This window comes from Acomys minous (assembly GCF_964271855.1).
Source record: "Acomys minous genome assembly, chromosome: 4".
In the NCBI taxonomy this organism is placed as follows: domain Eukaryota; kingdom Metazoa; phylum Chordata; class Mammalia; order Rodentia; family Muridae; genus Acomys; species Acomys minous.
Window position 1 is genome coordinate 54,549,562 of NC_140486.1, and position 72,089 is coordinate 54,621,650.

The window sequence follows — 72,089 nt, forward strand, 5'->3', positions numbered from 1 at the left end:
TTCACGGGAGTGTGTTGTGAACACATGGTTAAAAGTGGCTGGAGAAGTGTCACACAGGCAATCACACAAGAGCGTTAGGGCCTCCAGTCACCATTAGCCTACCTAAGAGTGCCCAAAGAACGGTGCTGGGGGAAGGAGCCAAACTGAGGGTTTGTGTAGTACTTCACCATCAAGAATGGGGTAATGATAGTAATTAAAGGAGCAACCATAAAACTTACGTGTTCGAATTCTTATTGTTTTTTCTGCTGTTCCACATCCTCTGACCTCCACAAGATAACAAGGTCATCACTAAATGTTGCCACGACTAAGCCTTGGGCATTTCCATTTCTGAAACTGTAAGAAATGAATGCAGCTGTCCCTCACTTTGTGGTTGCCTGAGACAGAACAGAGAACTTGGTGGGCTCCTATTCCTAGAACTGCTGCAAAATGTCTCAGAGTTTTGGAACTGTATCTGGATTGTTGCCATGATGATTAATATGAGTATTTTAGGAAGGGATTCTAACAATGTGGTCCACCGGATGAAAGGAATATTTTTATTATTATTTCTTTTATTTTTGAGATTATAATATAATTACATCATTTATCACTTCCCCTTTTTCCTTCCAAACCCTCATTGCTCTCTTTCAGATCATGGCCACTTTTTCATCAAGTGTTGTTATAAGTCTTTATGTATTTATATATGCATATATATTAAGAACCTGGTCAGTCTTGTATAATGTTATTTGGTATTGGGTTCATTGGTCTGCTCTTCCCTGAGGAAGACTATTTCACTCACTTTCAGTATTCCTTCGTTACCTGTAGTTCTTTATGTAAGGTTGAGGCCTGGTGGTTTTTTCTCCCTTCTATTTTGACCTCTTTTATTGTCTGTGCTCACCTGATACTTAGGCAGTCATATTGGTGAAAGTTTATGGGTTCTAGCATTATTAGGAGACAATCTCACAGAAAACTCCCTGATCCTCTCACTCTTATAATCTTTCCACCTTCTCTTCCACACTGTTCCACGGGCCTTAGGTACCATGGTACTCTGATGATGTATCCATTTAGACTGGAATCAGTAATCACATTTTGGTTGGAGACCATTTTCTGTAATGATCTTGGTCTGTTAAAAGACATGTTTCCTTGATGAGGGGTGAAGACTATACTAATCTGTGGGTATAAAATAAATGGCTAGAGCATAACTGGAGATTGTACTAGCTTATTAAAGTGGTGATGATAGGTTCTCATAACTTCACTAGCCCTGGATAGTGGGTAAGGTTTTCAGTACCAAGCACGGTTTCTTTCTTGTTGGGTGTCATAAGTCCAATTAGAGAACTATTAATCCCAGTCAAGGAGTGCATGTCATGACTGCATCTTAGGGTTATCATGCCATATTGATCCTTGTTTTAATTCTTATGTGTCATAGCTGGATAGGACTATTGGTTGCCTCCCTCCTTCAGAGGCTTGCTTGACACCTTCTGATGCTGTGAAAGCTGGGCCTGATGGAAAAAGAATTCATGCCAGGGCCACCCCAGGGTCCTCTAGGCTTTGTGTCTGAAGTACACTGTGTCTTCAGCAATAGGGAGTTACCTTCCACCTCTAGGGGCAACCAATCATAGTAGTAATAATCTCTAAAAAGTAAAATAGAATAAACCCATGAATTATGCAGGTAAATAGATAGAACTAGAAAAGATCACATTATGTGAGGTAACCCAGACCCAAAAGAGACAAAGATCACACTTTCTTTCATTGGAGGCTCCTAGCTTCAAATGGTCAGAAATAAGTACATATCCTAGATGAACGGCAGAAACCAGGGAAGTAAATAGGGACTGTTTCTGCAATGGGGCGGGGGGGGGGGGGGGTCAGGGGGAGGGATCAGGTATCAATAGAGCGGGGACTATTAGTCTACAGCTATCTGATCTGGAAATGGAAGAAAGGAGGCTCTTTATGGAGGGTGATAACAACAGAAGAAAGAATGTAAAAAAAAAAAAAAGCAGTAAAAATGTCTCTAAAAGTTATAAGGTATCATACTATTAGATAATCTACCTAAAATACCTATATTACACATAAGCCTGGGTATAAATATACATATAGTATTTAAATAAAATGATCTCATCTGGGTTGACAATGTATCTTCTAAGATCCAAATACTATCTAAAAAAAGAGCCAAAAACAAAAGAAAAACAAAAACCCCAAAACCAGGCATAACAAGTCCTCTTTTAAGTTGTTGGTCAGTGTTGTCCAAGAGGTTCCCAAAATATTGCATAAAGGAATTGTTTGGCATAGTTTCCATCCTTCAGGTAGAACATATTAAAAAACAGTAGTACTTTGTAAAAGGTGCCTGAGTTAACATAATTGTTGTTTGAAAAACTAGGCAAGACCAACAGCTAGTTGGATAAAGATGCATGGATTAATTGCAGAATCTGCATCACACCTGCATCTTTTATGTGACAGATATGAATGCTTTATAGGTAATGAGGTCCTCAGCAGGAGAGTTATGGCCTAACAGCCTGACATTTGTAAAGCTATAAAATGTAAGGAGGGTATTTTACAAGCGAGGTGAGCTGTCCTCCTGCATATTAACACAATTAGGCCTCTATGCTGAACGTGGAGTAAACAGTGTATTTATAGCATTAGGATTCTGGAAATGATATTAAGCAGACATTGCAATTTGCATTTTAATTTTCTTGCAAGAAAATCTTTCTATTTATCATGAAGTATCTAGGGTTTGCAACCCTTTCAGCCGCTCCATCGGTCTCTGTTCTGTGCTGTGCTTTATAACAAGGCTAGCAGTTCTGACAGGATGCACAGGGCTGAACTTCTGCTGTCAGGACCAGAGACTGAGGGACTGGGCTGGCTGATCTCTCCAGGCTGCTTTTCTTGAGAGCTGGGAAACACCCAATGTCTGTCCTTGAGCAGCTTTTATCAGTTTGCTTAAAATACTTGGCTTCTTTCCTTCTTTCTTGCTTTCTTCCCTGGATTTTCTAGAGAATCTAAGAGTCTTTTAGTAAAAGTAACTCTTCAAGTGTTTCTACTGGCTGCAATGAAACAGGCTAGAGATTCAATTACAAGAAGGAAAGGATATTTTTTATTTTATTTCATTTGTTTAGATTACAACTCAATTGTTATCCCATCACTTGTATCCTCCCGTTCCTCCCTCTCTCCTGTTTTCACCCTATTCCCCTCCCCTAGGTCTATGACCCAGGTGGGACCTCCTCACCCTTTTTATGGTCACAGGCTATCAGGTATCATCTTGATAGCCTGCTTATTTTTTCTTTGAGTGCCACCAGGCTTCCCCACCAAGGGGAGGTTGTTAAATATGGGGCACCAGAGTTCATGTCAGAGTTAGTCCCCTCTCTCCACATAAGTGTGGTGAATGTCCTGTCCATTGGGTAGATCAGGGTAGGGGTTAGGAAAGGATGTTTAAGTATCACTTTCTCCTTGAATAATGATGTTTTGTTAAGAGCTTGAACATTCTATACCCCCCCCCCCGATAAGCATCCTGAATTGCAGAAACTTAAACATCTCTTCCTGCGTTCTGAAATCCAACCTTGAGGCATCATCATGATTGTGACCCCTTAAGTCCTGGACGGCTCTTGAGGGTGCTCTTTCTTGCTGCTTCTAGCTATTGGGGAGTTTTAGAGACTCTTGGCCTTATTCCAGTCTCTGCCACACTATGTCATTCTTTTGGTGGCTGTGTTCCTGTTTTTCAAATAAGGATCTGTTTAAGGACATCTCTTTATAAGATCTCCGAATAATTATTTTATTTTCACATCACTGTAATATGATTTTAGTTTAGCTTATTTTTTCTCTGCACAAATCCTACTATAAGAAGCCCATTCACAGATAACATTGGGTAAAGACTATATCATACCCTTTTCAGGGAAAGGCACACATTGCATAATGAACATCAATTCTCCATCTCGTTCTTGTGTGAGATGGATTAATTTTTTTTCTCCTTTATTAATTTATTCTTGTTACATCTCAATGGTTATCCCATCCCTTGTATCCTCCCATTCTTCCCTCCCTCCCATTTTCCCCTTATTCCCCTCCCCTATGACTGTTCCTGAGGGGGATTTCCTCCCCCTGTATATGCTCATAGGGTATCAAGTCTCTTCTTGGTAACCTGCTGTCCTTCCTCTGAGTGCCACCAGGTCTCCCCCTCCAGGGGACATGGTCAAAGGTGAGACACCAGAGTATGTGAGAAAGTAATATCCCATTCTCCACTCTACTGTGGAGAGTGTTCTGTCCATTGGCTAGATCTGGGTAGGGGTTTAAGGTTTACCGCCTGTATTGTCCTTGGCTGGTGCCTTAGTTTGAGCGGGACCCCTGAGCCCAAATCTGCCTACCATAATATTCTACTTGTAGGCTTCTAGGACCCTCTGGATCCTTCTACTTTGCCATTCTCCCATGCTTCTCTCATCTAGAGTCCCACTAGAATGTCCTCCCCTCTGTCTCAGTTTCCTGGTAAGTGAAGGCTTTCGTGGGACATGCCCCTTGGGCTAATATGCAGATATAAGTGAGTATATACCATTTGAGTCTTTCTGCTTCTGGGTTAACTCACTCATTATGATCATTTCTAGCTCAATCCATTTATCCACAAATTTCGGGAATTCCTGATTAAATTATGAGCACAGCTTAGATAACTGCTTAGTACTCACAGAACCTCAACAGCCAATTTTACAGTTAGGTATGAAGCACAGCCCTATGCTGTTTCGGCAGGCCTTTTATTTGTTAGAAGCATTTGCAGTAGGTCTGAGAACACCAAAATAAAACAATTCTATCATCTCTGATAAATCTGGACTACATTTCTAATTTTTCCTGTGTCCTTTTTCTCTTTCAGTGAAGATTCTTCCACTTAGCCAACCATTGATCTGCCCAATTCCCATGGCTGATTGATTGATTGATTATTTTAATGGTAGCGGTGGTAATAGTAGTAGTAAGGTGTGTGTGTGTGTGTGTGTGTGTGTGTGTGTGTGTGTGTGTGTAGGGCAAAGGTCTAATGCTTAACTCAGTGGCTTATATATTGAGTCAGTGTTTCTTACCAAACCTGTATGTTTTGGTTTCCACAGACCTAGTTAGCCAGCTCGCTCTGGGGTTCTCCTGTGTCTGTCTCACATGCTTTTGGAATACAGGTGTGTTGCTATATCCACCTGTTATTTTGTACACGGGTCCTGAGGATTCAGATACTCTAGTGCTCATATTTGTGTGTCAAACATGTGTCCAGCTAAGTCTCATTTCATGCACATGCCAGTCTCATATTTTATTATGAATGTCAATGTAAAGGTTTGTTTTTCTCCACCTTAGTGTAGTTTGCCACTAGAAGTCTCATGTCTGATTAGATAAACCTTATATTTTCTAAAACTGAAGTATAGGCATCAGGGGATAGCATTAAGAAGGAAGCTAACTAAGGATAATACTATCAAAGAGGGTAAGATCTTGTCTAGTGAAACTTTGTGTGAAGACACCAAGGTTAGAGATACGAAGGTTGTACTAGCTGGTTCTGTGTAACAACTTAACACAACTAACGTCATCAGACAGAAAGAGCCCTCAGTTGAGCTATGGTTCCAGGAGATTCAATTGTAAGACATTTTATCAATTAGAGATCAACAGGGGGTGCCCAGCCCATAGTTAGTGGTGCCATCCTTGGGCTAGTGGTCCACAGTTCTATGAGAAAGCAGGCTGAGCAAGCCAGGGCAAGCTGGACTGAAAGCAGCACCCCTCTATGGCCTCTACATCAGCTCCTGCATCCAGGTTTCAGCCATGTTTGAGTTCTTGTCCTGATTTCCTCCAGTGATGAATTATGAACTGAAAGTCTAAGCCAAATAAACCTTTTCTCCTCAACCTTTTCTGTTTTGCTTAGCATATGTGTCACATGATCTCTCATCTTGCAGCTAATGGGTTGACTACTCAATCTGCCCAGTGGAGGCAAGGGAAAGCTGTGGTACACAGAAGGACATGCCTACCACCCTCTTGCTTCTCAAGTAGCTTTTCTGCTTATGGGACAGCAATCACTTGGCATCCAGGGCATAGTTAGTCTCTTTGATGGCCAAGTATCCATTAATCAGGTAAGAATATTCAAAGGAAATGGCCTGTTTTTCTCATAAACACCATGAAAAAATTCTGGTGAAGGGTCCTTTTTTCTTTAAAATTCCATGGAAGAAAAGACTAGTGGAATAAAGTTCTGTATAATAAAGCATTGTCTTATTGAGAGCAACATCTCAGGGGTGAAATTTGATGATACAGCTTCAGCACATTCACTATAATGGAAATCCATAAAGCAGGTGACCACAGGCTTCTTTCTTGGTTCACTACCTATAGCACAATTTTCGTGTGATCTGGGCACCAGCTCATTAAAAGAGTAAAAGATTCTGTGGGGAAATAGGAAGGGTGAAGTTTCTCTAGGGAAGGAAATGTAACAAAATACAGAAGAATGAGAGAGGACTGATAAAAATAAAGATGTCTGAAAAGTCCTACAGAATCATACGATGCAATATGTATCTAAAAACCTACATATATCTATGTATAAAAAGACATATAGTTACATTTCAATGACATTTCCTTATCTGTACAGATATGCTTCTTCCAACCTACTTAACAAAAACTCTCCATGGGCAAAAAACAAACAAACAAACAAACAAAAAACCCTGAAATTATAAATATTATTTTGAGTTTTTGGTCAGGGTTGGCCAAGAAATTTCCTAAATATGCAGTTTATTGCTCTTGCTCTTGTTTACTTATAGAGGTGGAAGATAAGTCCCTATAGCTGAAGGCACTGTGTAAATCAAACATATGGTCCGGAGGCTCCTGGACTGTAATTCACTTGAATTCCTTCTCCATGAGGACTAGCTTTTGTGGTATTAGAAGACATTATGCAAGCTTTAAAAGGAGGGAAACAAGAAGCAACATACCCATCTAGTTGTGATGCCTATGAACCACAACAATGGCTGGCATAACAATAATCCTAAGGGTGCAGTAGTGGCACACATACCTTGTGAGCCACCAACCATTCTCTAATTGGACTTAAGATCCACCCAAGAAGAAGGAAACCATATGTGGTCCTGGAAACCTACTAGCTAGCTACTAAGGTCTAGTAGAGTCATGGGTCTTGGAGAAGAACCTATAAAAACCACTTTATTAAGCCATCTCTAACTACATTTCAATCACCCATCCTTATGCCTACAAATAAGTACAGTCTTCACCCTGCATCAAAGAAACTTCTCTTTGCACCAAGCAGAAGCCATTGCAGAATATCACAACTAGTCATCATGTAGAATCCAGTCTCATTGGGTACATGGATGCAAGATATTCTACACTCAACACTCAAGAGACATTGCAGTAGAGGGAGTGGAAAGATTTTAAGTGCCAGAGGATCCAGAAGTTTGCTGTGAGACCGTGTCTCCCCTAGTAATGTCAGAAGCTACATCCATAAAGTCTCACCAACATGGCTGCTTAAGCATGAGCTGAACAAAGACCGTGACAATAGATATGCCAATGTGGAAATGGAGGCCTCACCCACACACAAAGAACTAATAACAGGCAACTAAGAAATTCTGAGAACTGAAGGTATAGTCTTCCCCAGGGCAGAGTACACCAATTGGTCATCTCACACCAAATGGTCAGTCCTGAAAACATAAATATGAGCAACTTGTACAGACTGAGCAGGTTGTATTTAGAAGCATATATGTAAATACATATATATACATGCATGTAGTAACAACTAATGAAAGAAAAGGACATTAATTTGAATGAGAGCAAAAATAGGGGGGCATATGGAAAGGCTTGGAGAGAAGATATGGAAGAGATAAATGATACCTCAAAAGAAAATGGGCAATATTGTTCTATGGATTTTCACCTTTCTCCTCTTTTTTTTAAATTTTATTTTATTAATTTATTCTTATGACATCTCAGTGGTTATCCCATCCCTTGTATTCTCCCATTCCTCCCTCCCTCCCATTTTCTCCTTACTCCCCTCCCCTATGACTGTGACTGAGGGGAACCTCCTCCCCCTTTCTTTCTCATCTTTTTTACAGCTACTGTGTATGTTATTTTTAACTCTTTATAAGTCAATAAAAGTTTTTCACAATGTCATTCTTTCCCTTCCAAATAGAAAGTCGATTTTACTGGCTTTTCTTTTCTTTTTTTTTTAAATTGTTTTTCTTAACTCATTCAGAGAACACATACTCCTAGAGCTTCCTCTGCTATCCAAAGCTTTCAGGTAGCAATGACTTCCCTTTGCTCTATGTAGCAAGGTGCAAGGCAAAAAAGCAATGTTTGTTTTCAGAGCTGGATGTATATTGGTATGTTCTTTTGGTGGAAGGCTACTTTTCCTGGTCTCAGATTTCCTCAGTTCTTCATGTAGGGTTTAGGCCTCATGGGCTTTCTCTCATCCAGTTTGGTATACACACACACACACACACACACACACACACACACACACACACACACAGCAATATATATTGCATATTGTATGCAATAGTTAGTGAAAAAAAAAGAGGCCATGGATCTAAAGAACAGGCAAGGGCATGTGGGACAGTTTGGAAGGAAGAAAGAGAAAGGAGAAATGTTGTAGTGATAATCTCAAAAGGAAAAAAAAAAAGAACAATGTGACATATTTTCTAAAAGAGAATACAGGTGAAAAATGAGCCATTCAGCCCCATGTCTTTGTGTTCAGGGTTGTGAAGCAGGTTTCAGATATATCTGTTTCTCTTTCATTTCACATTTATTGTTCCATAAATTTGAGAACAGTTCATTGTTGGCACAGCACCATGCTGCATGCTGAGGGTAAAACTGACTGTGGAACCCATGGCCCTAGATAGCAGTATTTTGTCTACATGTGTGGATGAGTGGGGTGGCTGTGGTTTTACATGATCACAGTGAGGAAAGATTGAGAGAAACCAAGTGGCTAACGTTCAGCAAAAGATAGAATGAGCAAACACAGTAGGGAAGATATAGTGTGCATAAAATGATATGTAAGGGTTTCCAGGGAACATGGAAGCCTGAAGTGAATTACAAACCATGCTTCTGTATGAGTGCTGCAGGCGACTAGATGAGGTTTCAGAAAGCATCGCCTGTAAAAGGAAGGACGTGTGCTCAGGAGCTGGCAGGCATCCAGCGTGGTCATCAGTAGCTACAAAATTTAGTGATTGATATTTCAAGAGGCCCACATTTAGTCCACTTTTAGCCTCACAAAAGAGCATGAATGCCCAGAGGGCTTCATTAAATGGGTGTGAAATATGTTGCAATCAGAAACATGAAGGTGCATTCAGGCAAGTTGTAGTACATATACATATATCCTGAAGTGGAAAGAAAGTCTCGGCTGTCTGTGAGGATCTCTGTCACCTCCTCCCATTTAATGTGATTAAAGGCAACATTTATTAGTTCCACAGAGCATTCTCTGCTGATCAGGGGCTTCTGGGGAGCAACTATTTCCCATTGCTCTACATAATAAGGGACAAGACAAAATAACAACACAACAGTAGTTCTAAGAGACTCTGGTGAAAAATGAGACCACACAGCTGTTTCTTTGGGTTCAGGACAGCTGGCCAAGTTCAGACAGGTGTGTTTTTCTTTCAGTTTTTTCCCGTTGGCTACACTGTGTTCTGCTTTCTAAATTCATGATTAGATGGTTGCAACAAAGCCAGGAAGTATACACTTGCCCACCCCCTCTCTTCCTGTTCCAATAGCTCCTATTTCAATAGTGTGGACAAACTTCACACATGTGTAGCAGGTGAAAATAAAATATTTTTCCACATACAAGAGAAATTAACACTTAATGTGGACTTTAAAATATTTTGTATTGATTTTTGTCTTACATAGTTGGGAAGTTTCAAAACAAAGTAGTGTTCTGAAGTATTTATATATTTGATAGGCATGCCCAAAATTTCAATGGAATTTTATTAAGAATTGTACATGCTTATTTTTTTAATGAAAACAGCCTATTTTTATTAATTTATTCACATTACATCTCAATGATTATCCCATCCCTTGTATCCTCTCATTCATCTCTCCTGATTATCCCATACTTCTCCCCCACCATGACTGTGACTGGGGGGGACCTCCTCCCCCTGTATATGCTCATAGGGTATCAGGTCTCTTCTTGGTAGCCTGCTATCCTTCCTCTGAGTGCCACCAGGCCTCCCCATCCAGGTGACGTGGTCAAATATGGGGCACCAGAGTTCGTGTGAAAGTCAGTCCCCACTCTTCACTCTTCACTCAGCTGTGGAGACCATCCTGTCTGTTGGTTAGATCTGGTTCGGGTTTTGAAGTTTACTGTACGTGCTCATTAAGCTTCTGCATGTGCATACCATTATTCTGACAGAGACGCAAAGGCCAGCAGAGCACGCACAGTGAGGGTGCATGTAGTGCTTACATTTGGCGGCATGGTCAGTAAAACTCACTTCAGTGATCCCCAAGAAAGTCGCAGCAATCGAGCACTTGCCAACCATGAGTGTTAGGATGAAGACGTAAGGAAGAGCATGGCCTATGCAGGTCCCCTCCTGAGTTCTTTGAGACCTTTTAAGACCCTGTTCCATAATTTGCAGATTGAGTGCATGGGAAGCATTTTACTTTACCCTAGTATGATGATGGCATCCCCCTCTGACAAGCATACGGCAAGGTCAGAGTTGAAAATATAAGAAACTAAGTTCCTGCAAGGAACTCTAGAGCTCCAGAGACTAAACACCTTGATTTGCGCTCCTGACATCTGGCTGCAAAGACTCCATTTTCTTTTTAGTGATGTTCTTTACCATGCTTCTGGTAGCAAAAACATGCTAAATCTTAAGTCAGTCCACAGCAACTGCTGAACAAAAGAGATTCCATGCTTGCCCCACAAGGGTCACAGCTATTCATTCATACCTTTTAGCTAAATGTCCACACTCAGGTCTTTCTTACTCGTTATGCTCTCATCTTCCAGCCTGGCTTCTGTCTTCTATCCATAGACCTCAAACATCAAGCTATTGACTCTCCTGCAGAACTTGATAGTAAGACCCTGTTGCCAAAGACACTACATACTTGAGTCTTAGAACATGGTGAAGTTAAGCTGACACTAACCTGGAAGCTTCATCACGATTAGATCGCGTTGGTAGTACTGGGTGGGGTTATGCATACTTACAGAGGAGAAAAGTAATCACTGAACCTATCCAATTCTGAACTATGAGCTATAAGGATGATACACTTGGAAAAGCAGGTGCATTGGTGCAACAATGGCAAAATGTTATGAGACTAACCAACCACCTTCTGATGGAATGTAAGGCCTGCTCCACAAGATGAAACCCAGAACTGGTACCCTTATTTAGTGGTAAGACAATAACCTGTGACTAGACAGGTCATGGGTCCTAGAAAAGAATCTACTACTATTATTCTGTTAAATGGTCACAGTGTTAAACTGACTCCCAATAACTTATTTTTATACCCATAGATCAGTGCATCTCAAAACTATCATTAAAGAAACTTCTTTCTTCAGTTGATGATGCTTAACACAGATAACTAGAAAGCCGTCAAGGTGCGGAGAATAACAGACTGTGGAATGTTCACCCCCAAATTTGAAACCTATATCACAAACCCTCGTCTCAAGGTTTATGAATCATTGCACAAGAGAAGGCAGAGAGAGATTGTAAGAGCCAGAGGTGGGGAAGAGAATACAGTAGTCCCAGGACAAGGACGCTTTCCTCGTTGGTAAATGGGTGGTTTTGATTAGGTTGAAAACAGATCCCAAATATATACAGAAGACAAGTGGACTTGAGAGTGGAATAGGAAACTACTACAGAAGGAAGCACACAGTCTAGTACGAAGTTTTAGTGTCATGAGCAGCATATGTCCTAGAGGCACAGCTTTACTCAACGGTCAGGAAACTTGGGGAGTGGACATCAGTGCATACACCCTTACAGTTCAAGTGTCTTTAAGAAAAGAGGAGAGCAAGAAAAGGAGGAAGGGAGGGAGGGATGAAGAAAAAAACAAGTAGGAGAAGAGGGCCAGAGATAAGGAAAAAGACTAAGGTCTTCCTTCCTTGAGTTTTGCAGGCTACCCAGGCCTCTCACTGCATGAGAACAGCTGACAAAGGCCAGTTGACAAGGCCACCACCCCGGAGGAAGCTGATGATCCCACTAAGTGTCTTGATGGATACCTCTCTCAGCTACATAGTCCTGTCTCAGTTCTTGGGGGCTTTTCTCCCCAGCTGGTTCCACCACTCAGTTCCCAAGCTGCATTCAGCCTCTCATTGTACAACAAGTGAAGGCCATGAATACAGGCTCATCCACAAAATTTAGGTACAAAGGAAACGTCCTGGAAGGTACACTGCTTCTTAGCCTTCCTATAGGGACTGTGGCCAGGTAAAGGAAGCCTTGAAAAGGAGAAGCAACAATTGAGAGAATTAATAGCCCACCTTCCTTTTCTCTGTGCTCCTCTCACAAGCAGCACCTCCACCTCTTCAGAGGACACAGAGTCCTGTTCACCACTCAGCTCTTCTTCTCAAAGAAACCTGCCGCTCAACTTTGCGGAAGTCAGGATTTCAAAGGAGGACCCAACAGGCTCACCTCCAGAGCAGATGGCCGCTAATTGCAGCATGCAAACAAACAGACAAGAACCAGGTACACCTTGCATCTCTGAGTAAGATTAATTTTCAGGAACATCAGGGGCACCAGTTACCAATTAGTGGAGAATGTGAGCGTGAGAGCTGAACTGAGGGAGCCCTGCCAATGAAGTCGTCTATGAGGTCAGACTTCCAGCCTGAGGACCCCACATCCCGTAGGAGGAACTCAGGAGCCACTTAACCTTGTTGCCTTGGTTTTCCTGTCCGTGAAACAGTGGGTAATAAAATCTCTCTGCTTCATCACTAGGTTTTACATAGGGAAGTAATTAACGAGTGTACAAGTCTAACACAATCACAGTAATAGTCCAATAGTAGTAGCTGCAGAATGAGACACATAGTTGTTTTAAAATAACGATATTGCCAGGGACCAAAAGGCCTGAGGCCGACCCCCACCCATTCAGCATTTGCAGCAAACATCCTGCTGGGCCACTCATTAGGTATGCAAGGCATCCGGCTTAGTCCTGAGAAGACAGCGATCTGATCCTAAGATAACCACAGAGATATCCTGCTTTGTCTTACCTGGAAGAACCCCTCCCCTTGCAAATGTTCCCGGGGCTCAACCCAGAAGATTTTGTACTTTTCCACTACTCTCCTTGCGTACCCCCGCCCTCACTAAAGCAGGTTTTAAAAAGCCTGCCATTACCTTCAATAAATGGCTCTTGACAAGCAACTGTTCGCTTGAGCTCTACATCTCTCTCGCCCATTTCTTTAAATACAGGTTGCGACCCCCCTCGGCCCCCCAATAACTGACCAGCTGGACTGGTCGGTGGACTAGTTATCGTTACATGGACTAGTTAATCTGGCGCCCGACGTGGAGCTCGAGGTGCGGGTTTCTTCCCGAACGGATTAAGGGACCGGTCCACAGGAGTTTTCATGACCAGCCGAGTTCGCCCGGCCGGCTTCGTCATTAGGTGAGTCATCCATTCGCATATCTCAAGAATGGGCCATTCGCTGTCCAAGGAAGCAAAGTTCATAAGAGGCTTAAAGGACGTACTCAGAGAGAGGGGTATTAGGGTAAAAAAGAAACATTTGATTGAGTTTTTTGTTTTTATTGACCAGACCTGTCCCTGGTTCATGATTGATGGACCTACTATTCATTCTGAAAAGTGGCAAAAGGTGGGGCGTGAGCTTAATGCACTTATTAAAAAAGATGGTAATACAGCGGTGTCGAACAGTATTTTTTCTTATTGGGGCCTTATACGGGACATAATTGAGTCCAGCGAAAACGAAAGCGGACAGAGGCAGCTCCTCTCCGTGGCTGAACTCTGCCTGCGTGAATCTCTCCCTCCTTCTCGTGTTCCTTCCTGTTCCTCTCTGCAGGGTTCCTCTCTTACGCTCATTGACATGCCCCCCGATTCTGTTCCTCCTACATCCTCGGAGCCCTTAAAAAATCTTTCCCCTGCGCCTGCGTCCAATCCTTCCCCTTCCCCCCGCCGTCTTTATCCGTCGCTTCCTCCCACCTATGAGGACCCCATTTCCGCTATGGAACGTGGGTGTTCACCACTTTGTGCCCCTGTTTTTCCCCCAAAAAGGACACCCTCTGTCCGGTCTGGTCCGCCAGCCTCTCCTGTTCCCCCTCCGTCGGTCGGCCCTTCACGCGCCTCCCGCCATTCCGCCATTTTCCTTTCTCACGCCCCAGATGAGCCCTTGGATCCGGATGCTGCTGCCACCCTTGAGGAGGAGGCTGCTCGATATCATTCCGATGATGGCCTCCTCCGTGCGGCGCCAACCTTTCCCTCCTCTACCTTGCTCACTCTTCCCCCTCCCCTTACTAAGCCCTACCCTGCCTCCCGGCTCCCGCCACCTTGTTCCCTCCCAAACTGCTTTTGCCAGACGGAGGCCCATCTCCAACACCAGATCTCCCATGCGACGAAGATTCTTCAACTTCAACAACGGCTTTCACTTTTAACAATGCGCCTTTCCTCCACAGCCCCGTTTATTTTACCCGTTCCCAGAGCCAACCTGCCCTGAGCGGGGCGAAAACTAAGACAAAAACTGAGGCCACTGATTCAGGCGCTGCTTCGGGAGAGCCACCTGCCCCTACACCCTCCCAGTCGTCCACGGCCCTTGTAGATTCTGATAGTGAGCATGATTCCTCAGGTTCGGAGGGAGAACAGAAAGGTGGTGGAACGGCTCCTGACCCTACCCAGCCTTTCGCGCTCATAATTTTTCCTTCCCTCTTTGCCCCCACAGGACTGCTCTGGCAACGGGCCCCTCTTTTTTGGCTTCATCTCCCCTCCTCCTCCACTAAGGTCCTTCCTACTTATCCTACTCTGGTTGCGTCTCTCATTCGGCAGGGGCGGGAAGCGGCCACCAGGCTCTTCGGAAGGGACCCTCACTCTATTATCACGCCTTACTCGGCCACACAAATAAGGTGGCTTTTTCAAAATTCAGATGATTGGGCGGTCTCCTGTATTTCTTTTTGCGGCCTATTAGATAATCATTATCCCCCAGATAAACTAATTCAATTCCTGCAGCGACAACCTGTCATCTTCCCGAGAGTCACCCGCTCCAGACCCCTCCCCCAAGCTTCCCTGGTTTTTACTGATGGCTCCTCTACCGGGGTTGCTGCCCTCTCTGTGGACGGAGCTATCCTGCAAAAACAAACCCCCCATACCTCTGCTCAGCTTGTTGAGCTGGAAGCTGTCGCACACGCCTTTACATTGCTTCCCCATACTCCCTTTAATCTATATACTGATAGTGCCTATGTCTCGTCCTCTGTTCCACTCCTCGAGATGGTTCCTCGTATTAAGCCTGCTACTAATGCCTCCCCTCTCTTCTCCCGTATCCAACAGCTTATTCTTTTGCGCTCTCAGCCTTTTTTCGTTGGTCATATTCGCGCTCACTCTACCCTGCCAGGGCCTCTGACTACACTTAATGCCCAGGTGGACTCAGCCACGCGCCCCCTGCTTTCAGGGCTGGCCGTTCCATCCACCAGCGACCCCGTTGCTATGGCCAGGGAGGCTCACGCCCTCCACCACCTTAATTCCCAAAGCCTCCGCCACATGTTCTCCATCACTCGGGAACAAGCCCGGGCTATTGTTAAAGAATGCCAGGCATGTGTCACCTTTCTTCCCGAGCCACATACGGGAGTCAACCCTCGTGGCCTCATGCCTGGACAGGTTTGGCAAATGGATGTTATTCATTTTTCCTCTTTTAAGAAACTTAAGTATATTCATGTGTCTATAGATACTTTTAGTGGATTTATTTGCGCCTCTCCGCATGCTGGAGAGTCTACTAGAGATGTTATTGATCATGTTTTGTATTGCCTTATTGTATGCTGGAGAGTCTACTAGAGATGTTATTGATCATGTTTTGTATTGCCTTATTGTACGATGGAGAGTCTACTAGAGATGTTATTGATCATGTTTTGTATTGCCTTACTGTTGCCCCCAAACCCTTTACCTTAAAGACTGATAACGGCCCTGGGTATACAAGCTCTGCCTTCAAGTCCTTTTGTGCCCAACTGCAGATTAAACATGTTACGGGGATACCTTACAATCCCCAAGGACAAGGAATTGTCGAGAGGGCCCACCAGACACTTAAAACAATGCTTAATAAATTACAGTTTTCCAAAGGAATCCTATATCCCTCTACAGCAGGGCCTCGCCTGCTTCTCAATCATGCATTGTTCGTCCTAAATTTTCTACAAAAGGATGATCTTGGCCATTCGGTGGCCGATCGCCTTTGGCACTCTTCCACCTCCTCCACCTATGCCAAGGCTCTGTGGAAGGATCCACTGACCCACCAATGGCATGGACCCGACCCAGTCCTTATTTGGGGCAAAGGTCATGCCTGCATTTATGATCAGAAAGAACAAAATGCGCGCTGGTTACCTGAGCGCCTAATCAAACCTTTTAACCCCCCTCTCCCAGGGAACTCCCCTGAGGAAAAGATGTAATTGTGCTCTTTTTTAGGATAAAAAAGATACCGCCGATTCATCATGTTGCTACTCACCGCGTCGCTCCTTTGCCTCTGCCTTCCTGAAGTGATTCTCGCCGCATTCCTGCGCCAACCTCAGCCTTATACAATCTATAATTTTACCTGGGTCATTATTAACCAAGCGGGAGATATTGTTAATTCCTCCTCCTCTCAGGGCATTAACCCCCAGTGGCCCGATTTACAGGTTGACCTCTGTGCCCTGGCCCTGGGAGGCCCCTCTTCTTGGGGCGTGGAAGACGTTTTTTGGCCTACTAAACAATCTAGGCTCCCGAGGAGACGTCCCCTTTCTCTCGCTCGGTTGGTGGTCCCAGTCCCGGCTGCCGTAATGACCTGGAGCGCATCATGCTCCACAAAACCTTACACCAGGATGGGATTGCTTGGGCCGGAAGACTCTATGTTTGCCCGGGACCCTCTCATCGGCCCCGTCCTGATAACCACCGCTGTGGTGGGGCCCAAGATTTTTACTGTGCCTCTTGGGGGTGTGAGACCACTGGCGACACGTACTGGAAGCCATCCTCTTCTTGGGACTACATCATTGTTGATTCCTGGGTTCATCCTCAGCCCTATGGTGAGGCCGTTAAAGACCTTTGCAATGCAGCTCGTTCAGTCACCAATGGCTGGTGCAACCCCCTGACCATTCGCTTCACTGAGCCCGGTAAACGAGCCATTTGGACGGGTCATGGATTTGAATGGGGCCTCCATGTTTATAAATCAGAGTACGATTTTGGACTTACGTTCAGGTTACACCTCCTGAAAAAGGTACCCAATAAGGGCACTGCAGTGGTTGGGCCTAATCATATTTTCCATCATCCTGTTCCCGTTCCTGCTCCTGGCCCCCCGCCTAAACCCGCCACCCCCATGCCTCCCTCCCCGCCTACCCCCTCGGACGTCCTCCTTCGGTCCATTTCACCCCCTCCCTTCCGACCTACCCTCCCCGTGGGCCCCCCCCCCCAGTTCGGCTGATGTCATTCTCCAGTTGGCAAATGCCTCCATATGGGCCTTTAAAAATGACTCCTCCTTGTCATTTCCTGAATGTTGGATGTGTTTCTCCCCCTCCCCGCCCTTTTACGAGGGTATTGCTCTTCTTTCCACCTTGCTCTTTACTAATGTTACCCCACCCTCACTGGCTTAGCTCCCGACAATCGCATTACCCTCCAGTCCGTTTCCGGCATAGGTACTTGCCTCCTGGGTCCCCATATGCTCCCTCCTCTTCCCCTCAGCGGCGTTCGTGCCCAGACTGTCATTCCCGACCTCTCCCTCCCCTACATTCCCGTGCCAAATAACACCCATTTTGCTTGTTCCTCTGGTTTAACCTCGATCGTCTATGCCCCTACCTTCCTTTCCTCCAAAGACTGGTGTGTCCTTCTTCCCCGTTTTACTATTCATGACCCCGACTCATTTTTAAATTTTCTGAAAGGGGGAATTTCCCCAACCCTAACATTGCCTCCCCCTGGCTTACTACCCTTCTCCTCACCCTGCTCGGGCCCCTCGTTGGTGTTCTCCTTCTATTATCCTTTGGCCCATGGACTTTAAACCGTCTTACAGGGTTTGTTAAAAGTCAGGTTGAAGCTGCCACCAAGAATATCCAGGTTCACTACTGCAGCCTGGAGACTGAGGACTCAAATGAGACTTCTATTTCCATCCAGGAGATTTCACCTACGCCTCAGTCGGTTAACTATGGGCGGCCTTTGCAGTTCCTATGGGCAGCCTTTGCAGTTCCCGAGGATGCAGAATGCTGGATGGTGAGCCTGGTTGTGCCCTCGGTGCCTTTGGTAAACCTGTGCAAGCCCTCCCCTATATCTTTTGGCCTGAGCCCACCTTGACCTGACCCGCGATAGTGCCTGGTAAGTCAGAGACGGAGCGATCGAATAAGTCTCGGTTATCAGACGTCGGTCGGTCCTTGGTGGGAGGACAGACCATAGGCGTGGTAAGATTGAGCATCGATCCTCTAGCAGGCTCAGGCCATCGCGAGGCCCCCTTTCCTTGGGAATTTGGCCGGTCCAGAATAACTGTTGTCCTGAAACACTTGGACAATAGTGATTCTCAAATATACCGCCATCCTGTAACAATGACTGGTGACCTCCTAAAAGTCATTCGCTGGGCTGTAAGGTCTCCCTCAGGCCAAAATAAACAAAAGGGGTGAAGATGCCAGGGACCAAAAGGCCTGAGGCCGACCCCCACCCATTCAGCATTTGCAGCAAACATCCTGCTGGGCCACTCATTAGGTATGCAAGGCATCCGGCTTAGTCCTGAGAAGACAGCGATCTGATCCTAAGATAACCACAGAGATATCCTGCTTTGTCTCACCTGGAAGAACCCCTCCCCTTGCAAATGTTCCCGGGGCTCAACCCAGAAGATTTTGTACTTTTCCACTACTCTCCTTGCGTACCCCCGCCCTCACTAAAGCAGGTTTTAAAAAGCCTGCCATTACCTTCAATAAATGGCTCTTGACAAGCAACTGTTCGCTTGAGCTCTACATCTCTCTCGCCCATTTCTTTAAATACAGGTTGCGACCCCCCTCGGCCCCCCAATAACTGACCAGCTGGACTGGTCGGTGGACTAGTTATCGTTACATGGACTAGTTAACGATATTACCATTTTGATATGTTCTCTCTGATCTGCATTTTCAAATGAGAAGCATATGTCATTTCAGTGTTGCTGCCGTTGTTATGATGTTTAATTCTCCGACACAGCTTGCTACTTTGTTTTCATTGCAGCGGTTTGATGATGCAGGGATTCCAGGAGATTACAGTAATAACTGAGCAAGCCGATGAAAAGCTTTTCTGCCCAGGAGTTCTAATTCCAAAGCAGGTGGTCCAAGTCTGACTACCACTTGCCCAGTTGAAGAGCTCACTTTCATTTGAATTTGCTGAACTATATAAATATGTTCTCAGCCAGTATCTTATCAGTCCACTTCCTAGCTGTCCCACTAAGTTTACACTTCACCTTTCCCCATTCTAAGGCTTTCAACAAGCTGTTCCCACCACTGAAGAGTGGCCTCTCATCCTCTTCATAGGCCCCCTTCTTTCTGGAAAGTTCCTACTTCTTTTAGTTAAAAACAAAACAAAACAACAACAACAATAAAACGAATAGACATCACTTCACGACCCTTTCCTTGAAGCCAAGCATTCTCTCGTGGTTCTGACTTTGTATTTTGCATCCTTGGGTACTTTATTTATTGGACTCATCACACGTTGTTTTCCTCTGCTGAGTACTAGTCCCATTTATTACCTGAGAGGCACCTTAGGAACTCAAGGACAGGAATTGTCCCTCCTAATGTGTGACTCTCCCTTATTAGAGTCTCTGCATGAAACAATGTGGCCATTCAGTGAGCATTCTGGTGGTAATCAAAAGCACACAAATCTTATACGGACATTGTAGAATCATCACGACTTTGCATGATTATGTAGTAGCTATTATATTAGGTGGGAACTGTAAAAAAACAATGGTTTTAAGTGGTATTCTCAACCTTGATTCAGTGGCAAGCTGAACCATGTTTAAATCCACTCTCAGCCTGTAATGGATTTGCATAAATCAGTGCCTATTGTCTTTCTCGTATCAAAATTTTATTTCTATTGGAGTTTAACAAACTCTTCCAGCTCCCAGAAGCAGCATCCTGTGTTACACTCCTATGGATTTATACAAGCTGCTCCCACCACTCAAAAAAAAAAAAGTGGCCTTTCCATCCTGCCTGAGAAACACCTACCCACCCTCAGGTCAGCTATGTCCTTTGAACAGATGCCCATGACACTTTATGTCCCACCTTCAGGATGCACATTGATTCTTGGTGCCTCTCCAGGATCTTTAGGCAGTGAGCCTAAGTACATGTCTGTACACCACCTCCTTCAAGCTGATGATTCCTAACAGATAAGGATGGTGTATAGTTCTTTCCTGAAAGAGTGGGTCATATTTCAGGGCCCAATACATTATTAAGACTCAAGTAATAGTTGTCAGAGGAATGAATTGGCTATAGCTCTATATAACAGACTGACTGGAAAGAGGAGAAAATTAGATTCTTAATCTCTTACTCATTAACTGGGAAGCATGCAATTTCTCTATTTGTCCTACGTCGTAATATATACCTTAGTAAACATAGTATTTGTTTTTATTAAATGCAATTACTATTACTTTACACTATTTTTCCTAGACAAATAAGTCATGGGTCTACCCTTGCTTTGCTCACTAGACCCTAAGACAACCCAGTTAGGTTCTGTTTCTCTGCCAAAAGCTGAGAATAATTTCCTAGATGACTTTGAAAAAGTTTTTCCTTGCCCACACTGTTACAACTGATAAATGGAAATTTCGTAGCCACTCATGTCTATTTTAACTGTGGCTTGGAGAGTGTGACGGGGAAATCACAGTGAATTTGAGTGTCCAAGTTTATGTGTAGCACACGATAGAGCTTGAAGACTCCTAGGCATTGAGGAAAGATAAATGGCTTGAATAAAAGTTTAAAATCTACCACCTCAGCATACTTTTCCAAGCCAGATAGTTTGGAGGAAAAAAAAAAAGTCATTTTTTTTTCCGTGTACCAAGACTGAGAGATTTATGAGCTTTTTCATTTCTCCTACAAAAGCTTATCACAGACCAGCTTAGAAATGATTGCTAATTAAACTAAGTGTGAGCATTGGTGATACAATCTTCTAGAATTGTGTATAAAAATGTTAACAGTGTGAAGTGTGACATTTCACTTTCAAGGAAGATTTTTGAGAAAAGCTGAATATAGATTGGAATGCATTTTTACTCCCACATGCATGGAACTCTTTGCAATTAAGGCAAGTCCATCACTGTCACTGTTGCCTATGACACCTTCACTATAACGCCATCAGTAATTCGCTGGGTACCATGATATTTTCCTCCATAGAGGCTGAAGGAATGGCACCGCTGAACCCTGTGGGTCATCTACACAAAGGCATTCTGTGAACATGTCTCTAAGGTGTCCTTATCGGCAGCATCCAGACTTGGAGCTGCTTAAGGACAAGCCGAGTTCCTCTGCCACTATGTGAAGGGAAAATGTAGCTTTGTCACAGAAGAAAAGCTCTCTGTTTTTAAAATAAAATCCTAGAAGATCAGAGTAGGGCCGGCCATGCGCGTCTTCTTTGCTTAGTAGTTTTCTTCATCTTTCTTAGGGTTGGATCAGAAAGGTCCCAGAAGGCCCATGGCTGAAAGCACTATTGGTCAGTGGCAGAGACTTTTAGAAATGGGTACTAATGACAGGGTAGGTAACGGGGAAGCTTGGCACTTCCGCTTCTTTCCTTCCTGTTGTTTGGTTAGCTGCTAACATAAGGCACTTTGCTGAAGGCCCAAAGCAAATGGGACCAGGAAGACTATGGGCTGGAGACTCTGAACTTGGAAGTGCAGATAATATTTGTCTCAGAGATTTGTTACAGTAATGGAGAGTAACACAAGGTCTGCCTTAAATAGCTGCTGAAATGTCATGTCATCCAGAACAATTCATCCCCAGGCAGTTAGAGTACTCTGTAGAAATAGATCAGATAACTTCCAAAGGAGGAGGATTGATTGGGATAAAAACACATGACCATTAACTGGTCCTAGGCACCCTACACATACTAAGCTGGTGGGCTGCTTTGTCCCCTAACAACTGGAGCAGGGGCTTTCTCTGACTTCGACTCTGTTGCCTCCCTTTGGATCCCATTTCCCTAGCAGGGCTGCCTTGGTTTGCCTCACTGAAACAGGAGGCACTTGGTCCTGATGCAACTTGATGTGCCAGGATGGGATGATACCTGGGGCTAGGAGAATGGAGTGGTGGTGGTGGTGATGGAGAGATAGGAGGTAAGGAGGTAGAGAGGAAGAGGATGGGAGGGCAGGACTGGGAGGAGAGCAGAAGTGTGGTCGCACTTGGGATGTGAAATGAACAAATAAATGCATTAAAGAAGAAAAATGGTCACTTCAAAATGATTCTGCCCTGTGGTATGTTTATCTAACTAGTGTCCATATCAAGGGAGTTTTTGACAGGTCACCCAGCAAAACCATCATTATAGTTATTTTTCTTTTGTCTCCAGGTTCTTCTTGGAAGAAAGTAATCTTTGAGAAGCAAATTGGGTTTATGGGAATTTCTACCACTGCTATCCTTTTAAAGCATCTTTTGAACTTTTTTTTCACCATCATAATAGCTTACTTAAACTCTTTCTTTTCCAATAATTAATTTATTTATTCACTTTACATCCTGATCAAAGCTCCTCCCTCTTCTCCTTGCAGTCCCACCCTCACACCTCTCTCCCTCCACTCCCTCAAGGAGAAGGGGAAGTCTCCGCATGGGTACCTGCTCACCCTGGCACATCAAGTCTCAGTAGGACTAAGCACATCCTCTCCAACTGAGGACAGACAAGGCAGCCCGCTAGGGGAAAGGAATCTAAACATAATCAGCAGAGTCAGAGACAGGCCCCTCTCCCCTTGTTAGCGGACCCACATGGCATCCAAGCTGCATATGTGCGATATATATGTAGGGGGCATAGGACCAGTCCATGCATGCTCTTTGGTTTGTGGTTCAGTCTCTGTGAGACCCCATGGGCCCATGTTTGTTTACTCTGTAGGTCTTCTTGTGGTATTCTTGACCCTCGCTCCCCCAATCCTTTCCCCACTCTTCTACAAGACTCCCTGAGTTCTGCTTATTGTTTGGCTGTGGGTCTGTGCCTCTGTTTCCATCAGCTACTGGATGAAACCTCTCAGAAGACAGTTATGCTAGGTTCTTGTCTGCAGGCATAGCAGAGTATCATGAATAGGGGTCAGGGGTTGGCTCTCTCCTATGGGGTGGGTGTCAAGTTGGGCCAGTCATTAGTTGGCCACTCATTCAATCTCTGCTCCATCTTTATCTCTGAACATCTTGTAGGCAGGACAAATTTTGAATGGAAGGTTTTGTGGGTGGGTTGGTGGCCTCCTCCCTCTAGTGGGAGTGTTGTCTGGCTATAGGAGGTGGCCACTTCAGGCTCCATATCTCTCACTGCTAGGAGTCTCAGGGTCACCCACCTAGTCTCTTGGTAAAAGTACTTTAGATGTGAGTGATGAAATTGAATTTTTTTTCTGTAACAAGAAGCCACAGCCATTTGCAATCAGGTTTCTCACATTGCTCCCTAAGCATAAATAAATATAGCTTATGTTAAATGGCAACCTTCATTGCTGGCACACAGCCTTGAGTCATTACTCTGGGTATTTCTGCCCTTCACCCTCATGTGAGGAATTCATTCAACCTGCTGCAGAGCCAGGGGAACCCATGGCCTTCCTCTCCCCCAGAGATGAGCATATGGATGTTCTTTAACTTTAATCCTCAAAAGAGGCTTTGCTGGACATATTCATAGCTTGAAATACAAGCAAGGCAGATCTCCAAAATGCTCTTCAATTAAAATATTATTTTTCACATGGCATATGAGATATAAGTAAAGCTCAGAGTTTCCCCTTGAGTCAGTCACTTCCTTTGTTATGAACAGTTAGCATGGACCTCTGTTTAGCTTTCTGACCTGTTATTGAGCAAGGTCTGATGATGTGAAGGACACTTGATTCAATCTTAGCAAACATTTCATGTTTATTTTCATAAATTAGAGGTTTCTATCATAATACTAAATAAAAACTAAGATGTATAAAAGAATGAGACATGTTACTTGAAACAAGACATGGATTTGGTTCTTAAGGTAATGTCTACAAATGTTTTAAATATTAGTTGTTTTAGTAGAATAAGTGTGTGGTCACTCTAATGAGCACTTGTGTGAGAAGAACATTGATTTGGATTATGAATTTAGTAACTTAATATCATGAGTTTTGGCATTGAAAAGGTGGGGTCTTGGAGATATTGTTGGTACATTAGAATCTTTAGAAAATATCCTTTAAATAGATTTGAAAGAATTTCCTATTAGAATTATGAGTGCTAAAGTTATGGAAACAAAGTTTTTTTTAAAAAATTTCATTTATTTGGTGCAACATTTAATTTCCTGGGGATTGCATTTTCTGCTCATTTTTGGCACCAAAACTTTAATTTTTCAGGACAAATTAATTGCTATGTTGTTAAAGTAGATGATAAACTATAGAACTTTCTCATGACTTCTTGTCTTCTCCTCTGTCATCTGTCATCAACAGGCATCTATTGAGCACATGTTGTATGCCTTTCTATCTCGTACTATTGAGCACATGCTGTATGCCTTTCTATCTATCTTGTAGGCACTTGTGATTTTAGTAGGGAATATCTGCGGCCAAGGACTCTGGCTTTAGAGATTATGTGCTCTGGGTCAGAGATTTTCTTCTTCCCAGGACCTCTCTAACTTTCTCTCACAGCAAACCTCCTGAATGGAGTCTGCTGCATCCTCACTGTGGCGGTTTGTGTAAGAAACGGAAGGAAGTCTCATTACAAATAGTACAATCGGTGGATGGAGGGTAAGCAGGAGACTAGAAGATGGGAAAGTTTTACCAAGAGAATAAGATGGAGAGGTATCATGTGAAGAGAACCTCTGAAGTATCTCTGAAGACCAAGTGTCTGGAGAACATTTGAACATAAAAAGGGATGATGCAAAGGGGAAGAGTGACCACTGAGCGATTTTTTTTTTTTTTGCCTCAGAGACCATAAACAAAGTGTTCCTGGGTATCAGGGAGGAGGCAGCTTCTGTGTCAGAGATCTTCTTCTTCCGAGGACTTCTCTAACTTTCTCTCATGGCAACCCTCCTGAACAGAGTCTGCTGCATCCTAATTGTGGTGATTTGTGTAAGAAGTGCCATTCACAGGCTTACGTTATCCTTTCCAAGTTGCTTGTGTTTTATCCCAGCAACAGAATCCTAGGCAAGACATGTATGTACCAAGGCTAGACATGGCTGAAGTATTCTGTTTCCTATTTTTCATCTTGAATATCTAACATCATTATAAGACTTGAACAAGTAATAGTTACTCATACATCCCAGGTTCAAAAACACACACATATAGAAAAGGCCCGAGACCATAATTTAATACAGAAGCATCCAAAATTATTCAGTTTTATTCTGACCCAGAGACTCAGGAGCAGTGATAAACATATTATCTGCTCATCTGTGTTGGCATGACTTAGAAGTGGCTAATATGTCAGCCCAGCCCAGTGCCTGACAAAGTATGTGACTCACAGAAATATTTCAGGACTTTTAAAAATAATAAATAGGAAACCCAAAAGATTTTTCAAAGCTCTCACTTGTTCTAAGTAGCCATTTCTCCTTTCAACTTGTTAACCTTGGCTACTGAAATAATAGAGATTTCAAACATTGACAAGCTTTATAGATCCTTCAGGAATATTAGACTTGAAGTAACTCCTGGAAGAAGGGAAAAGGGGAGCTGGGGCACAGGAGAAGAACAACAGTGCCAGACCAGACTGCCATGCTCAGCGTCTCTCTCTCTAGACTGGAAACACTTTCCATGTTTCCTATAGTGCATCTCGGCAAAATGCCCTGTCTCTTTTCTCTATATTTTCTTATTTCTCATCACAACTTGGCTCTAACTATCTTAGAAGATGTGAAATCTGTTCTCTTTAATTACTAAATTTGCAAAAGGAAAATCTGGGTGTTCATCATAAAATCCAAGAGCTACACTCATAACAAAGAATCAGATATTTTGAGCTATGATTTTCTTGGTTTTCAATGGGCAAATGTCTATATTCCAGTGTTTCTGAAAATCATATCTTTTCTTTATTTTTGATACTTATTAACAGATGGTGATCAATATTACAGTATGAAGGTTAAGCATGTGTGTCCATCACACAATGAATCTGGCCACTATGCCAGAGGCCAGAGGCATCCAAGGAAACCACCCTGAAGAAAGTTAGCAGAATGATCTTCTGGTGAGGTTGTGATGGGCTATAAAGGGATCTGCTTCAACTCTACTGGTCAAAGTCTCTATATTTAATAATTTTAAAATATAGACACAGTAAAAAATATTATCAGTATCATTTTCTAAGTAAAAATGAATATGGCCTGAAAGTTGGACCAAAGACGTTTCCTTTAAGGCCCTCCCTGTAGCTTTGTTGGCAGTGCTGCAGCAGTCCTCTTGATTTGGAGACCAATGATCTTAATTTTGTCTTGACTGTTGCTAATTTTCTCATAGATTTGGAACCGTAGTTTCTAACACTTATTTATTTTATCTGGTAAACGGTAGATTTACGTGACCTAGTTGTAGTTCATCTCATTTAATTTAATGTTTATAGTCAAATACCCGCACTAGTTTCCTTTCCTTGCTTTCTATATATGTAGAAAGGTTTTTGTCTTAATTTATTGTATTTTTAACTGAAACTTCATTCAGTTCAAACAAAAATTAATTATTCAAGGGCTTTCAAATCATCTTAGTTTACTACAATTAAAGTCATGCTGCTAATGCAAATGTTTATGGGGACTATATTTCAAAATATTGTAAGCTAAGCCTGGCAGGAAAGATACTAACCTCGGTAGAGTTTTGCTCACACTGTAGATGCAAAGTGTGCAAGCTTATACTGAGAAGAATATGAACCACTCTGCAACTTCACATCCACTTTAGTCAGATCCATGTCGTCATTAATGTCCATGGGGCAGTTCTGTGTTGGCGGAAGCTTAGCAGAATGCCACTGTCCTTTCTTGTTATTGTTCCTCACTCATTGGCCTATCTGCCTACAAAGTGTTAATAAAAATATAACAGTTATGAGAATAAGATTCACAATCAGGATATGGTCCAGACTGACTTCTTTAAATAGAAGCTTATAAACAAATGTTTACTGAGCATATACTACAGATCACACCTTTTGAATGTCATGTTACCCTAACAAAAGACATCACAGAGAAAGGAGAGTTTCGACTTACGCAAATACAAGACGCAAAATTCCAGTTCCGACCTATCTAAATCAGATCATGCAAGCTTTAAAGGCAAAACTGACAGTAAAATAAAGCCACTGGTAGTAAAATAAAGAAGCAGTGTCTGTATTCTATTGAATAAGGGCTTAATGTCAGCTTCTGTCAGACAGCTAAGCAATTGTATTTTATGACAGCATATGTCATTTTTAATGTCTGTTAAAATGCCAAAACAGATACATTGGTTTAGCATGTATTGATCTTAGGAATACAAACCTTGTGGAAAGTTGTTGAACAAGGCAAAAATACAGGAGCATAATGTTGCATATCAAAGAGAAAATATCGAGTTAAACAACTGGATAGCTCAAAAGCATTGCATATTAATAAGGAAGCAATATGCTTACACATAGGCATGTTCCATTCATTCTTGGGTGATCCAGATTTAAGGTATGAACTCATCCTTATTTTACAAATAAACAAACAAACCAAACAAACCCCCCAAACCCCAGAGCATTCTCATCTTAGTTATAAAATGGGAAGCCTCAGCAGTTAAGAGCACTTGCTGCTCTCCCAAAGGGCTGAGTCCAGTTCCCAACATATATATGGATGCTTACAACCACATGTAACGCTAGTTCTGAGAACCAATTCCTTCCCTGGCCTTCCTAATCATTAGCACACACACGGTTTACATATAAGTACTTAAGAAAACACAGATAAAATGAACATTTTCTGTTTTAAAAAAAAGCCAAGGAAACAATCCAATTAAAAATGGGCTAAGGAACTAAAAAAGAGAGCTCTAAATAGAAGAAACTAAAATGGTTAAGAAATATCACCCAAAGTTTTAAATATCTATAGGAATCTCACCCCAGTGATAATGGCTACAATCAACAAAACAACTGAAAACAATGCTGATGAAGTTTGTGGAGAAAGAGAAACTCCTATTTATTGTTGGTCAAAATATAAATTGGTGAAATAACTCTAGAAATCTCTATGAAGAAAGAGTACTCAAAAACCTGAAAGTAAATCTTGCCTCTGGTTGGCTATGCCATGACTTACCTTACACTCAAAGGACTGTTCATCAATGTCCACCGGTGCTGTTCTATATTCATAATGACCTGAAAGTAGAAGCAACCTAATTTATTTTACCTGTTATCTATTTCGTGTGGGCCACGTGGCTGTTTAACTCTCCTCCAGCTTCATGTGTCCATCTTCCTCAGATCTGGGGTGAATCTCCTGCCTTTGCCTATGCTCTAGTTCATCTCCCTCCTTGCAGGAAACCCCACCTCCTATGTCCCGCTTTAGCTAATAGGCTAATCAGCTTTCTATTGACAGGTGATGTTTCCATTCAGTACATAAGAGATTCTCTCTAAACTGGAGGCTACAACTGAGTAGGAGGAAGGATGGCCAATATAGAAGGTAAAGGGAGTACAGGGACATAAAATACCAAGGTTGTTTGATGATACCTCAAGAAATCATATTGTTTTAATATGTACCTAAAATTATACTGCATATCTATAAACACATACATATAGACACATCACTCACAGAGATAGATGAAAGATGGATGGATGGATAGATAGATAGATAGATAGATAGATAGATAGATAGATGATAGATAGATAGATAGATAGATAGATAGATAGATAGATGATAGATAGCAATGCACTTCACAAGAATCATAGATGACCAAATATAATCAGTACAAGCACAAGAAGCCTCCTTTCTAATGGGTGGTCAAGGCAGTCAAAGCAATTCCCCCCAAAATATAGATCATTAATGTAACCTTTGGTTGCCTATCAGGGGCTGAGAGTAAGACCCTGTTGCTGAAAAAAAAAAAAACCAAACATTTAGGACATAGGACTCAGAGGATTTGAAGGTCTCTTTCCAGCACTCTAGCCTCTGTGGTCCCAGATAATGCTATGAAAGCTGTCAAGAGATGTAAGCAATTAAACAGTACTACCTAGATGCAACACTTATTAACCATAACAATTATGAACATGGCAGGGTATGCATAAAGGGGAAAGAGGTTATATTCAAACAGCAGTGGGAACCAACTGTCTAAGTGAATTCTCCATTAAACAGGAGGGAAATAACACCTGGAAATGGAAAAAACAGCCAGCTTCCCAGGACTAGTGAGGTAAAGCATCTTAGAAAAGGATCAACACAATCTCTTACTTCATGCCACATTTTATCCTTCTACTCCCAGATAAGTATAACTAGCACCTCTCATTAAGGAAACCTCTTTTCACAGTGAGCAGAGATCCTCACAGAAACCCACATCTGGATGCATAAGTAGGGAGCCCAGCTCCACTGGATAGATCTGCATCACTGCTCTTGAAGCTATGGAAGAGGGAACATCAAGGAAGAGGGGAAGAAAAATTGCCAGGGGCAGCATACCAAGAAACCTGCCCTGAACTAGTTTCTACTAGAAATGGCTGCATAAGCAACACCAAAACAATGATGATGAGAATGGCCATGTTAATGCCCCAGGGGGGAAATCTCACAGTGTCTCACCCCCAGGATAAGGACAGCAGGCACTGAAGACTGTTTGGAGGAGGGGAATTAGCCTATCCCAGGGATGATCCCCCTTATTGGTTGTCCAGTGGAGAGTGGTCAGGCTTGAAACAACACACACACACACACACACACACACACACACACACACACACACACATGAAAAGCAGACTCAGCAGCTTGTATTTCTATAGATTTGCTCATACCTATATATGTATCTAACAATAATAATCAAAGAAAAACTTGGCTATCAGCTTGAGAAAGGATAGATGTAGACAGACAGACAGACAGATTGGAAAGCACTTCACAAGAAAAGCAGGAAGAATGCAGTTACACACCCTGGATCTACTATGGTCCAACTGGTAATTATCTTTATTCTGTTCCACAAGTTGGCTTTGTTTTTTTTTTGTTTTTTGTTTTTTGTTTTTTGTGGTTTTGTTTTGTTTTTTGTATCACCGAATGCATGTTGGCATACTGTTAGCCAACTATTTTTATTTTGGGTTCCTTAAATCTCTTTCTCTCTCCTCCACCGCAACCCCTTCCAACACCCCAGTACCTGGTAGGGGAGACAGAAGGTTAGTGGGGAGGGAGGTCTGGTTTTCCTTAGTTGCGTCTTGTGGTTTAGGGTCATCGGGTTCCTTGGGGCAAGCCCAGTCTTCGTTTCAGGGAGGATACAAGGGATGGGATAACCATTGGGATGTAACAAGAAAAAATTAATAAAGGAGAAAAAAATGAAAAAAAAAAAGGGTTGTATCCAACGTACACATCTGTTGTGGAAGTTTTTGTTTTTATGTAAACATGTTTTTGTTTTAATTCCAGGTGTGGGATATGGGGGCTGCTCTAGTTTGTCCACAGCTGATAACTGCCTGCTAAGAGGGCACATGATGTTTGTCTGCTGTGAACTACCTTGTGTGGGGGCTTGGTCTTTGTCAGACACAAAGAGAGACTGGGGGCTCTGAGCAAGAAGAAGGCTCCTGGTTGCTGTTGCTGCAGTGTCACAAGTTGGCTTTGAAGAAGCTGTTGCCACTTAAGGGGCAGACGGCTTACAGTCTTTAGATGATTGCTTCAGTTTGGGGTTATCATGAAGTAATTGCTTCCCCATTAGGGAGGGGATCTTATTTTGGCGTGATCTGCCTGCAAGGATTGCTGTTCCTGGATGGTTTAGGACAATGGTAAAAGAGCTTGAGGCACTGTGCCAAAGTCTGGATTAGAATGTTATAAAAGCTGGCCAGGGACAATCTGTTGATTGCAATACCCCGCAAAACCTTGAAGATAACTTGTTTACCTTATCTTGATTTCTTCATCTTCAAGGGGAGAAATTACCAGGTGTTACCCCTTATGCAGTAAGACTTGTCTTCATGGAGAGTTGAGTAAGAATCTCTGACCCAAAGTTTAAGGAAATAGAGATCACAGGTACACTGAAGTCAGGAATGCTAAACTTTGTGCTGGTTTTGATCACCTGCTTGTCACTGCATAAATGACTGCTTGTAGCAAAGAAACTTTAAAGCCCTCATTTTCTTGCATTGCAAGGCTCAAGGTTTAGTCTTGACATTTTAGTATATTTTGTAATAATGATTAATAGTAGTGGTAATTTCTGCTTACTAAAATGGTTATTTCAATTTTGATTGACAGACTTGTAAAAGGAAAAGTTAATTAAAGGTGATAAAAATCAGCAATATCTCAAAGTCACCTCCTACCCCTTCCAATTGGCAAAATTTAGGAATTGTCAAGCTAATGGTGTCAGCTTTCCTGGAAGTATTTGTACCAAGAATATTGTCAAACACAATAGTCAAAGCATGCTCCTTCCTTTATCTTATTTCTGAGGGGGAGTTGTTAAATATTTACCAACGTGCAGCTAGACAAAATTATAACTCTGACCTTCATCAAACAAAATTAATACATTGAGCAAAAATCATAGCCTATGTCTGTTTTGTCATATGCCTGGATGGAAGGACCAGGCTTCTTATATAGGGTGCTAGGCTATATATCATGTAATAAAAGCCAGTGTCCATTAAAACACTGCACATAAAGATCTGGAGCAACACAAGAGTTAACGTACAGCGTGAAATGGTTCTAAAGACCAGGTGCCATTTATTTTAGATGAAAGTATATAATTTATAAAGAATAGACAAAAATGGAAAGTCATCACTTTCCCTCTGGTTAATAATGCCCTGCACATCCCTGTGTCTGAATGGTTTTTGTTCAGTGAAGTTCAGAAGATATATATTTGAAAAATCCTGATACAGCTTTTCTACCCAGTGGGATTGTTAAAAACGTACCAATCTTTCCTCAGATTAAACCTCACTTTAAAACACATGAGTTCTGGTCTCTGTTTGTCATGGTGAGAAAGAATTAAGCACAGCAGTGCTAAGGTCTCAGAGTGGTGCTGCTTTTTTCTTCTGCAGACCTGTGGACAAGCAGGACATAGAAACAGCCTTTGGAAAATGGCTTCTGCAGGTTTTGCTTAAGTTGGAAACTTTCACATTCCAGAAGTGTTCCATCTATCCCCTTTCCCCCGACCTGGATGATTTGTGACAAGATTTAAAAATGTGTTTCACTTATTTCTCGCTTTCCTTTTGGTTCATTTATAGATCAGATGGAAGCTACTTGCTGTGCAGATTTACCTTCCTTAGCATTAACCAAGGTCAGAGTACAAAGCCTGTGTATGCATTCTAAGCCCTTTCAAATGCCTGCTCGCCTCAGTGTGAGGCATTAAAAAAAGATACCCTGTTCAGAACCAACCCTCAGCCTCCTGCATCTTGTTTGTCTTCTATTAAAGCTGGAGCAGCTACGTTTTCATTTCAAATACCACACAAATGCTTTCAGAATAGCTTAAGTCTGCGACTGCCTGAAGACACAGCCTCCAGAATCCCTTCTCACTCTCCATCACCCTGTGCTTGTGCGACGTTGTGGCTCTGCACAGGAGTTCTTGCCTGCATTATTTCATTCCTCTAAGATTCCCCAGCGAGCTTCCCCTCCCCCCCATATACCTCCAGCCTCTTCTCCAAAAAGGTTCTAATAATTTACATCTATTACTGATATATATTTTTATATAATACAGTATATATAAAAACATAAGTGTAATGCGTGTAACAAAACAATAGCAGTAACCCCACCACCGTAACATCCCTGGCTACAGGATATTGACACGATTTAGAGAATTTATAAAAAAGTTTTTTTGCTTATGCAGAAAGGCCCTCAAATCCAATCATAAATGACTGGTTACTCCTACAGTTGTCATGTCACTAGTGTACATGTGGGAGCATCCTGATGGCCAAGAGGGTAGCACAGCACCTGCAGGGCTCATGATTCTGCCACAGATCGCTTTACTTCACAACTCTTTAAAATTTGGATGGAAACTTCTAGGATTCATAAGCTTTAACGAGCTACCCTGAACCAAGGTCACATTGACTGCTGGGTGGCTGGGGACTGAGCACAGGGAAGCGAAACTTAAGGAATCAATGTCCTAAGCAATTTTACCAAGAACCAAGGAAGTGCTCTATTTTAAGAAAAATGTCTTCAAATACGGGCACTAGTCTTTCTTACCCTTAAGCCAGCAGTAGGTAGAGTCTACTGAACTCTTGAGACACTCTTGATGTCTTTCCAGTTGTCTTTATGTTCCCCCTTCATGGACCTACTACCTCTAGTAGCTCTGTCTTTCTTGATCCCAATATCCTAGCAGCATTTCCATTTTACAATCCTTTCTGCTCTACGTTTGCTCCTGACACTCACTTTTAAAGTAGGTAGACTATCATTATGGGTGAGATGTGTTTCTTCCTAGAAGCCTACAAGTAGAACATTATGATAGGCAGATTTGGGCACAGGGGTCCCGCTCAAACTAAGGCACCAGCCAAGGACAATACAGGCGGTAAACCTTAAACCCCTACCTAGATCTAGACAATGGACAGAACACTCTCCACAGTAGAGTGGAGAGTGGGATATTACTTTCTCACATACTCTGGTGCCTCACCTTTGACCATGTCCCCTGGAGGGGGAGACCTGGTGGCACTCAGAGGAAGGACAGCAGGTTACCAAGAAGAGACTTGATACCCTATGAGCATATACAGGGGGAGGTAATCCCCCTCAGGAACGGTCATAGGGAAGGGGAATAAGGGGGAAATGGGAGGGAGGGAAGAATGGGAGGATACAAGGGATGGGATAACCATTGAGACGTAATAAGAATAAATTAATAAAGTAAAAAAAAATAATAAAAAAAAAATAAAGTAGGTAGAAGTAGCCGGATATAATTATGTCACAACCTGAATGCAGTTGTGCCTTAAAACTTCCTCCACACAGAAGAATCCATATGTCACTTTTACACTGGCCTTCCCACAAGGGCTCAAGACACAGACATGATATAGACAAGGTCTTCGTTAAAATGTAATACACCTAGAATTTTCTGTATATTTTCCCTGTTTTGTTTTGCAAATAGTAATGTCCTTTGGGCATTCTTGGACCTCCTAGAAAATTATATAGACATGAGGACATAACTTCCCTGCAATCAGATCAGCTCAAAGCAGATTTAAAAAGTAAAATAAGAGTGACATGGTACCTGAGGCTCAACAGGTCAAGAAACCAAGTGCTCTGTGAAAGCGGGGCATTCTTTAAGGTCACAGCTCTGATAATGTCCAGTGTCCTACACTGTGAAAAGTATATTAAGTTATAGTTTCAAACTACATTTCATTTCTTAGTTACTTAAGTCTTTTAATATCTTAATTGAATATTGAATGGGAGTAAATCTGGCCATTTGTTTATGGAAGGAGAAACTGATAATTCTGAAGATTCTTGTCATTGGGTGTTGGCGTGTCTTTGAATCTTTTGGCTGCTCTTGGGCCTCTTTTCCATTCCCTGGGTTGCCCTGTTCAGTCTTGATGTGAGAGTCTGTGCTTGGCTTTCTCTTTTCCTGTCCTCTAGTTCTATATTAGGATATGGACTTTGGATGCTGCAAGTTTCCAGTTTAGTTAATACCCTCTGAAAACTGCCTCACAGATAGACCAGTAGGAATGCTCTACTAGTCTAAGCACTTCTATACCCAACTAATTTGACGATCTGGTTAACCATCACACCTTATATAGAACAAAGTAACTTTTGATGCAAGAGAAAAAAATCTCACATTAGTTTATAAGGTCCTATCACATTAACATGTCTATTTTACCTCATCTCATATGTGACTTTATTCCTTGCAGAAATGAAAATTGCTCAGATCAGCATGGTATCATATAACCTATCTGTACTAATATCCAGAACAATGCTATCTAAACTTCAATATGAGATGAACAAAAATTATTATCAATTAATTAACATAAACATATTCTGTATTCCATTATCAACAACTTTTTTTTTTGCTTTTTTGAGACAGGGTTTCTCTGTGTAGCTTTGGCTGTCCTGAACTCGCTTTATAGACCAGGCTGGCCTTGAACTCACAGAGATCTGCCTGCCTCTGCCTCCCGAGTGCTGGGATTAAAGGTGTGCACTACCATGCCCAGTTTTCAACAACTTTTAATACATATTTTCCAAGAAGTATATGCCTATATTTGTAAGTTTAAATGACAAAATGCGCTTAAAATGAAACGATACTTCCATAATGGCTAATGAACACATTTGTAAAGAATATATGAAAATATAGCTTTAATGTTGCAATAGAAACACATGTTGTGTACATGACAAGTTGGAAAGAGAATAAAATCACGACAGGCCATAAGACAAGGCTGAGGAAAGTCTTCAAAATGAGGAGGATCTTGAATGTCTGACTTGAAAGAGGGCTTGAAATCAACCTTGGCAAAATTCCATCAAAGGAAGTGTCACATGCATGAGCAAGAGTGTGAGAAAGTGTCTTGTTTATTCATCCGTGCCCCCACATACCAATTTGTCCATGTATCTACATATCCATTTGTCCGTGTTTCCATCTGTTCATGTCTGTATACACAGGAATCCCAACTTTATCTATTTTAATTAATGTATTTAACCACTTTTCAGCCCTTCCCTCCTTTTCTCCCAGTCCCACTCTCACACCTTCCCCCTCCACTCCCTCCTCCCCTTCTCCTCAGGGAAGGGGACAGCCGCAAAGGGTACCAACCTTGGTACTAAGTGCATCCTCTCCCACTGAGGCCTGCAAAGGCAGCTCAGCTGGAGGAAAGGGATCCAAAGGCAGGCAACAAAACAGAGACAGAGACAGCCCCTACTCCCATTGTTAGGGGACCCACATGATGACCAAATTACACATCCGCTACATGGGTCTAGATCCAATCCACGCATGCTCTTTGGTTGGTGGTTCAGTCTCTATGAGCCCTCATGGGACCATGTTAGTTTACTCTGTAGGCCTTTTTGTGGTGTCCTTGACCCATCCAGATCCCTCAATCATTCCTCCCACCCACTCTTCTACAAAACTCCCTGGGATCTGCCTATATTTGGCTGTGGATCTCTGTGTCTGTTTCCATCAGCTGTTGGATGAAGCCTCTCAGAAGACAGTTACACTAGCCTCCTGTCTGCAAGTATAACAGAGTATCATTAATAGTGTTAGTGAGTGGCTCTCTCCCGTGGGGTGGGTCTTGAGTTGGGCTAGTCATTTGTTGGCTATTCCCCCAATCTCTGCTCCATCTTTATCCCTATGTTTCTTATAAGCAAGACAAATTTTGGGTGGAAAGTTTAATGTGTGGGTTTGTGTCTCCTTTCCTCCACTGGAAGTCTCACTTGCCTGCAGGAGGTAGAAACTTAGGCTGCACATCCCACTGCTAGAAGTCTCATCTAGGTCTACCACCAAAGGCTCTGGGGAGCCTCCCCCCTATACCTCTGAGGTATAATCAGCGTAACAACACTGATAGCTTTAACCTCAGCATGTTCTTTTATACTTTAAGCCTAACCTCTAACTACACAATCATAAATCGTTGCTTTCTATAAAAGTAATACCAGGTACCCATATAAGGTGAATGTCATATATAGTTATAAAATCGTTACAACGGTCCTAACAGAGTCTGCTCCTCAATATTTAAGTATGCCCTTGGGTTTGGCAATATCACAGACTCCCAAGATGTCACATAGCTTCCTGCTGCAGTGGTAGTATTTAGTATTTTCCAACCATGTGGCTTTCCTCCTGCTCTGGCTGGGCTCCAGGCCATTTCCCTCTGTGAAGCATGCGTCTTGTGACATAAATGGGTCATGCCACACAACAGGATGGTGCTTCTGGGGCCAAGCCAACTTTTCTCTTTCCCCAGTCCACTCACTGATCAAAGGGTCAGGCAGCAATGTAGAAAGCAGCAAGAAACACAGCCCTACAACAAGAATTGGAGGGTAAAGCGTGGTGGTCTATATCTGGATGCCTTTAGCCTTCAGGTCCCATGAAAAAATATCCCCCTTCTGTGTAAAGAAACACTTTCAACTTGTGTTGATAGTACAATAACATAGAACATAGCATTTCTGGTGGCAGATTTAAGTTATGTTTATTGAGACAAACAACTGGCCCCTTCAAGAAGTCACAAGTACCTATCCTGTGCTTCCTTCATGGGTAAATGGTAATGCCCACGCTTATGCCTGCCTGCCATCTAAAGGATGAAACCATCTTCTCAAATGACGAAATACCTGCCGATTCTGAATTAAATAAGGATGTTATTCATCTGCCATAACTATTAAACCAACAAAAGTGGAGTAGCTGGGTCTTGAGGAAGCCCTATTCCCAGTTTTCTGAGAAAGCACCAGATAGATTTCCAAAGTGATTATACAAGTTTGCCTTCCCACCAGCAATGAAAGAGTGTTCCTCTTTCTGATGGGTATGAGATGGAATCTCAGAGTGGTTTTGATTTGCATTTCTCTGACTAAAGACGTTGAACATTTCTTTAAGTGTTTCTCAGCCATTTGATATCCCTCTGTTGAGAATTCTCTGTTTAGTTCTGAGCCCTGTTTCTCAATTGGGTTATTTGGTTTGGTGGTGTTTGATTTTTTTGAGTTCTTTATATATTTTGAATATTATACCTTTGTCAAATGTAGGGTTGGTGAAGATCTTTTCCCAGTCTGTAGGCTGTTGCTTTGCTCTGTTGACAATGTCTCCTGTCTTACAGAAGCTTCTGAGCCTCATGAGGCCCCATTTATTAATTGTTGACCTTAAGGCCTGGGCTGTTGGTGTTCTGTTCAGGAAGCTGTCTCCTGCGCCAATGTGTTCCAGGCTCTTCCCCACTTTTTCTTCTAACTGAGTTAGTGTCTCTGGTTTTATGTTAATGTCTTTAATCTACTTATGGCATGTCCCATGAAAGTCTTCACTTACCCAGAGATTGGGACAGATGTGAGAACATCCCACTGGGACTCTAGGTAAGACAAATATAAAAGATGGGGAAATAGAAGGACTCAGAGGGTCCTAGAAACCTATAAGAAGAACATTTTGACAGATGGATCGGGGCTCAGGGGGGTCTGCTCAAACTACTGCACTAACCAAAGACAATACAAGTAGCAAACATCGAACCCCTACTCTGATCTACCCAATGGACAGGATATTCTCCACAGTTAGGTGGAAAGCAGGGACTGGCTCTGACATGAACTTGGTGCCTGATATTTGACCACCTCCTCTTGGTGGGGAACCCTGATGGCACTCAAAGAAAGAATAAGCAGGCTACCAAGATGAGACTTGATAACCTATGACCATATAGTGGGGGAGGAGGTCCCCCTTGGCCTATGACCTAGGGGAGGGGAATAGGGTGAATGCAGGAGGGAGGTGAGGAATGGGAGGATATAAGCGAAGGGATAACTATTGAGTTGTAATCTGAATAAATTAATAAAATAAAAAAAGCTTAAAAATAAAAGCAATGAGAGCAAGTAGGCCTATTTTTAAGCTAAGTATGTTATTTGTATCTGTGATATTTTCCATCCATGAAAGATATGATGCCAAATTTAGTGAGAAGCCTGAGATGCAAGAATTAAGTTTATGCCACCTATCACTAAATTCTACTATGTACAACACACTATGCTGTGTGTTTTAATTTTAATCATTTTCCAAAGTCACATGGCTAGTTAGTGTAGGACATCCCCAGTTGCTCTTATGGCCAGCTGTGTTATCTCTGATTACATACTATCACATGTTCTCGAAAGAAAAGTGTTCAGAAGCTGAATGTGTGTTACATGCATAGCTATTTCATCCAAAGTTTTATATGAGGCACACAAGCCTCTCCAGAAGTATTTCATTTAAAATTCCCTTAATTTAATAAAATAAAAGTAAACAGTGATAATTAAAGAGAATGTGAGCTATGAGTCTCGATCCCTAAGGGGGAAAAACGTATAGTAAAAGACTGAACAGTGTGCACGTACTAACCTAACATATATGGCTATTTCTTTCTAATGCTAACATTAAGATTAAAGAAGTTAATGAGATATTAATATGTTAATATTTTCACAAAGTAAATGAATCTCAGAAATCCTTAGATGCTCCTGAAACATATACAATTCACAAGACTCCTCTTCAAGTTTATATAAGCAATAATAATTTCTGAGAACATAAGACACCTGTCAGCCAAGTTGTGCCCCTGTCAGTAACCTCAATAAACTCAATGGTTCACTAAACTAGATTTAGAATCATTTTTTGTCTGTCACTGCGCTCTATTTGGAGTGAATAGAGTTTTCCCCCACATCTCTATAGAACATGAACAATGCAACACAATTGTTATAAATAATTTTAAAGTTACTGGCCACTATAACATGACTGATGCCCATCTAAAAAAAGAAGAAAGTCAGACCCAAGGCCCAACAATATGAACCAAACAATTACTTGTCACCCACTTTAATCACTGCTGACTATTACTAGAATGTTCTTTGTAAAGTTGTAGCCACTGGGCTGTGACCCTCACTGCACACAAATAAAACAAAGAACAAGAAAGAGGTTTGGCTGCTGTCAGAGAGCAAGTCTTGCTGATTTTTCAACCTGAAATATGGTTTAATCTGCATAAAAATGGAGTCTGCAAACGGACTAGGATTAATAGGCTTTGGCTCTGGGTCCTTTTTGTGGCCTTGTTTAAATTGGCCATTCATCACTGTGACCTCTTTGGGTAATAGCCTTACTGTAATATTTAATTTCACATTAATTCAAGTTTAACTTAGCCAATGTTCATTTGTAAAGAATCACTCAGGAATTATCTCTGCCTGCTTCTCCTCCTTTTACCAACATCCTTATTAATTCTGACACAATTGATGGTGTTTGATTCTCTATTCGGTAAAATGTATTGTTTAAGAATCATGTGTTTGCGGGTAGAACTGAGACTGAAAAAAAAGTAGATAAAAATTAAGAATGATTAACCAGACTATTGATAGGTAGGGTTTTGTCCCCCTGCCCTCCCCTTCGCACATGCTCACTCGCTAGCTAAGACGTAAGTTCACTAAAATGCAAAATCTCTGGTAAACTGGTCAGTTGACAGCCATGAGTCCATTGAAAATAGTGCCCATGTCTGCTTAGGCTCTGCTTCTTTACCAAGTTCTGTGTAATTGTTAGGGATAGTGTAGATTCTAACGAACTCAGTCCAGCAAAATATTGGAATATATTTCTAAAACGCACGTTATGGTCTCTCCGTACCTTATGAAGTTAGTGTATAGCTTTTCTGAGAAGTAGTCACTCATTTGGTATGAGTAATGACAGTTCAGTCACTCCTCTGCCATGTAAACACAGAGAGCAATGTTTCTGCCTTGGTCAGGACTCAGCTGCAAATGTCCTAGGCCTCTTCCCTGTCCTCTGAGCTGTCAACAGAACCAAGTGGAATGTGAACACGGAGTTTACATAAGGGCTATGTAGAAAGTCAGAGAAACCAAAGGTTCTGTATCTGTCAAACACTTTAAAAGTGAAAACAACCTTCCAGTGAATATTAACCTTGGGACAGAAGTCTCTCCCTCTTGGAGAACTCACTGGTTTTCCGTGAGATGTGTCTCAGATAGTGCAGGCCAGACTCTAGATACATCAGTGCCTGTCCCAGATACAAACGTCGTATCAAGGCTGGATAAGGTGACCCAGGAGGATGAGAAGGGTCCTAAAAGTAGGCCAAAGTGTCAGAGACAGCTCCAACTTCCACTGTTGGAGTCCCACAAGAATACAAAGCTACACAACAGTAACATATACGCAGAGGGCTTAGGTCAGACCCATGCAGGCTCTGTGAGCCTCTATAAAGCCAGGTTAATGGATTCTGTGGGGTTTAGTGCTATCCTTGACCCCTCTTGGCTCCTATAACCCTTCCTTCTGCTCCTCCGCAAGATTCCCTAAACTCTGTCTAGTGTTTGGCCGTGGGTCTCTGCATCTGTTTCCATCAGTTTCTGGACAAAGCCTCTGGTGACGATTATGCTAGTCTCCCACCTACTAATATAACAGGTTATCATTAGGAATCACATTATTGATGTTTCTCAATACTGTTTGGTTATATCCTGAGTGTCTGAGCTATCAGCCTTTTGTTCCTGGTAGTGTCAGAGGTGGGCTCCCTCTCACGGCATAGGTCTTAAGCTATATCAGTCATCGATTGGCCATTCCCACAACTTGTATGCCACCTTTGCCCCAGCACATCTTGGAAGCAGGACAAATTGTAGGTCACAGCTCTTCTGGGTCATTAGTGTCTTGATCCCTCTATTGGAAACCTTGTCTAGTTACAGAAAATGGCCATTTCAGGCTTTACTGTATCCCCTATTACTAGGAGTCTTAACTAGAGTCACCCTCATAGATTCCCGGAAGTTTCCATGGCAACAGCTTTCTGCTTCACCCCTGAAATGTTCCACAGTTCCAGTTGCCTCTCCCATTATTCGCTCCTCCCTTACCTGATTCTTCCTGCTCCCACCCAAACCTTCCCTGGTGCATCCATGATCTCTATTCTATTTCCCCTTCCCTGAGAGATTCCAATAGAAGGTGTGGCCAAGATTAGGGGTGGTTCTTCCCATTTCAAAAAGATCTGGATTACAGGTATGTCTTCTCACCTCAAGGATCTAGATTAGTTCCTCACAGCTGTGCTCAGACAGTTTTGGATTTTAGGTAATTCCAGATGTAGTCATGCTGAGAACCAAGACAACTATCACACTCATGACATAGAATTTTTTTTTTGTTGTTGTTGTTGTTTGATTTTTCTGAGACAGGGCATCACTGTGTAGCTCTGACATGCCTGGCAATCACTATGTAGAGCAAGTGGGCCTCAATCTGCCTACCTCTGCCGCCCAAGTGTCGCAATTAAAGGTGTGTACCACCATACCAAGTAAATTTGCTTAATGTTTTAAAATAGAGCAGATTTACCTGTTTTTTTTTAATAGAAACCAAGAAACTACCCATCTCTCAGTCAGTTCTTATTGCATTAGACATCTTAAACTTGTGAGGTGAATAAAGGGGGGGGGTTGCTCAGAGGCACACAAAAATGGAGAGGAGTGCAGTGAAGAATCTGAAATGAATCTGATAGTAGTCTGAAATATTCATGTAAAGAGACAGTGTCCACAGATGTGTCTCAGCATCATTGAGTTTGGGGAGCAATTGTGAGGACGTAGCAAGAATGACTGTTGTTTCTAGAAGAAATTGTGTTTTTAGAAAGGAATATGATTATGTTAATGTTTGGGTGTTGAACGTTTCCACGGGGTCTATGTGTTAAAGTATGATTTCCACAGTGGCATGAGTACAGAAAGGCATATCCTGTAGGAGGTGAGGACTAGTGGGAAATTGTGAGGTCTTCATTGTATGCACTTGAGGAGGGTTATTGGAACTTGTGTTGCTAGTTCAGTGTCAGTTTGTCACAAGCTAGTGTTATCTGAGAGAAATAAACCTAACTGAGAAAATGCCTCCGTAATGCTGAACTATAGGCAAGCATGTAATATTATTCTTTTATTTAGGTTAAATAACAATATGGAATATTTTTAAAAAGCAGCAAGAAATCATACTATTAACTATTTACCTAAAATATAAAAACTATAGGCACATAACTCACTATATAATATTCACATATATATTTTAATTAACTTTCATCATCTAGACTAATGGTGTTTCATTCAAGAACCAAAGTACACCAAATAAAAACCCAGTACCAGACATGAGAAGCCCTCTTTTGAGTTGCTGGACAGGGCTGTACAAGAGACTCCGCAAACACACAGCCTATTGTTGTTGCACTGGATTGCCTCCCAGAATAAAAGGTAAATTCCTATCATCGAAGGCGCCATACACTCGTATTCAGTTGTGCTCTCACTGCTGAGCCCACCAGGCTCTAAACTCTGGTTGTATACATGGCTCAGGTGAAACTCTGTGGCTCATAAAACAAAACAAGTAGAGATGAATGAGAAAGCTAGATTAATATGGAAGAGGAGATGTAGACACGGGTGGGGGAGATACAAAAGAGTGTAAGAGATGAGAGCAACCAGAAAGCATTTATAGACATAATTATATATGAAACTGTCAAAGAACAAATTTAATTAATGAAACATTAATATGAGATAATTCTCCCTCCAGTAATATAGTTTTATCTTAATGAAATATATCTAAGCATTCATTTGTATTCATTTCATGACTTGGGTGAATTAGGAGAAATGAAAACCCATCAGCTATTATAACTATTTGGCTGTTGTTCATGCTTGTCCCGGGTTATTTGAATCACAGAATGGTAATGCATTAACTAGCATCATATGGATGCTATTACCTTCATTACATAAGTTAGCCACCCTTACCATTATGCAGGAGATTAGGAATTATTCCACTTTACACGTGAGGGACCAAGGTTGAGAATTTTAATGTTCAGCTAATTGACATATTCAAATACTTCTTTTTTCTTAAGATGACTTTAGTGAATTATAAAAACATAAAGTTCACAGCACATATCCTCACACTTTTGCCATTGTTGTGAAGAATACAACAAATTCCCTGTGTAGATCCCAGGAGCACAGAATCACTATCTACGAGACAGGTGCATCTTGACACACTTATGGCAAGTAACTCAAATGGTCAAAATTATATTTCAATACTGGAATTCATTACCAATTAAATTATCTAATCACTTTATAATCATTTTTAGAAATAGTCTTTTGATGCTGTGTTGTTTGTGTTTTAATTACATTTCACCCATTTCTTTTTTCCCTCCAAACCCTCATGTATTTATATAAATGTGTATACACACACACACACATACAGCCTTTTCTGTCTTCAAATTCCTGGCTTCCTTTGACATACATACATACATACATACATACATACATACATACATACATACATATGTTTTGAGAAATGTCCATTTGGCACTGGACAACCAATTGGTATGCCCTTCCCAGAGGAGGACCACCTTTCCTGCTCTAAGATTTACTGTTACTTATACTTCTCTGTGATTGGTTGAAGCCTCAAAGGATTTTCCCCATCTGCTTTGGCATGTTCCCTGATGTCCTGCTTGTTCATCTCAGGTTTTGGGTGGCCATGTTGATAAAATTTCATGGTTATAGTTTCTGATTTTACTGGGGGACACAATTTCACAGAACACTCTGTGATCCTCTGGCCTTTATGATCTTTTGGCTCTGTCTTGTTCCCTGAACCTTAGGTGCAGGAGACTTTTCTAGATGTATCCCGTAGGGATTGGGCTCCACAACTCAGCATGGTGATTGGTTGTGGCTTTCTTTAGCAGTCTCTGTCTGTTGCAAAGAGAACCTTTTTATGAGGGGTGATGATTACATTCATGTATGCAGATAAGGACAAATGGTTAGAGGTTGTTGCCAGAGATTATGCTGGTTTAGTAAATTAGTGGTTGAAATTTTTCTTCCAATAACCATGACCTCACTGGCCCTGAATAAGTTTCCAATATCACGCATAGTATCCCTTTTGCTGAGCTTGCACTAAGTTCAATTAGAGAGCTATTGGTTGCTGTCAAGGTATGCATGCCACTAATGCACCTGTAGGGTGATGGTGCCGTGCTTGTCTGTAAATCCATACCCCGTTAATAAGAAGCATATGCTCTTTTACATATGAAGTTTGCTCATTAACAACTCCAAGCAGTGGTAAACATGACATTGGTGCTGTTTTCAGCCTGGACAAGGAGAGTCTATGAATTGCCAAGCTCCTAGGATAAATACACAAATGTCCATTGTCAGCTGCATATGAAGGACTTAGCAGATCCTAAGATCATACTACTACATATATCTTCAAGTTAAAATTATATTTATAAAATTAAAAAGTAAATGCTACAATAAAAATAAATCAACACTCATGCCTTATAAAGTCAAACAATGCAAATATTAATTGCAAGGATAAGTCATAAATATGTGAAAAGCTTATGGAGACACAAGAGAGAATCTCAAATGTGTCCAGACAGTCAGGCCAGAGACCAGCAATGGAGACTAACCTTAGGAAAGGGGACATTGGCCATGTAGTGTAGGATTGGATTTTAGAGCCAGAGAGGCTTTGATTCTAATTTTCTTTTCTTTCTGTCTTCAAAAACTCTAGGGGTTTTGGTGCAGATAATAAATCTTGTCATTCTAGGCAACATTTTCATTGGCAGCTCCAACTCATTTGCAAGTCCAACATATTCTCTGCCATCCCTCCACATCTGTAACAGTTCACTTTAATGCCTCAGCCCCTGAGGAGGTGCTGAACACATTAACCGCAGCTATAGCCTGAAGAACCAGCTACCCAGCTACTTGGCAACAGATCGAGTGAACTTTCCAACTGACACTGTCTATACAGCAACTGGGCCACACAGACCAGAATGCTCCTCTTCCTGAGCCAGCCTCAGATGGGAGATGGAAATTGCATACCCCTTCAAGAGTACCAGAGTCATTAAGAGAAAGACTGCTCACAGCAGAGGGAGTGGCAACCATAGCCACACTACAGATCTTCCCCCTCTGGGGGATGTGCGTGCTGCATGCACATGTAGCTCGATTGTGGAGGATGCCACCATTTCTATGTGGTACTGTCTCCTGTCTCTAATCAAAATTAGACTTAGGATGCGTTCTCTGCCTTTTCTGGGGAGACACGAAGAAGTGGTTATTCATTATAAATATGGTACCAACCACAGACTAAAGAAATAATTCTATCTTAGTGAACAAATGAGATCACTACAGCTATTTACAGGAGCAGGAATGAGGTATTACTTAGAGGAACATGGATGGCTTGGAGTTGTGCCCTCAAAGTGAGCACAAATCCAACCAAACTGAAAATGATAGCTCACCATCTTAAGAGCACTCTCTGTCAACCTGAAATATTGAAGCCAACTTTCAATAAAATTCCAAGTCTGAAATATCTGTGCCCCTCCCCCTCAATCATGAAATTTTCACCCTCTGCTTTTGGCTATGGTTTGATATAAATTATGCCAAATTTGATCTGCATTGAAAGCTAAACCACTGCATATCTGTTGGTGTCTTTGAGTTGGATTTTATTTCAATATTATCATGGTCTATAACATTTAAAGACGCTGTAGATCAAGATGTAAATATTGTGTACTGAATAATTTATTTTCCTCCTTCACTACAGAACTTCCTGTAATCTCAAGATAGAATACAAACAATAATAGAGTTTCTCCAGATACTATGAGTCCTGGAAACCGCTGCAACTCTCTCTCCTCAGCACAACTGGAGGCCAGTGTACTCAGTGTGGAGGTTTAAGGGGCATTAGTCTTTAGAGAAAATTTGCTGTCAGCATGTTTGCACCACCAGAATAAAAAGGCCAGATCTTAGGGGAAAGCAGGGATGAAGGAGGTTGGTCAGAGGGTACCTAGTCATGGTTACAGAGAAATAAGAAGAGCTGGAGGATGCAAAAGGATATAAAGTGAATTAAAAAAAAACAAAAAACAAAAACAACAACAACAAAAAAAAACAATTAAACAGACATAAAAACCCCAAGAGATCTGGTCACTGTTGCACAGAAGATTAAATCTAGAGAAGGTACTGTAGAGTTTGAGTATTCATTGGTTTGATCCTCTGTAGATTATTTGGATAAATGCAACTGTTGTGAAGTCATGATGAAGATTGCTACATCATATCCAGAAGAGGGCACTATGCAGACTCACTCCTTCCCACCCTCCACTTTTTATATTCTTTCTACCTTCTCATCCACAATATACAATATTGTCTGTGCCTTGATGATAGTTGGGTTAATACAGATGTCCTGTTTAGTCCTAAACAGCACTGGGTGCTCAATCTCTTAATCCAAGTTCTTCAAGTAGTTAAAAGGCTCTTCATTGACTGTCTACTGCAAAAGAAGCCTCTCTGTCTAAGATTAAAAGATGTCCAGGTTTACGAGGAAGGCAGTTTGGTAGCATGACTACTTAGCAAAATAACAATTGCAGCTTTTACTGGAGAACCTATACCATTCCCAATCATAGGATTTTGACTGGGATTACAGTACCAGGCATGATCTCTAAGGCCCACTCCATATTGAGGAGCTTACAGGAGTGGATAGTTGCTGGGGAGGGAAAATCCTTCCTTCTTGAGGATATGGCCACTAGTAGGCTTCCAGTGCTGTGAATATGCACAATGCTAATGGATCCTAGTAGCTCATAAAGAACAGAAGACTTAAGCTTGGTGGGGGAGGGCAATATTGGTGAGGATACTAGGAGAGCTGGAAGGCTGCAGGGGGGATGGAGAATGGATCTGTTTATATTTCATTATTTGTGTGGGAAATTCTCAATAGTAAGGAAAATTTTGAGAACTAATAAAGATAAAATTTTTAAAAAATCAAGAAGACAGAATTGTTAATATTTGTTTTTACCATAAACAAATATTCAGCAGACTGACAAATGAAGATTTTAAAACAAATTCTAGTGTTCCATAACATGTACAGGTATTAAGACAGAATATGAGATCACACACAGTTGTATAATATTTGCCTGGTTGTCTCTATGTGCACCACATTTGCGCAGGTTACCCTCTTGAAACCAGAACAGAGTATGGGATCCCCTGGAGCTAGAGTTACAGGCAGTTGTGAGCTGCCTGATCTAGGTGATCAAAATTGGACCTAGGTTCTCTGTGAGAACAGCAAGTACTCTCTGCCACGGAGTCATCTCTCTAGTCCCAAAGTAGAAGCTTTAAAGTCTGGTGGAGATCAAAGCAACAGTGAGAGGCATTTCTGTTTCACAACATATTCCATGAGTGTGAAAGAAAACCTCCTCCCAGATGAGGTTATCTTGTGTTCTTACACTTCATAATTATAACTAGGAACTTAACTTCTGAAAGCAACTTTGTGTTCATTAATCTTCACAGGCTCATTATACTGGTTAAATTGGAGATTGTAAAAATACTTGCAGCAGTTGGTAGCGTACATCCCCACTGATATCCTACTCTTCTCCTCACCAAAGCCAGTCTTCCAATGAGTTTATAATGTGTTGAGAAGAAAAAAAAAAAACAAACAGCAAAGCATAATTAAGAGCATTGAGCATTATAATGAAAATATGCACAGAGTGTTCTGGAAAATGTTGGAGCGAAATTATGACTTACACTTGGGTTGTAGTAAAGGACACATAATGAATACTTTCTATAAGAGTGAGCATATATTATACCCAAAAGATGCAGGTAGGTTTTCCAAGCAGGAGGGTGGTCGACCTGGGAAGACTGAGGAGTGAGTATAATCAAGGTGCCTTATGTGAAACTCCCAAATACAAATATTATGATGGAGAAACCAAAACAAGCAGTAGCATAGAGACAAGCAATATGTCATGGTTCAGTATGGCCTCAGCCCAGGGTATGTTCTGAGAGCACATGGGTCTTGTCTTATCATGTGTCAAAGTGAGTAATATTGATGCTGTCATGTTATACTGATAAGTGAAGGTAGGTTTGGAGAAATAAAGTAATTTTTTACATCAGGGGATACACCCTGCAGTGGGAGTAATTTTCACCTTTCTATCATAGAATAATTAGCACCTAATTTTATTAGATAACCCTAATTTTTAGTTAGAAATACAAGTTGCCACTGAAAAAGCAATCCAACAATTAAGGAATATGTTTAATGAGCGTAGAAAATATTAGTAAGATAATTACAGCTCTTGTTTATCTTATTAGGAAGCAAGCATGCCTCTAAACATAGTAATGCACTGTTTCATTGAATATTATTACATTCAAGTGGGAAGGACACTACAGCCATTCTTATTTGACGATAAGGAAACCAAAGTCCTGAGAAGTGAAGCAACTTACTAAAGTCTATAAATGCTTAGTGGTGAAACCAGTCTGTGGAGACGTGAATTAAAATTGTTCTGAGTTAATGGCAGTAAATGAGAAAGTAAGTGGCCAAAGTCAAAGGCAGGTATGTACGGTGGAAAACTAAGAGATCATAATGCCAGTTAGTGGGAGGGAGACTTTAGGGAAATTAGAATTTATGCCAAAAAGGTAAAAGTAGATATTAAGAAAATTGGAAAAGGGAAGCCAATAACCTAATAAGAATTTGGTTTTCAAAATTTTTTACAGTAAACAACCTTATTTGGGCAATTGAGGGTTATGATACACATAATTAGATAAACAATGATAGCTATATAATTAGTAAAGAATAATACATGCTGCTTCACTCATTTAAATAAAAATTAATTCCAAATGTTGAATTTGAATGTGAGCATGTGTTCTTGTTCTAGCTATAGCCTACTGTACTTGTCAGTCAGATTGGCATTGCGTGTCTTTCAGAATCCAATATCCAAAAGACATGGAGTCTGGGAGCACTTGGCTAGCAGCATGCTTCAAGTACTAGACTCGATCCTAGCACCACACACAATGAGGACATAGAGGGTTAGAAAACATACAGCCATAAAAATGAGGCTCTAGATGTTTAATATGTGAAAAAATTAATAAATTTTATGACTGTCATAAATAAACAAAATTTAAATGGAACATTTTAAAGGTCCTTATCTATTATCTATTATAGTACAACTTTCTTTTCTATTTTCCCTCTGTTTTAATCAGAAAAATAATTCAGGTAGTTCAAGTGTTTACATTCTATGTTGGATTCCCACCAGAGTTGGTAAAAATTTCTGTGGAATTATAAAATATTTTCCCTTCATGACTCATCATTCTTAGTATATTATTTCACAGGGTTTTATATATGTATTATATTTTCATACAAACATATGATGAATTTTGTGCATATTCCCCTATTATAATTGTCTACATCACTGAGAGTGGAAAATATCTTTAATGCTATTTGGTAATTTCAAGTATCTTCCATACCATCATATTTTGTGGAAGGGTCCTTTAAATAGAATGTGAGATACCAATGGTCTGAACTGTTCAGGAGCCCGAGCCCACAGTTAGGATAATATGGTGTCCTGCTGAAGACAGATACATCTTGATGTAGCCCTCAGACTCCTTTACAGCTGAAGATTTCCCCAGACCTTAAATAGTCTTTACTTACATTGAGACAAACATGATTCCCAATCCATCCAAACATCTGAAATCATTGCTGAGAACTTTAGGATTGCTGCTGTGCTGCCTTGTTTATAGACTTATTTCTTCAGAATATAATTAACTCCCGGAAAGCAGAGAATATTTTATTGCATGGTCATTTACCATGTTGGCTAGCCAGGAGCACAAAACACAGTAGGGGCTCGAAATATTTGTTGTATTTTGCCTCAACATGACTTAGTCTAGTACAAACCAGATTTTACATAAGTATTCAGTAAAAAGAAAGGACTATTTGAAATAATGACTATGACATGTCTACATTATTTCCATCCTTTCTTTGTTACTATATTACATTAACAGGCCTAAAGAGTTATGAGGATATGGTAGACTTGTTCTGTAACACACCATCACTGAGTACTTCCTGTGCTCACAATTTATTAAGAATTACCTCTCCTTTTCTTAAGCAGGATATTTCATTTTTCTCTGATTATCTAAGCCAATTTGTTTACCCCAGTGATCTTTGAAAGAAGCTCCATGCTATCGTAGTAACCATTAATATACAACTAACACTGTGCAAATATGTGATGTTTCAATGTCTGGCTATAAGAGAAGCCATTTTGAACAAAGGTTACATACACACACACACACACACACACACACACACACACACACACACACACACAAACACACACACAGGTACATACACACACAGCCTAGAAATTGATTGTTGTAACCTAGGATCTCGGATGACTCTAGATCTCTGAATTTCTATATAAGAGGATTTATAATGGCTGCAGGAGGAGTGTGTAGGGCACAGAATCTAACTCCTGCATTAGAATGTTACCAGCATTCAAGTTCATTTGAACGTAAGTAAAGACCTTTTATAAGCTTGGAAAATCATGAGCCTGTTTTTGTCATCTGCTAAATGGTTATGGTTCTATATAACCTAGATAGAGCAAATAACACAGACATATCTGAAGACTCGCTATATTCATTCTTGCCTGACAATCGATTCTTGCCTTTTGGAAATTTAATAACTATACATATTATGTTAATGTCTTTCTGGCCATCTCTCATTAGCAGCATCGGTCTTACTCTAACAGAAAATCATCTGCCAAGAATCCATGTGTAGTATGACCATTTGCCAAGAAGCAGGCTTACAAGCCATCAGTACTGCACATCTAAGAGGAACCATTATTCATTTTAGCAAAGTTACAGCATGAGTTGGTTTATATCTTTAAAAAAGAATCACTCTGGTTCTGCTATGGGGAATGGACCCTAAGAGGAAAAGAATACAAAGGACGGGCCAGGTAACAGAGTACACAATACTTCTTATGATAGAAAGATGCAACTTTAAAAATGGAGTAAAGTGGTCAGGCTTGAGATGTATTTAAAGAAGAGGATTGCCTATCTGGAACAAAGGCTAAAGAGGCAAAAATGATACACAATCCAGAGATATCACCAGTTCTCTTGTTTGCTGGCCCAGTTTACACAGCACCCTCTCACTTACAAGAACCAGTGGGTGTAGATTAATTTTAATCCCGCAACATTGCTGCTGTGGCAAGGGATCACATCCAAAGACGTATGTGTGTGTGATCCGGCTAGAATACAGATAAATCCTTTTTACACACTTATAATGCCTCTGGCTGGACAATAGATGTGTTACACCTTTAATCATCCCTCTAGCTAGAATTTAGTACACAGCTTTAATCCCAAACGATGGTATCTAATTGAGAGGCGGACAAAGCGACAAATCAGAGAAAGGTTTGACAGAATGAGTCAGTGATAGGATATGCCCAACTCTCATGAGGACAGGGAACAGATGCTACTAAAAAGCAATGCAAAATGAAAGAGGAAGAGATTTCATGGAGACAGAACAGTAGGGTTGGGGAGTATAGTACAGGTGCAGTTCGAGGCAGTTCAGTTGAGGGTAGCTCAGTTCATGCAGTTCAGCTCCTGGAATTCAGAGGCAGTTTTCCCAAGCAGAGCAATTCAGTGAAAAGCCAGTTTGAATCAGTCAGCCTGGAGAGGAGTTCTGAGTTGGAACAGCTGATTTGAACCAGGCAGCAAGAGTTCAGAAATAACTAGAAAGGGTGAGTTCATTCAGCAGTAAATCTCGGAGGCTAAAATCGTTCTAGGTCTAGTTAGCAGACTAAGGCTGGAAGCTGAAGCCTTCAAGGTCAAATTGATGATCCAATAAGAACCCATAGTGTTATGAACTTGAAGGTTCCTTCCACAATGCATGGAGCAATTATCATCATGTTGGGATTATAGAAAAAGTGGGGGAGGAATTTAATACTAGTCAACAGAAAGAAAGAATACTAACTGGTAACTGATTTTAAATTAACAACTTGCACTCAAGATGTTGGTACTTTGTAGTTTTCTTTTTGTATTCATGCTTTTTCCTATTCTCCTTATTCAAGTAGGACCAAAACGTGCCTTACATCTCATCTGTCTTTAATCAATGCTTTCATCTGCTGTATAACACTCTATACTAAATGAATTTCTTTGAATTATCTTGAGACATCCACAGATACTGCTACCTTACCTGGCAGCCAGTGCCCAGTCACAGAACTGGAAATAACTTCTGGGGAGTTTTGTGGGTCTTAGCCCTTCTTGGAGCCAGTACAACCTCCAAGGAGGAGTGAGAGTTGATGAATCTGACAGTATCCTCACCAGCACAGCTGAGATTCATGTTTGCCTCTCATCCTGTCAGCAATCAGGATAACAGGGTCCCCCTGCCATCTTCTAGCAAGTGAAGAAGGTTATCTCTGGGCCAATGAGGAAGGAAAAAAAACCTCAAGACAGTTGTCAAGTCCGTGAAAAATTAAGATCTTGCCCATTGATCCAGGGGTCTTCAATGCTCTCTAGAGTTCTACCTAAATCAGAGAATGAAATAAAAGAAATACCCTGCCAACAGAATAGCTGTCAAAATGTCAAAATAATTCTTTGAATGTCACAGGGTGGGGTAGGTAGGGAATTCTCTTTGATAGAGTTCAGACTTCACTGTAAGGCACTAAATGTCTCCCATGAACACCAAAGTGATATGTCAATACAGGGTTTAAGGCAAAACTGTAGATGCTTTTATTACAAAGGAGGATTATTCAGGTATGGACTATAGACTTTATCACATCTAAGATCATAACCCCATGATCCTAGCATGATTCTGGGCCCGTAAAAGAAATCAAGGTGAGCAGAATTTACCACTATCTGTGATCAAATGCACATATTATGTGTCAAGTAAGAAGACAGTGATAGCAATACTGGGCAGCATGAGTTTCCAACATCTCCAGGATGGTGAAGATGCCTGGTTGGAACAGACTGCATGTAGAACTGGAGGGAAAGGCAGAGACAGAGTGCTACATTGCCATGGAGAAGTCAGAGAAGATGGAAGAATAAAGTGTGGCATCTGTCATAGAAATATGATACTTAGAATAAAGGAGAAAAATAGCATTTATTTTCTGGCTGGTTTTGGCATAAAGAGTAAACTTAACCATATTAAAAATTGGGAGCCCACCTTCAAGAGGTCTAATGTACAGTATACAGAAAGCCAAAGCAGATCCCAGCAACTTTTTCAAACTAGGCAGTTAGGTCCAAGGAAAAGAAGACTGAAAGAGCAACGACAGACATTAGGTAACCCTTGTCTTAGAATGGAAGACATTATGTTCTAAAAATAAATCATAGTCTTACTGTTCAACTCAAAGAATTTCACAATGTAACTTAAATAAGAAGCAGAAGTCAACACAGCCAACATTTGCAGAAGGACCTTAGGCTGGCAAAACCGGAAGAGAAAAGAATCAAGATCTCAAGACAAACGCCGAATGCATTAAAAGCAAAATGAAAAAGCAGCTCAGTGGGGAGGATGCTGTGAGAGTGGAACAGCAGAGCTACCTGGACAGTGAAAAAGAACTGACGAATCTCCCAATAGTTTCAAACACTACATAGGACTCTCCTCCTTAAGTATCCAAATACGGAACTTAAAGCTCAAGAAAAACAGAATTATAGTGGGGAAAGCATGTGGGATGAACACTGGGACTGGATGAAGGTCAGTATCAGAAGGAACTTGTTGGAGTACTTCTTTATACTTTATACTTCTATCTACCTTTATCCCGCCCCCCGCCCACTAGGTAGGAGAGGGAAAAAGTTAGACGGGAAAGGGGCCATGGAGCTTTTTAGGTCTAGTTCCTTGGCGCAATTTCAATCGCCGTAGTCGGTACGTCCAGCCGCCCAGCTAACCAGCAAACCAGCCAACAGCAAATGCAGCAGCAGAATGAGCCAGCAGCAGGCTTCTTCCTCCTCAGACTCTTTCTTTCAGTGCTCTGGCATTTATATCCTTTAAGAGTCTTCATAATTAAACTATATACAGGTGGCAAAGATCACGCCCCTCACCATGCTTGCATGGGGCAATCATAGTTAACAGCCACGATTAACTAAAAACAGCCCATATCCCACACTTGGGATTAAAACAAACACATATTTATACAACATAACTGAGTTTTTAAAGAAACCAGTACTTTGACTACAGAACAATCCTATGTACCTTCTTTCGGAGAAGTGCATTTAGCCTTGCTCAAGGCAAGTAATAGACACATTAGGTAGAGCCAGGCACACTGCTTGAGGACATGCCTCCTGTTAAGTTGACTTCACAGCCTAAATTTCCAACCCTAGAACAGCCCATAACAAAAGCACTTGCAAGGTCATTCTCAGTGGGTGACAGTGGTCTTTGGCACACCGTATGAAGTGTCATTGCCAACAGCTTGTTTTGTGCTGGAAATTTTTTGAGTACAATATTCTTCATTATAGTTAAGGTTTTTGTTCTTAACCCCTTCTGATAAAGACTTATTAGTCTCACAAATTTTGTGGCATGGTTCTTTAAACAATTCCCAGTTTAAGGTAAGTATTTAGGTGAAAGGAAAATCTAGTTCTGCAATTATTTCTTTATGAAGATGTATAGGTAGCACAGAACTGCTTCTTGAAAGAATATTGCTTGTTTCTACCGAGGGCTTGGATTTGCTCCAAAACTCAACTAAAATTTCCCCTTGAGTTTTGGCTAAGGCCCATGAAGAACACTGTTTTCTCTTAGTCATGAAAACCAATTATCATACTACTTGTATGTGAGCTGTCTCTCCTGTAGACCTTGGTTTTTCTCAAGAAGACTATAGGCACTATGGACAAATTGAAATAGTGTATAGAATTGTGACATATATTGCCTGTGAACACAAACATGTCTGTTAAATATTATGCTTCTATCTTAAAAAGAGAGGACACAAAGATAAGTAGCACAAACATCATAAAATCAAGAGCTCAGTGTAAGAGGTAGACCCCATGGATGCTCTGGGTATGTATGTGCAACTTTGCAAGACTCTTTTTTTATTTTATTTTATTAATTTATTCATATTACATCTCAATTGTTAGCCCATCCTTTGTATCCTCCCATTCCTCCCTCCCTCCCATTTTCCCTTTACTCCTCTCCCCTATGTCTGTGACTGCATATGCTCATAGGTATCAAGTTTCTTCTTGGTAGCCTGCTATCCTTCCTCTGAGTGCCACCTGGTCTCCCCATCTAGGGGACATGGTCAGAAATGGGGCACTAGAGTTCGTGTGAAAGTCAGATCTCACTCTCCACTCAATGGTGGAGAATGTCCTGTCCATCGGCTAGGTCTGGATAGGGGTTTGAAGTTTACTGCCTATAGTTTCCTTGGCTGGTGCCATAGTTTGAGCAGGACCCCAGGGCCCAGATCCACCCATCATAATGTTCTTCTTGTAAGTTTCCAGGATACTCTGGATCCTTCTATTTCCCCGTTCTCCCATGCTTCTCTCACCTAAAGTCCCAATAGGATGGCCTCCCCTCTGACACACTTTCTTGGTAAGTAAAGTTTTTCATGGGACGTACCCCTTGGACTAGTGTCTCGATATAAGTGAGTATATACCGTTTGTCTCTTTTTGCTTCTGGGTGAACTCATTATGATAATTTCTAGTTCAATCCATTTGTCCACAAATTTCAGAAATTCCTTGTTTTTAATAGCTGAGTAGTATTCCATTGTGTAAATGTACCACAGTTTCTTTATCCATTCTTCTACTGAGGGACACTTAGGCTGTTCCCGTGTTCTGCCTATTATGGATAAGGCATCTATCTTTCTGAGTATCCTTAGGACATGTTCCCGGGCAATGAATGAGATAGATACAGGGCACCAACAATAGATATAAAGTGTCAGATCTATTAAAATAAAGCTGCTTGAACATTGCAGTTTACATTTCTCTTAGAAAACTACGTATCCTCACATGCCCAAATAAATGTTAGTAAACATCTTCACGGGGTGGCAAACACACATTTATCTTATAAAAACCACCTAAGGCATACCTATCTTTTGCTTACCCAGTCTTGTCCACATGATGCCATTCTTTGAACAGACTAGCTGGCTGTCTTGAGAACAAACTCCAGGCAGAAAGCCAATTGTGTAGTCTAGATGAGACTGGGTATAGGACACTTCTATTCCCTTCAATGGGAAACAATAATTTCTGATTTTTTATAGATGTCAGTATAGAGTGTAGGAGGGATGGAAAACAATTTAAAGCTAAGGAGATACAAAATAAAATCTAAATTTGTAGTCAGTCTGTTAATAATCATGGTGATACACTAGGAAGAGTCATTACAATTGGATATGCTATTTAATGAAGTAATACGTCATTACCATTGCTCAAGAGCCTCTATCTTACAAGAGAGTCAAGTGGGATAAATAGAAATAAGTGTCGTTGAGTTTTCCAAGGGACATGAAGATGGACTAACCCTTGCAGTTAATCTAGAGCAACAATTATTTTAGTTTCAGGGATTTTAATAGCTTTGATCTATAAGTCAAAGGCTAACATAAAAATTATCCCTAATACTGAATGTACATTTTTTTATGTATTTAAAGTGCCTACATAATGACTTTGTGAGCACATTATGCCCACATAAAATACCGTCAGGTCTAAATTCTATTTACCACCAGTTAGTTATAAGTTTCATGTTACCTCTGGCCACAGTGACATTCAGATTTACCCAAGTGGAGTGGTTTTATAGAGTCAACATCCAATCGTTTCTACAACATCTCGGCTATTTGCTACCAAAGTATAGGTAACCATGAATTTGCTAAAGATCTGGATATGAAAGTTTTTAATGATTCACAGGGAATATTTAGAAAGCTTTTAGAATGTGCTACGTGGTTTAAAGGTTTGTCTCTTCTAAGATACATATGGAAGTTTAGTAGTCACTGTGATAGCATTTACAGTAAATTAGACCATGAGGCTACCACACTCATAGCTGGTCTCGGGAGCAGGGTCACATGATGTATTCCCTCCTCTTGGTGACTCTTGGCGTCTTTACTCACCCTGTGATTATGCATCAAGAAGTTCCTTGCCAGAAACAACCATCTCAATATAGGTCTCTCTGGAGCCTGTGACTGTGAACCATTAAAGTTATATTATTTATGAATTACCTAGCTTTGTACACACTATTGTAAAGCACAAACAATGAAGGAAAATGTCTTCATCTTTTGTTAATCATGTTTTACTTCTTCATTCAATTGGAATGAAGTCAGGCTTACAAATTGTATGATAATGTGAGTGAGATCCAGATTCTATTTGTGAGATCTTGAGCTATTACTCTAAGGCAGTGGTTCTCAACCTTCATAATGCCGCCACCCTTTAATACAGTTCCTCATGTTGTGGTGACCCAAAACCATAAAATAATTTTCATTGCTACTTCATAACTGTAATTATGCTACTGTTATGAATCATACTGTAATTATCTGTGTTTTCTGATGATCTTAGCAACCCTGTGAAAGGATCATTTGACCCTGCCACTGAGGTAACCTATAGAAATTTGTTAAATAATTTTAGTGAAATATCTACCTATCCTTGTTCAAGGAAACTTACAATCCATTAGCTATAGTCAAAATTTCGTGTGGGTCAAATGATTCTGCTTAGCCAATTGTTCTTTGTTTGCCCTCGGGTAGCAGACACATTGAGCTTTTAAAAATTAATAACTAATATTTTGCTAGTGCTACTCAGAGAAGCTGACATTCACAATGAAATCATGATGCCTCTAAATGGCAGCCTTTTCTACCTTTAAGTAAGCCTAAAGATGCCATCATGAGAGAACCTTTAAAGCATCTTCTCTTACACTGTGTGTGCTTTAAAAATTAAAATCAGTATTTAAAAGGCCTTATTTAGAGAATGGCTCTTCATGTTAAGGGGAGATTAATTAATGACACATGATAAATGCACTCACATGCATGGCTCCCTAATTCTGAGTTCTTCACTTAAGCCAAGGTAATGCTGGTAACATTATTAGGTGTAGGCTTCAATGTAGCAAAAATTCAATGAAATTAAGTTTGCTTCCAGATCCCTGAACTACTTTTTCCTAACACACAAAATCCTTTGAAAGTATACAAAAACTGGAAAATTCAAACTGACATATAATGACTTAGCCTCTGTGGTTCCCTTACAGACTACCAAGATCTTTTTCTGATGTTAAAATATTAAAATGTATAGATCAACACTCACATGTGATTTTGAACTGATTCCAAAGATCATGTTAAAATATAACTCAAGATCAAGTATTAGGTAGAGAAGTGTGGCAGGAGGAAGCTTCCTACCCTGTTCTGTGATGTCATTTCCTCTCTCCATGTAACTACCCTGATCTGACAAGAGAGGAGTCTTGCATCTGTGCCTGAGGAGGTACAGAGAACTTGCAGCTATTCAAATTTCCCCAAGTCTCCTAGATCCAAGTCCATTGTATCTAACCATATCTAATTCTTGACCAACCCAAGCCTGTCCGTGTGTCTCCTTGTCTCAATATAGTCTCTTATATTTTATGTCATAATATCTTTATGAAATTAAACTCAGTAACACTTGTAACCAATTTCTACATACTTGTTTGCTTTATTTTGAATTTGTATCCAGAAATAGAATTTCTGGATCAAATGATATTTCTATTATTAGTCTTTTGAAGAACTGCCAGGCTGTTGAGCACAAGACCACTACTAATTTATACTTCTATCTACCGTGCATAAGTGTTTTCCTGTTTTACGCTGCCTTGTCAACAATTTCGATATTTTTTGGTCTTCAGTTGTAGCCATTCTATGTAGAGAAAAATGATATCATAGATTTAATTTGTGTTTCTCTGATGATTGGTGACAGGAAGTAAATATGAAAACTAGATGTGTATATTCCCATGTTTTTAAATCACTGTTTATAATATAAAGATACAAAAGCAATAAAAATATTTGTTAATAAATAAATAGATAAGGAAAATATGGGATATGTACAATAGGGAATTAGCTATCGTAAAGAAGAATGAGGTGTTGTCACCTACAGTAACATGAATGTTTCTTGAATTAGGCATCTTCACAAAGAATAAGCTCTTGTTATTTGAAGCAACATGAACAAACCTTATATATTGAGGAAATGTACCAGATTCAGATAGTCAAACACAGTATATTTCACTCACAGGTTGAGGTAGAAGTTGACGTGACCAAAATAAAGTATGGAATCATGGTTTTCAAAATTTTGGAAAGATGGAGTAGTTGAATAACAAGTACAAAAGTATAATTATAAATCAGACAGAAATTCTACCATTCTGTAGCTCATAAATTATCTATAGTATTGTATGTTTCTATATGGTGAGAAGAAAGGATTTTAATGTTCTTTAAAAAGAAATGATAAATATAATGCGGTATAAATGATAAGTATTATACACTATGCATGAGTTAAAATATTATACAATCTCATAAATATGAACATTATTAACAAATGTGTTAAATTATTGCCTATCAATTTTTTAAAATCAGCTGACTCCTGAAGTCTTAACAACATAGGAGTCACAAAGTCTCCTGTCCTTGAGCTTTTCCCTTCTCAACTCATGCAGAAAGAGAAGTTGGTGGTCTCCACCATCTAAAACTCTGCTATTAAACACTATTCTCCACCTTGAGACTAAATGACAGTAACAGACTAAGTGACGGTGTCACCACTGAGCATTGGGCCAGTTCCTAAGTCTGAGAGTGTAACATTTTAAAAAAATCTCCTCGTCATATTGTATAACTCTAAATAACGTATATTTTCCAGAAGGTTTTTCTACTTTTAAGAGTTTACAACTAAAGGGTGTGAAAAGAATATCTACTTGTTCCAAATCATTTCATTTCACCATTCAAATGATTGATTGATACCCAGATAAAATAAGGTTATTGTTGATAAATACCTGGAATACCGTCTCCTGTAAGAAAACACATTGCAGTAATTACACAAAACTATACTATATGAGCAAAGCTATAATCAAAGCTGTAGTCAAACCTCTTGCAAAGTAGCTAAATGACTGCCAAGTATTTTTAAATGGAACTACCCAAACTGGAGTATCTTTCCTTTTCACCTCGACTGGCTAGTGAACACTAAGAAAAGCTAATTCACACACACTCCACCCCCTGGCATATGTGGTCATTCTGATTCTGTCACTGGTTTGCCCATGTGACAAAGGAAGAAATGGGGTTGGCATCGAGGTGCTATAGGAAATTATCCATCCCTACTTCTATTCTGATTTAGTGAGGAAACGCAGTATCTCAGTAATGAAGCTAGTTTGAGAAAGGATCTAGAACAGTCATAGTCCTACAGCAACTCAGTTTAACGTGTGGTGTTACACATAACTGACACTCTGAATAGTATATCAGTGTTTTCTTCACCCAAAAGAAGGAAATGGTCCAGTCAAGATGGACCCACACCTGTCAACAGTTTGATTTATGGAGCCTATGTCCTTCCCCCACACACCCCCAACTCTTAAACAAACAGGCTTAGCTTTGAGGTAAATCATTAGTTTTGTTCCTTTGAGGCTTGGGGCTTTTAATCTTTAGGATATTGATTAGATCCTTGTTAGTAGTCACAAATTGCAGAAACTTCTAAGATTGGATCATGAGACAAGCACGTGAGAAGATAAGGAATTTGAGTAAAATAGCAGGTAAAATCTAAGTTACATGGGCCTCCCATTTTTTTCCAAGGGATATAATTGACATAATGCCACGCTACCAGTGATCTGGAGGTCCCTTGTTTTTCAAGGGCATTTGTTCTAAGTAGATTTTAGATGGCGAGCACTATAAAACCATAGAGTGGGGCAAGCAAATTGATTTCTATCACTTGACAATGAATCTCATGTCCTTAGGTAATGTCTTCCTCTCCAAATACATCCCCATATTTTCATAAAAACCACCTGGAGTCACCACTGCCTGGTCTTTTCCAATATGTAACTTCAAAGCCTAAGTTCCTTTTACAAAGAATGGCCTCTGAGGATTGTAAACCAGGATTCTAGCCTTTTAAATCCATAATGAAAGCCTGTCAGATACAGCGTGACATTCTAACATATTATCTAGGCACTGGGATCAATCACAGACCGGGGTCTGAGATTCAATATATCTTGTTGAAAGGATGCAAAACTTTCAGAATATATTATGACGAAGTTTGCCAATCCCACAGACATAAATTAGCGCTCTGATTGATGCACTTGCATTGCCAGTGGGTCTTTGCTGGGCTCGTTACTGAGTGTGGAGACTGCACTGCTGTTTCTGAGATGAAAGAAAGAACGATCCAGCTTCACAGAGATGTTTTCCTGTTTCTTCCACTCTATAGCAGTTTGGGGTTTCTGAACCTCAAACCTCCTCACACTTTGCTTGCTCTGTGTGGCTATCAAGGGGCTTTTTTTTTTCAGTAAGTGGAGGGAATAGTGGTAAACTAGCCAACCAAACTCTGGCATAAAGATGTAGGAGTGAATTGAAGTAAACTCCGCTGTTATCTTACTGAGAGGTATAGAAGAGTTCTTTGTTTCCTGCCATGTTGACTAGTCTCATATTGCTCTACCTGTGCAGCCATTGTTCTTGCTCCTAACAGTTGGATGACTTGGGGGCTGCCTTCTCAGACATCTCTCACTCCAAGGCTGTACTTTTATAAGCTGACTGAAATCACATCTCTCCCCTTCAAAGGCTAGGACTGATGTATAACTCTTCTCTGCTTTCCTCGAAGGGGCAGTGCCACAACGTTGTTAATCCTTTGCCTTTCTCAGAGATGACTGTAAAATTAGTAGGTGGTAGACTAGAAAATGAAGTGTGAGTCCTCGCCTTACCCAAGCGGCTTTTGAAAAAGAAGCACCCCGACCCCCGTCCCCGTCCTGAGAACATCACCCAGCCTTGTACTCCCGTATTTAATACCCATGCCATTTAAAATGTCATTCATCAATTATTTCTTGCTAATGATATCACAGAGGTGAACTTATGAAGTCCAACAGAGAGCAAGCCTCCATGTCACTGGGTGTGTGATGACGTTGCTGACACAATGACCCTATGCAATGACTGCTTGCTAATGATTGCTTCTTTTTCCTGGCCTTTAGAAAGTTCAAAACAACAAAAGGATAAGCAGAAGAGTTATATGCCTCAATATTTTAAACTGTCTCAAAGGAACTACCAAGAACTAAACAGATGCATTTTTAATAGCTGAGCCAGTCTCACGAAACATCCAAAAAACCAAGTCACATATTTTTGGTACCTTGTTCATTTTCAACAGAAATAAAAAGGTAAAAATACAGATGGAGCCATGAAGCTTACACTCTTCTTTCCAAATGAGTGATACCAGAAGCTAAGAATAAGTCAAGTTGTTCCAAGCATAATAAGATCAAACTACATGCTAGAGATACATATAGAAACCTTTCCCTAACTCAATCAGCAAATCAGGAAGTACCCTCCAGAGTACAGGCTGTGGGTTAAATCAGAGTAGTTTAGAGCCAGGGAGCCAGCTGTGATGTACCCAAGAGTGATGGAGACACCATTGTGTGCCCTTGAGTCATGGTCCAAGATAGCTAGGCATCATAGCCACACCAAGTCCAGGGGAAGGAGAATAGTAAGAAGACAAGGAAGATCTCATTTATTTTTAACGGCATGACATGAACATTCAATTTGTGACGTTGATTACATTCTATTATACAAAAATTAAACATATAGCTAATTAATATATGGGTTACACAACTATCGAAGTACAATTTTGTTACTAACTCTGACAGGAAAAAATAGAGGAAGAAAACTGAGAAAGAGTCCTCTTACTCATGGATAGGGCAGCCATAAGCTACTGTGAAGCACTTAGTATGCGGTTTCCATGTTAATACACCAGACCCTAAGTGCTTCTTACCACACATGCGTTGCTGACCCACTCTCTTTAAATCCTCAGCCCTTTACAAGACTCAGACCACACCTGTAATTACTCTGGGAACAAGTGTTCTCTTGGGCATTGCTGGCATTTACAGACAATGCTGTCAGTTATAGAGATGCCTTTCTGGAGCCTCTGAGAAGTTAGGCTATTCTTCAATTAGGGATTCCAGACAGGAATCCTGCCTGGCCAGTAAAATTCTCTGGTGTGGTATATGTACTTGCCTTTCAGCCAGAACTGGGAGCCATGATTTCAAGTTCAAGTGTCAGTTTGAATTCAACTTTCAGGAATTTTTCTCCACTGCAACCTGTTTATTGGTCATTTTGCATCAAGACTTTCAAGGGTCACAAATGAATTAATGAATATGCACACTAATTAAACACTCAGATATTAAGATTCATAATTATAAAGATTATGTTATGTAACCTTAAGCGATAGTTTAAGAATATCTATGGCTATGTTATTCATTACAATTATTTTTCAAAATGAATAAAAAATGTTCCTTTGATCTATCGAAGTAGATCATCTATTGAGCTGTTTTTGCTCAAAGTTCTATACCAGCATCACTCTCTTGGTCTCAGGTATGCTGCGTGTTAAGTCATAGAAACAACCATTTTCTTGTACCAAATGTGAAGTACTAAGTGCATGTGCCTCATTTCTTCTCCCCCGATCTCTTCCTTTTCTTTCACTCTTTCTTTTTTTAAAGTTTGAGTTTAATCCATAGTTTTCTTTTCTTTTATTAATTTATTCATATTACATCTCAATGGTTATCCCATCCCTTGCATCCTCCCATTCCTCCCTCCCTCCCATTTTCCCCTCACTCTCCTCCCCTATGGCTGTGACTGAGGGGGACTTCCTCCCCCTGTATATGCTCATAGGGTATCAATAGGGCTTCCTCAAGACCCAGCTATTCCACTCCTTGGAATATACCCAGAAGATGCTCCAGCACACAACAAGAACATTTGCTCAACCATGTTCATAGCAGCCTTATTCATAATAGCCAGAACATGGAAACAGCCTAAGTCTTCTTTCACTCTTTCAATAGCTTCTTTTCTTTGTTATAGCTCTGGCATGAATGCCAGTGAAAAATCTCAATCTGGGCAACTAAATGCTGCAGGTGTTTTGTATTTGTGAGCTTTATCTTTACTTTATATATATGGATATTTTGCCTGCACATATGCCTCTGTACCACGTATGTGCAGTGTCAGTGGAGGGCAGAAGAGGGTTTAGGATCTCCTGAAACTGGAGTTACAGAGTGTTATTAGCTGCCCTGTGCATACGGGGAATTGAATCCCAGGCCACTGGAAGAGCACTCTGTCCTCTAGCCACTGAGCAACCACTCCCGCTCACCCTAGGTATTTTACAGTCTCAATGTGAAACAACTTAGAATCACCTGGGAGGAGGAGCCTCAGCTGAAGAATTGGCTTCATCAGAGTAGCCTGGGGACTTTCTATGGGAGTGTCTTGGTTGATGGATGATGTCGGATAGCTGGGACCTACTGTGGGAGGCACCTTCCCAAGGCACATAAGTCTGGCCTTTAAAAGAAAGCTAATTGAGCATGAGCCAGGAAGGATGCCAGTAAGAAACATTCCTCTATCATTTCTGCCTTGAATTCCTGCCTACAATCCCCTCAGTGAGGTATTTTGACCTGGGGGTTGTAAACTGTAAACCCTTTCTTCCAGAATACATTTTTTTTTTTTTAGGTAGGAATATTTTATCACAGCAACAGAATGAAAGCTCTGTTTACTTCGTAAGAAAACCCATTATTTTCCAAGAACTCGTTACTATTTCTAGGTCAAACTATTACATTTGTTCATGTTCACATCGTTGTGATTACACCTTGCACATTCCAAATGACTGTTTACTTTGCCACACCCACGTAACTGAAATAATCCGCATGAGACATAGAACTACGAACAAATGTTTCACAGCAATGAAGACATACAGAGAGAAAGAAACCATTCTCTCCTGCAGTTGTTTTGTAGCCACTGGCCTTCTGCACTTTGCACTCTGGCCTACAGTGCAACTGCACTAATCGCTCAAGCTTTGGAGTGATATAATGCAGTAAAGTGGCTTTTATGATTGATTAAATGCTCCAACTCGGCTACTATATTTAATCAATGGGAGCAGACTGACACAGCATCATTGGCTGAAAGGCATTCAAGATTAAGCTTCATATATTTTTGTTATTTCTGAGAAAATTGTAATTTTAGTCACTGCAGTATTTTCAGTGCTTCAGAGAGTGGCCATTGTTTCTAAGAAAATAACATATTAATTTTTATCTGATTAATTCAAACATTCAACATTACTGTAAGCGTATTTCACTAATTTCTTTCTCTTTGCAAAAATGCTAATGAGTTAACTCCACATTCATTTCAATACTCTAGGAATGATTCTTATAATAAATGTTCATTAAAAAAATATGGCAGGAGATTCAAATTTTGAAAAATGTTGGAGAGTTTGTATGAAGAAAGTTTTATCTGTATAACAGCTTCCATAAAATGGTCAAATAGCCTTTAACCATTTTATTCATTTCCTTGCTTATAAGATATGCAGGAATAAAGACTGAAGTTCAACCAATTCCTGGTGCAACGTGAGACCCACTCCATGAGAGCCAAGCCCTGACACTATTAATAATATTCTACTATACTCCCAGAAAGGAGCCTATTGTGGCTGTCCTCTAAGAGGCTGCACCCAGTAGCAGATCAAAACAGATGCTGAGACTTACAGTCAAACATTGGGTGACATAGGGAATCTTGTGGAAAAGTGGAGGGCAGGATAAAAGGACCTAGAGGACCTAGAGTGCCACAAGAAGACGAACAAAGCCAAATAACCAGGGCCCAGGGGAGCTTGTGGAGACTGAAGCACCAACCAAGGACCATGCTTGAACTGGACCTAGGACCCCTACACTGATGTAGCAGATGGGCAGCTCAGGCTTCATGTGGGTCTTCCAGTCAAGGGATCTGGGGCTAGCTTTGACATGGTCTCTTTTGCTTGTTGTTGTTGTTGTTGTTGTTGTTTGTTTTTTTTTTAATCAACACCATTCTGGCAGGGATGCCTTTCCAGGACACAGGGGAAGAGAGTGTGCACAGTCTTGACTTGATAAGCTTGAGTGGGTGGGTAAGAAGAGGGTTCCCATTTTCTGAGGAATAGGGCATGGGAGATGGGAGAAGAAGGAGGGAGGGTGAAGACAGGAGGAGAGAAAGAATCAGGATATGATCGGGATGTAAAGTGAATAAATAATTAAATTCAAAAAATCAAATTGCTCCAAAAAAGCCATATATATTTCAGAATGAAATGAAACTGATCTCATTTCTATTTAAAACCCACCTTTCTTCCCCAAATAACCATGTCAGGCTTACTCTGTTGATTAAAACAATGGGATAGACAATGGGTAAGCTAGGTATAAGGATCATCATTTGCCAACCAGTGACAAAGTCTGTTGTCATGACTTGAAAATGGATTGAGAATATATTTCATCTTTAGATGCTGAACATTTTATATCCTTGGTGATGTATTTGAGAGTAGAAATTATTCTGACTATCCCACCTAGAGACAAGACTTTTGTGAAGTGTTTAGAATTAGATGAGTTCATTAGACTTGAGTCCCATTAAGGAATCCTTGCAGATTTAAATAAAGAGTGCACACAGACAATCAAACTATCTGTCTCAAGCAACTGATGTTATAGTGACCCCTGAGGACTTGGTGGACAAGATGACCATCAACAGACTGTCCTTCCTACTAAATCTGTTAAAGGTAAGGTCCAACAAACCTCTTCATAAGTACACTTCCTCTGCTATTTCATTAAGGTAATGATTGGCCCAGTCCTTCGTTGCTCTTAGGTGTGGGTACTATGCCATTTTGACTGGCCAGGTTTCACAGGAAGTGCATTTTTTTTCTGAGAGTTTAGAGTTGTTCAAAGTGAATTTTGTGGAACAAAAATCCAATGAGATTCTTAAATCACCCATGAAATGAAGGACACTGAGGAGCCCACGTTCATGAATATACCCCAAAATGGTGGCACTCACCAGCTTGGGAGTTGGGAGCAGAGGAGAGTCTAAGCCCATTATGTCTATTCTCTCCCAAAGTCCCAGGCTATTAAAAAAATAACTGATTATCTGGCAGAAGTTGGTGAATATTAAGGCAAAAATATGACAAAGTGCAAGGTAGGACCTCATGGGGTTCTTAGGAAAGAAAGAAAAATGGACTTTGGTGGGAAAACTAATTAAATCCAAACAAGTTATACAGCAATAATTAAATTGTGCTGTGCCTAAGTTACTTCTTTAGATTTTATGATTGCATTATGGTTATAAATGTTGATAACACTGTGAAAAGTGATTGAGGGGTTTACAGATCCTCATTCTGGTCAACTTCTGTCAGTCTAGAATGAATAAAAGGCTAAAAACATATAAATTTTGATAGTGAATGAGTTACCTTGTCCTCAATTCCTTCAGGGTTAGTTCAGTAGCAAGGATGCTTTTAGATGTAAACAATAAAAGTCCAACTCAGGAGCTTTAAGGGCTCCCTGCAAGTTTGGAGGCCTCTTGCCTTGTAGATCAGTGCAAGTAGGCTTCAGGCTCATTTTCTGATCTGGTCCACCCCATTATGGACTTGGATCAGGCAGAAGACAGTATGAGCTTTCTGGTGTATGCAGGGAATGATGGAGGCCGTGATCTCTCCTTGCTCTTGGTAAGATGGCCACTTTTACTATGGTGGTATTTCCTTAATTTCTTTCTCACCCTGTTTATCTTTTGTATATTGATTTTTTTTCAGTTGATTTTGTGTCCAGCCACTTTGTTGAAGGTGTTTATGAGTAGTAGGAGTTTTGTTGTAGAATATTTGGGGTCACTTATGTATACTATCATATCATCCATGAATAGTGCTACTTTGACTTCTTCCTTTTCAATGTGTAACCCTTTGATCTCCTTTAGTTGTCTTATTGCTCTAGCTAGGACTTCAAGTACTGTATTGAAGAGATACAGAAAGAGTAGACAGCCTTGTCTTGTCCCTGGTTTCAGTGGGATTGACTTAAGTTTCTCTCCATTTAGTTTGATGCTGACTATAGGCTTACTGTATGTTAACTTTACAGTGTTTAGGTATGGGCCTTGTATCCTTGATCTTTTCAAGACTTTTAGCATGAAAGGGTGTTGGATTTTGTCAAATGATTTTTGGCATCTAAGGTGATGATCATGTGGTTTATTTTCTTTTAGTTTGGTAATGTAATGGATTACACTGATGGATTTCTGTACGTTGTACCACCCGTTCATGCCTGGGATGAAGCCTGCTTGGTCATGATGCATGATTTTTAATGTGTTCTTGGATTCAGTTAGTGACTATTTTATTTATGAAAAATTTTACATCAATGTTCATAAGGGAAATTGGTCTGAAATTCTCTTTCTTTACTGGGTCTTTGTGTGATTTAGGCATCAAGGTGACTGTGGCTTCATAGAATGAGTTTGGTAATGTTTCTTCTGTTTCTATTTTGTGGAATATTTTGAACAGTATTGGTGTTAGCTATTAGCTTTTCTCTGAAGATCTGTTTGAATTCTGCATTAAGTCCATCTGGCCCTTGGCTTTTTTTTGTGGTTGTTGGAAGACTTTTTATGACTGATTTTATTTCCTTAGGATGTTTGAACTGTTTACCTACCTGCACTTGACTCAATTTTGGTAAGTGGAATCTATCCAGAAAGTTTTTCATATCCTTTATATTTTCAAATTTTTTAACATTTAGGCTTTTGAAGTGAAACCTAATGATTCTTTGGATTTCCTCAGTCTCTATTGTTATGTCTTCCTTTTCATTTCTGATTTTTGTTGATTTGAATAGTGTCTCTCTGTCTTTTAGTTAGCTTCGCTAAGAGTTTGTTTATCTTGTTGATTTTTTTTCAAAGAACCAAATCTAGGCTTCATTGATTCTTTGAATTGTTGTCATTATTTCTAATTTATAAATTGCAGCCCTGAGTTTGATTATTTTCAGCCATCTACTACTCTTGGGTGTGGCTGCATCTTTATTTTTCCCTAGGGCTTTCAGGTATTTCATTAAGTTGCTTATATGAGATGTCTCCAATTTCTTTATGAAGTCCCTTAGTGCTGTGAACTTTCCTCGTAACACTACTTTCATTGTGATCTATAGGTTTGGGTATGTTGTGCCTTCATTTTCATTGAATTCTATAAAGTCTTTTTTTTTTCTTTATTTCTTCCCTGACCCAGTTATTGTTGTGAAGAGAATTGTTCTCTTTCTTTTTGTGTGTAGGCTTTTTGTTATCTCTATTGTTGTTGAAGTTCAGCTTTAGACCGTGGTTGTCTGATAAGATACATGGGATTATTTCAATTTTCTTGTATTGTTTGAGGCTTGCTTTGTGACTGACTATATGGTTAATTCTGGAGAAGTCAGTTGTGATTCTGATAGATTTGCCATTATATGTTATTTGGCATTTTTCCCTTGACACTTTTAATGCTTTTCTTTGTTTTGTATGTTTAGTGTTTTGATTATTGTGTGATGGGAGGATTTTCTTTTCTTGTCTATTATATGTGGTGTTCTGTAGGCCTCTTGTATGCTCATAGGCATCTCTTTCCTAAGCTTGATGAAATTTTCTTCTATGGTTTTGTTAGAAATATTTTCTGGGCCTTAGGTTTCATCTTTTCATGGTGTCCTTGATTTCTTAAGTGTTTTGTGTCAGGAATTTTTTAGATTTAACATTGTGTTTGATGGATGCATTGATATCTTCCATTGTGTCTTCACACCTGAGATTATTTCCTCCATTTTTTGTATTTTGTTGGTGATGCTTACCTCTGTTGTTCTGTTGTTCCTGTTTTCTTCCCTAAGTTCTCCTTCTCCAAGATTTCCTATGTTTGTGCTTTCTTTATTGTTTCTATTTCCATCTTCTGATCTTGAACCATTTTATTGATTTTCTTCACCTGTTTGTGTTTTCCTCCATTTCTTTATATCATTTGTTCAATTCCTTCAATTCCTGTCATTCTTTTAGTGATTTATTCATTTCCTCTTTAAAGGCCCCAAAGTGTTTCCCTGTACCTTCTCGCATGTCTATAAGGACTTTTGTCTCCTTTATTATCATTTTTATAAGCATAGATTTAATGTCATTTTTTTTCTTTTGAGTTTCAGCTGTGTTAGGGGATCCAGGACTGCTTGCCATAGGATAACTGGGTTCTGAAGATGCCATACTGCTCTGGTTTTTGTTGATTGCATTTTTATGCGGGCCTTTAGCCATCTGGTTGTCAATGGTGTTGGCTGATAGATCCTGTTGTCTACTGGAGTTCTGGGGGGTGGGGAGTGGAGGAAATGGGGGAAAGATAGCCATGGGCATGAAGTTGGATGTCCCTGCAGGTGCCTTTCTCAGAGTTTTGGAATGGTCTCAGAGTGGTCGGTCGTTCTCAGGGACGTGCCAGAGACTATCTTCACATGTATGAGTGTGGGGACCAAGTAGGCTCCTCAAGAGCCTGGGGACCCTCCTCATGCCAAGAGCTACTTACTGCTCTTTTTTCTTGCTCCATGACTAATAAGGTCCAGCTGCGCAGACACTATGTGTAGATTCTGGCCACTGATCTGAAAGCCTGAGGTTGGAGCTGCCTGTCATATGAACCATGGTATCTATAAACTATCTGCCATGTGGAGATGAGAGTGGGCATCTGAGGTTGGAGCTGCATGCTCCCATCCTGGAAGATATCCAATTTAAAGGAGGGTCTGAGGTTGGGGCTTTAAGCCAATATACCCAGAAAGTCTCTGAGCAGTGAGACTGGCAGTCTCTGGTATTAGAAGGCCTGAGGCTGAGGCCACACTGGTGTGAGCCCAGGAGTTTTTCCAGGGTTTCACTGGGTGACTTGGGGTTGTATCCATGAGCTTCCCATTCTGTGGGCTCTTGTCACAGTTAGGAAAGACAGACATTTGGGGGTTGGGGGTCCACAACATGGCCTGTCAGTTGCTCTGCTCTCCCTGCTGTCTTGCTGTTCATTTGGTGCCCCCTTCTTGGATCCCTCCTGTGATGATTTTAATAAGAACAACTCCTATAGGCTCGTAGATTTGAACACCTGGTGACCAGGGAGTAGTGCTAGTGTGTCACTGAGGTTGGGCTTTGTGGTTTCAAAAGCTCAAGCCAATCTCAGTGACTCTCATCCCTGTTGCCTGCAGATTCAGATATAGAACTCTCAACTACTTCTCCAGCACATGTGTGCAGAAGGACGATCCATATCTAATCTTGGGTCACAGCCCATATAGATACCACTGTTATTAGATTAAGTTGAGTTTTGAAACCATGATAGATAAGCTTGATTTCTCTTGGAGAACACAGGTGCATAAAGGAAAAGGACTTGAGTAAAGTCTAATCTCTGACAGGAAAGAGAAAATTTACATTTGGGAGATAACCAAAAGTGTTATCTAAAATTATAGCTGAAATGTCACTGTTGAATATATAAAAGCAATACTATTTTCTGACTAGAGAGTGTGTCGGTGGAGAGCAGTAAGCTGACAATCAAAAATAAAATCACTGTAGGTCCAAATGTATTTCCAGCTGAAGAGAATCAACATCTCTGGACTAGGTAATTAATGTTTGTGGATTATAAACCACTACACAACCTGGATTTGGAGTTTCCCCACATGCTCACCTAAAGAACAAAGTTCCCAGGCCTTTATTAACCAGACTTTTCTATAATATCTTACATGTGCACAGATTAGATGGAGACCTCCACTGCCTAAGAAGTTGTGAGGATATTTTTCCTCTTGTTAAATAGGGTTTTAGTTAAAAATTATATCACTTTTCAGCTTCCCTTTCCACCTTCTAGACTCTCCCAGGAAGTCT